A 72,089-nucleotide genomic window follows, 5' to 3' on the forward strand; every position below is an offset into this window, starting at 1 on the left:
TTGGCTCACACCTTGAACCTGGTGGTGCAGTGCTTCCTCAAAAATTATCCGGAGTTAACAGCCCTGCTCCAGAAGGTGCGAAGACTGTGCGCGCACATCCGCCGGTCGCCTGTACACTCCGTTCGTATGCAGAAGCTGCAGCGATTGCTCCACCTTCCCAACCACCGCCTCATTATCGACATTGCAACAAGGTGGAACTCCACCCTGCACATGGTGGAGCGGCTGTGCGAGCAGAGGCAGGCCATAATGCATTTGTGGGAGGATACACGGCCAGGCACTTTGAGAGCAGACATGGAGTTGACAGGTGTGCAGTGGTCGAAGCTGAAAGATCTCTGTAAAGTCCTTCAGTGTTTTGAGGAATGCACACGGCTGGTAAGCGCAGACGACGCCATCCTAAGCATGAGCATCCCACTTATGTGTCTGCTCATGCAAACTTTGACGCACCTTAAGGAGCAGGCTTCTGCAGCCAATGTTGATGAGGAGGAAGAGGAGGAGGGAATCCTTGATGACATTCAGCCATTGTCTGCTCAGGGACCTCTCCTGGACGAGGTGGAGGAAGAAGAGGAGGAGGAGGAGGATGATGGGGATGATTACTTAGGGGAGAAGGATGCATCTCGTAGGGCAAGTGAAAATATTGGCGTGGCAAGGTCTGGTACAGGGTTTGTGCGTGACTGGAGGGATGTGGATTTGCCAGAAAGTGCTCCTCCAACCAGCACTCGCAGTGCATCATTGACACCGGGAACATTGGCCCACATGTCAGATTATGCCTTGCAGATCCTAAAAAGGGACCCACGCATTGCCAAAATGATGAACGATGACGACTACTGGTTGGCCAGCATCCTGGATCCACGCTATAAAGGCAATTTACAAAACATCATGCCACAGGAGAACCTTGACCTAATATTGGCTAATAAACAAGCAACTCTGGTAAATCGGTTGCTTGAGGCATTCCCAGCACACAGCAGCGGTGATGGTTCTCACACGAGCCGTACGGGCCGGGGGCAGCTTGGCAGAGGTGTTCGTGGTGCACACAGCAGAAGTGGCGTTGGAGACAGGGGTTTCATGACAATGTTGTGGACTGATTTTTCAAGTACCGCTCACACAACTGGTAATACTGCATCGATGGAAAGTGACAGGAGACAGCAGTTGTCAACTATGTTTACAAACTACTTTTCCTCCCATATCGATGTTCTCCCACACAGGTCATTCCCCTTTGACTATTGGGCCGCTAAACTGGACACCTGGCCTGAATTGGCACAATATGCCTTACAGGAGCTCGCTTGCCCAGCTGCAAGTGTGCTATCGGAAAGAGTCTTCAGTGCTGCTGGATCAATCCTGACAGAAAAAAGGACCCGTCTGTCAACCCAAAATGTGGATGATCTAACCTTCATTAAAATGAACCACGCATGGGTTTCCAAGGATTTTGTCCCACCTTCCTCTGATGACACATAGGGTGACAGAAAAATGGCTTGCTTTGGTCCACCTCTTCCTGGGACTTGACCTATTTCACCTTTTGCATCAGCTGAATGTCCAACATCAACATATGCCACTTTCTAAAACTCCCTAACTGTGCTGCCTCCCCCCCCCCATGGCCGGGGTCACCACCTAGCGCACGACACCATGGGAGTGCCGTTGCCCTGGACAGGTGGGTAGGCCGACTCTTGGGTGCGGGCACTGGTACAGGGTCCTTCATAGTGCAATCAAGTGTCTCTGACGGTGGTGGTGCACACCCGCCGTCAGACACACCGCCGTACTATGAGGGGCCCAGTGCCAGTACCGACGCCCACAAGTGGGCCCCCATTGCTAGGGCAGGGCCCCAGCATTTGCAATCTTTACCTCTCCCTGCTCCACCGCTGTGTAGTCTGGGCCGTCAAATCCATGCTGTGCCTGACACCGTCTGAGCCTGCCTCCTGATGTATAGACATATATTTTGAATGTGTACGCTATCCATACATGTTATCCGGGGAAACGGTACCCTTTCTAACCTTTGTGCAATCACGTGCAATCCATACTGGGCCTAATACCGTCTGAGCCTGCCTCCTGAGACATATATTTTGAATGTGTACGCTATCCATAGATGTTATCCGGGGATACGGTACCCTTTCTAACCTTTGTGCAATCACGTGCAATCCATACTGGGCCTAACACCGTCTGAGCCTGCCTCCTGAGACATATATTTTGAATGTGTACGCTATCCATACATGTTATCTGGGGATACGGTACCCTTTCTAACCTTTGTGCAATCACGTGCAATCCATACTGGGCCTAACACCGTCTGAGCCTGCCTCCTGAGACATATATTTTGAATGTGTACGCTATCCATACATGTTATCCGGGGATATGGTACCCTTTCTAACCTTTGTGCAATCACGTGCAATCCATACTGGGCCTAACACCGTCTGAGCCTGCCTCCTGAGACATATATTTTGAATGTGTACGCTATCCATACATGTTATCCGGGGAAACGGTACCCTTTCTAACCTTTGTGCAATCACGTGCAATCCATACTGGGCCTAACACCGTCTGAGCATGCCTCCTGAGACATATATTTTGAATGTGTACGCTATCCATACATGTTATCCGGGGATACGGTACCCTTTCTAACCTTTGTGCAATCACGTGCAATCCATACTGGGCCTAACACCGTCTGAGCCTGCCTCCTGAGACATATATTTTGAATGTGTACGCTATCCATACATGTTATCTGGGGATACGGTACCCTTTCTAACTTTTGTGCAATCACGTGCAATCCATACTGGGCCTAACACCGTCTGAGCCTGCCTCCTGAGACATATATTTTGAATGTGTACGCTATCCATACATGTTATCCGGGGATACGGTACCCTTTCTAACCTTTGTGCAATCACGTGCAATCCATACTGGGCCTAACACCGTCTGAGCCTGCCTCCTGAGACATATATTTTGAATGTGTACGCTATCCATACATGTTATCCGGGGATACGGTACCCTTTCTAACCTTTGTGCAATCACGTGCAATCCATACTGGGCCTAACACCGTCTGAGCCTGCCTCCTGAGACATATATTTTGAATGTGTACGCTATCCATACATGTTATCCGGGGATACGGTACCCTTTCTAACCTTTGTGCAATCACGTGCAATCCATACTGGGCCTAACACCGTCTGAGCCTGCCTCCTGATGTATAGACATATATTTTGAATGTGTACGCTATCCTTACATGTTATCTGGGGATACGGTACCCTTTCTCACCTTTGTGCAATCACGTGTAATCCATACTGGGCGTGAGAACGGCTGGCGAGCTGTTAAGCAAGCTACAGCACCTGTGGTTTGCACACGTAAGTTTTTCATTTTTTCAGGAATGACGGTTAGGCCTAATTCCGGAACTGCGGTTGACCTGCACTTACTGGGAAATCATTGTTCACGGGTAATAATTGTAATCAGTGATCCCCATCACTAACGTTGTTCAGCGGGTTATCTGCACCTGTAAGCGACAAACGCTGGCCTTTTCAGTGTAGCGCACATGCAGCCACGGACATGTAAGGGCATGACACACCAGTTATTGGCCAATCTCATGTGCCAGAGCCTCACGTGTCCCTCTAGTAAGCCGGACTCGGACCGCGGGGCATGACGGAGTCTCGTTCGTTAACGGAATTAAGCTTGCAATGTGTGCATCTGTTCTGTAGCTGGCATGGTTGAGGTTTCCCAGGTGGAGTCGAATTTAACCGTAGGCTCCACTCCTGGTGGTGCCCTTCTGGACATTCCTTTAAGGTTCAGCTTTGCAACCATACTGCCCACGTAAAACAAACACTTTGCCTTCATGAACGCTGTTTGGAGGGTCATGACTCGTGGGAATATCACCCTGCCCAATCAGTTAACCTGCTAGAGAGATCCTTCATTGCTCCCAAGTATGACATCACACTCCCTATGAAGAAGGTAATGCCACTGTGGCGACCGTACTCCTGGGGGCGACACAAGTGCACTGATGCCCAGCCACTGCTCGATGAATCTGCTGGTACATTGACCAAGACCACTACATTCCCCTCGCATGCTACACGACCTGAATCTGACCCTGATGAAACTCAGGTTACCCTTCCCATATACAGTTCCATCTTACACGGTGACAAAGAGGAAGCTGCAGATGAAAGTGCAGGTTCGGCCCACCCGCCATCAGACACACCACCGTACTATCAGGGGCCCTGTGCCAGTGCCATCGCCAACGAATGGGCCCCCCCTGCTTGCTTAGGATCACAGCACTTGCAAAGTTGAAATACTGTGCAGTGAGATGGAAGATGGGGACGACGAGGAATCCAGACAAGTACAGGGATTCCCTAGCGAGGAGACTTATTTGATTGTTTTCAATGTTGGGACAGCAATTTTTGGGGAGCACTATACTCTGGAGAATGATAGATGGGGCCCACCATACACTGGAACATTCCAAAGGTGGACATCAGACACTGGAGCAGCATTTACAGGGCCCATTATACACTAGAGCATTAGAAATGGGGCCCATTATGTTTGGAGCATTATTTGGGCCCATAAGACAGTGGAGCTTCATCCATGGGGACCAACATATACTGTAGCATTATGTGGAGCTCATCATATACTGTTTCAAACATTATATGGGACCAATTATTCTGTATGGAGAAATAGATGGGCCTTGTCATGAGATGTAAAAAGTGAGGTATTTTTCATTGTACTATACCGCTATTTCTCTGCCGTATCGGAGCATGATGAGTTGTGGTATGTGTTAAAGGGGCGCTCTTTCACCCAGGGCACATGAAAACCTGCAGCCAGCCCTCCCCCACCACAACTTTAGCCAAATAACCCCCATTTTTCAGTGCGTAACTTGTATTGTGAAGTTAATTAAGGTTGACAAGCTTAAGTAAGAAGAATTGATGCTTTTGTCATTCAAATGGGCACTGTAGATGTGTTTCCTGTCCTCCTCTCACTGCCGACTTTTATTCCCCATTGACTTACATTGGGTTTCGTGTTTCTGGACGACCCCGACTTTTCCCTATAATCGGACGATCTTGCTCGACCCGACTTTTGGAAAAGTCGGGTTTCACGAAACGAAACGCGACCCTAAAAAACCAAAAGTCGCTCAACTCTACTTGGGAGTTGTGTTGCAGACAATGGCACAGGGAACATTTCACAGGTAGAGGGAAGAATGGAGTCAATGAAATTTCAACAAATTCTTGATGCAAACATAACACCATGTGTAAAAAAGCTGAATTTGAAAACAGGATGGCTTCTACAAATGGATAATGATCACACACATCAAAATCCACAATAGACTACCTCAAAAGGCGATAGCTAGAGGTTTTTCAATGGCCCTCACAGTCCCCTGATTTGATTATCATTGAAAATCTGTGGCTAGTCCTCAAAATAGCAGTGCATGCAAGACGACCCAGGAATCTCACAGAAATGGAAGAATTTTCCAAGGAAGAATGGATGAAAATCCATCAAACAAGAATTGAAAGACTCTTGGCTGGCTACTAAAAGCGTTTACAAGCTGTGATATTTTAAAAGGGAATGCTACTAGGTACTAACTATGCAGGGTGCCCAAACTTTTGCATTGGCTTATTTTCCTTCTTGTAATTTTTAAAATGTAAAAAATGACAATATATCATTTTTTTGGCCTAAAATACAGAGAAAATGTGTCAGCTTTAACTTTAGCCCTATTAAAAATCATTCCATCTTCAACTTGCTTAACTGGTCACAATAACAGTAATTTTGACCAGGGGTGCCCAAACTTTTAAATGCCACTGTATGTATGTCCGGGATTGGCATCCACACCGTCGTAGCTACAGCCACAAAATTTTGCAGTCACACGTCTGGACCCCGAGAGCGTCATAGGCTATGTTGTGAGGCGAAATTTTAACCCTGCGCGTTCCAGTTCACCAAACAATTTTGCCCCTTCTACATAATGGGGAAAAGTGTATGTATTGGCATCTGCACCGTCATAGCTACAGTCACAAAATTTTGCACAGTCACATGTCTGGACCCCGAGAGCATCATAGGCTATGTTGTGAGGTGAAATTTTAACCCCACATGTTCCAATTCTCCAAACAATTTTGCTCCTATCTACATAATGGGGAAAAAGTGAAAGGAAAAGTGTTGGAGGCAAATTGACAGCTGCCAGATGTGAACAAGGGGGACTTAAAGAATGAGAGCGATGGTGCCACAGAGTATGTACCGTACAGTTGCTAAGGTGGGGCCCTGACATGGGATACTCACCACAAAATGCGCCACACACTACCACGCGCTTCAACACATATACCACTCTCAGCACACATTTCACCACACATACACCAACCTCGCCACACAAAAGTCGAAACACAAAAGTCGCCACGCTGTCCCAGAGCTGTTTAAAAGATGAAAAATGAGCAGTTTTCTTTGTAGACAGTTGTGGTAACTGAGGCCTATTATTCTTATCAGTTCTATGGTGTTATCGTCCTTCTGTAAAGCTGGAAATAACACAATTTATTACCGTGTCAACACAGACCACCCTCTGACACAGACTGCAGGGGGAGCCCAGTATCACACAGGATAGGATTAGATACACGGCTCAGCAGTCAGAATCACACAGGAGAGGATTAGACACATGGCTCAGCAGGCAGTATCACACAGGATAGGATTAGATACACAGTTCAGCAGTCAGTATCACACAGGATAGGAATAGATACGCAGCTCAGCAGACAGTATCACACAGAATAGTATTAGATATACGGCTCAGCAGACAGTATCACACAGAATAGTATTAGATACACGGCTCAGCAGACAGTATCACACAGAATAGGATTATAATACATGGTTCAGCAGTCAGTATCACACAGGAGAGGATTAGATGCACGGTTTTTAAGTGCAATATAATCATTATAATTTGTTATAACTAACCACAGTTGGTTACTATGCCCAGGCAACGACGGGCTCTTCAGCTAATAAATATATATATATATACAGTATATATATATATATATATATATATATATATATATATATATACCAAGAAAGAAAAGTCATGAAGTTATGGAAATCACAGGATTAGTAGTCATATGAATAATATGCAAATGATGAAAGATAAAAACTAAATTTTCTAAATATTTCTATTTTTTGGTATCAACTATGAATGGCACATATAGAAATAAATGTACTTACACACTTTGGCAAACTATCAATGGAAGTCATTAATGGTTGTCTGAGAAATGTTACGCAATGCAAATCATTAAGATCTGCTGCTGACAAATCCCATTGTAATGCCTACCAATGACATCACAGATGTGGTCAATAGGACACAAGCTTTAGGCTGCTCACAGTAACATGTGCAATATGGAACCTGAAGTTGTGGGGTTAAAAATGGCTCCTGAGATGCTTTTCAACCAATGGCAAATACCACTATTTCCTTGATTTGTCTACTCTGTTCTGCAAGTGAATTTTGATGACACATAGCAAGGTTAAGGAGTCAAACAATGTCCACATAAAGCAAAATGAGGCATTTGTATAATTTTGGGCCACGAACTAGCTATCCAGCTACAAGTGTTCCATGTACCTACTGCCATCTCACTCAAAGGCAGAGTTGGAAAGGTGTAGAGCAAGATGGCTAATATGCCTGGAATGGAGGTCTATGTTTTAACTCCTTTGGTTTTTAATGCAATGATAGGCTTAAATTTGTCCTCAGACCACATGAATGATATGTTGAGAATTGAGATCTCTCGGAGGGATGATGGAACCAGCAGTACATGCAGCTCTCCAAAGCAGAAAAACAACAAAGCAAGACCACATTTTACTTGGGCTTCTATGAGCAGCCTGCATGTTCTAAACATGTTAACTTGGCCTCGCAATTTCACTGGACATGACTTCCACGAGAAAATATGGATCATCATTGTAAAGAAAGTGGCCAGCAGTGAGTCTTTTTGATGCCTATGCTCAAGTAAAATTATCATGGTTGAACATTCCTCACTCAACCACTAATAACATTACTAGTATGTTAAGGCATTTATGTATGTGTATTATTTCACATGACACATGTGAAACAATCTCTGACAGTGGGAGTTAACACATACCAGTTGGAAGTGTATCCCAAATCTAGCCAAAGTCATATGATCAGGGTGCATCAATGGGTTGTCAATCATGACAGCCGGGGGTCTGCAAAAGACCTCTGTGCCGGTCATTATGATATTCCTCTGAATGTGGCATTCTTAGGAGATCCTGATTTCTTAGGTGCATAGCTACAGCACTGCTATGTATAGCACAGGTGATTGGATAATAGCAGCTTCATGTCTCCTAACTATGAAAATCTCCTCACAAAAGTTTAAATCACCTGTCACACTGGGTGAGGGAGAAGCTAGGTGCAAAACAATGTGAAGTGGATAGGGTAGCCCAAACTCTAGGAAATGGGGGAAGTGGAGACCCCTCGTCAGCTACCACTACAACTAAAGACAAAGCAGAAAGTTAAATGAGTAAATACACTTAGCTTGAGATAAAACAAGAGAGATCACGCCATAAATCATCCAAGAGGCTCCAAGAAGAAACTAGTCAACTTATAGCACTTCCAACTGACAGAGGTAAATAGAGCTATCACGGGCACCTTGCTGAAGCTACTAAAGGTATCAAGGTATTTAAACATCCAGCAAAGATGTGTTAATCAGCAGCAGATGGTGGAGATCACTGCTACGTCCTAGAGGGAGACAGATAATACTCCACAGCAGAGACACAAGATGCAGAATATGCCTGCAGAACCAAGTGCAATCATATTATAAAGTCAGATCCCGAAGGACTGTGTGTTACACCTGACATACTCGTGACATCAGCCCCCTTTTGCTCCATTGAAAATAAATAAAATAAAAAATACACATATTTGGTATCACTGCATTCAGGATTGTCTGTATATCAAAATATAAAGTAAATTAGTCAGATTGATAAACGGTGTAATGAGAAATAAAAATCAAAAAGCCAGAATTAAGTTTTCTTAATATTGGTGTTTAGTCAAGAGTAGGGATGAGCGATATTGCCCGATATCGTATCGGAATTTCGATTTCCGATATTGAAAAAATATTGGATATCGGAATTTCCGATTTCCGATATCAATGCAAATCAATGGGAGAAAAAAATCGGAATTACAAAATGACCACTACAGTGCTATATAATGGATAAAATGGAGGGGAAACACCTCAGGATAATGGGGAAGGAGTTGGCAGAGGCAGAGGAGCAAAAAAATCGTAAGAAAAATGCACAGAGCGAAAGCTATAGCAGGAAAACTGGTCACTATCTTCTTAATAGTGGTGTTTTTTCTTTGGGTTAGGATTAGTTGGGGTATGGTTAGGGTTTATGGTTAGTAGAGTTAGGGTAAGGGTTAGGGGTTAGTAGAGTTAGGGTAAGGGTTAGGGTTAGGTAGGGTTAGTAGAGTAAGGGTTTACAGTTAGGGTTATGCTTATAGTTAGTAGGGTTAGGGTTATGGTTAGGGTTAGTAGGGTTAGAGTTAGGGTTAGGGGTTAGGGTTAGTAGAGTTAGGGTAAGGGTTAGGGGTTAGGGTTAGTTAGGGTTAGTAGAGTCAGGGTTTATGGTTAGGGTTATGCTTATAGTTAGTAGGGTTAGGGTTAAGGGTTAGGGTTAGTTAGGGTTATGGTTAGGGTTAGTAGGGTTAGGGTTAGGGTAAGGGTTAGGTGTTATGATTGAGTCACCGTAGGAGGCAAAAACGGAAATGCTAGCTAAGTCCAGAAAACCAGAGCAGTTGGCAGCTATCGGATTGCAGACCCCTGATCCTATCACAACAACTAACAGTAGCCGTGGGGGGTTCCTACGATGCCCTAGACCCCTCGATCACAGCCGGAGAATTAAATAGGCCTACAGAAAGAAAGGGGAAATCTAAACTGCCCCAGAGCAGACCCCAAAGCAATAGACAGCCCCCAACATATAATGACAGTGAAGCAAGATGAAAACACTAACACAGACAGAAAGATAGACTGAGCAAAGACGGGGCCCAAACTACCTAGATAGGAAAGGACAGGAAGGCTGCTGTCTGCAATCCGTGAAAAACCCTATGAAAATCAGAGCCAACAGACTGACAGTGAAAAAGGCCCTGAAGACGCTAGGCTTCAAAAAAGCTATGTCAGTACTCAGGAATATTCTGAAGACAGAGCAACAGGCAAAAGGAGATTCAGCTCACCCCAGCAGGGAATGGCAGAATCCAGAAAAGCAAGGAAAACAAAAACAAAACATTAATGCAAAAGGCAAAGCAGAAAACTTAGCTTTAGGGAAGCAGGAATAAGACTGGTGTCCTAGGAGTCCACAGAGAAATCACCCGCAGGGCAGAAGGGCGTCGGCAGCCTTATATCCAGTCAGTGACTCCACTCAGCCAGTCATCCTCATTAGTCCCAGGTGCCTGATAATCAGGCTCACTACCTTCCTTCACCAGAATAGGGAGTTCACCAGACCTCAGTGACGAAGGGGAAAATGAACTCACAACAGTACCTCCCCCTTGAGGAGGGGTCACCGAACCCTCAACCACGCCACCAGGGCGATCAGGGTGAGCCCGATGAAAGGCACGCACCAATCTTTTGGCATGAATATCAGAGGCAGAGACCCAGGAATTATCCTCCTGACCATAACCCTTCCACTTAACCAAATACTGGAGTCTCCGTCTAGCCAGACGGGAATCCAGTATTTTCTCTACCTCATATTCCATGTTACCTTCAACCAATACAGGGTCTGGAGGTGCCACCCCAGGAACAACTGGTTCAACAAACCTCTTCAACAAGGACTTATGGAACACATTATGGATTTTAAATGTGACAGGAAGAGCCAAATGAAAAGAGACCGGATTAATAATCTCCAAAATCTTGTAAGGTCCAATAAATCTAGGCTTAAACTTAGGAGAAGCCACCTTCATAGCAATATTTTTTGATGATAACCACACCATATCACCAATCTTAAACTGGGGACCAATGGTCCTATGTCGATTGGAAAACCGCTGGGCCTTTTCCTGGGAGAGAGATAACTTATCCACCACTTGGTCCCAGATCTGGTGCATTCTCTCCACCACAGTGTGAACACCTGGGCAGGCAGAAAGCTCCACCTGCCCTGAAGAAAATCGAGGATGAAACCCAAAGTTACAAAAAAAAGGTGACATCAAAGTGGCAGAACTAGCTCTATTATTTAAAGCAAATTCGGCCAAGGGCAAAAATGAAACCCAATCATCCTGATCAGCAGAAATAAAACATCTCAAATACAACTCCAAGGTCTGGTTTGTTCTCTCTGTCTGCCCATTGGTCTGAGGGTGAAAAGCAGGGGAGAAGGACAACTGAATTCCCAGCTTGGAACAGAACGTCCTCCAAAATCTAGACACAAACTGAACTCCTCTGTCAGATACAATGTTCTCAGGAATCCCGTGCAAGCGAACCACCTGTTACAAAAGCAGGGGCACCAACTCAGAGGAAGATGGCAACTTAGGGAGTGGTACAAGATGAACCATCTTAGAGAACCTATCACAAATCACCCAAATAACAGTCATTCTTTGAGAGACCGGCATATCAGAGATGAAATCCATTGAAATATGGGTCCATGGCCTCCTGGGGACCGGTAAAGGCATCAACAACCCACTAGAGCGAGAACAAGATTTAGACCGGGAGCAAGTCCCACAGGACTGCACAAAATTCCTGACATCATGAGACAAGGTGGGCCACCAAAAAGAGCGACTCACCAGATCTCTAGTACCAAAAATACCTGGATGACCAGCCAATGCAGAGCAATGAACTTCAGACATCACTCTCTTCTTCCACTGGTCAGGAACATACAACTTTCCACTGGGACAACGCTCAGGTTTGTCCTCCTGGAACTCTTGCAGAGCAAGTCTCAAATCGGGCGAGATGGCAGAAAGAACTACCCCTTCACCTAAGATTGTAGCAGGCTTGGTCACCACAGGAGAATCAGCAAAGAAACTCCTAGAGAGGGCGTCTGCCTTGACATTCTTAGTTCCAGGAAGAAAAGAGACCACAAAATCAAAACGTGTAAAAAACAAGGTCCACCTAGCCTGTCTAGGGTTCAAGCGTTTAGCCGAATCTAGGTAAATCAAATTCTTGTGGTCAGTGAGGACCACAACTTGATGTTTAGCTCCCTCCAACCAATGTCTCCACTCCTCAAATGCCCATTTCATGGCCAACAGTTCCCGATTCCCCACATCATAGTTACGTTCAGATGGAGAGAACATTCGGGAAAAGAAAGCACAGGGATTCATTTTAGATGTTACAGGATCCTTTTGGGACAAAACAGCTCCTGCACCAATCTCAGAAGCATCCACCTCTACCTAGAACGGGAGTGAGACATCAGGTTGCCGCAAAACCGGGGCGGAGGTAAATCTTCGCTTCAGCTCCTGAAAGGAAGCAACAGCCTCCGGAGACCAATTCAACACATCAGCACCTTTCTTAGTCATATCAGTCAATGGCTTGGCAATACTAGAAAATTTTGTTATAAATTTCCGATAAAAATTAGCAAAACCCAAAAACTTCTGGAGGGCCTTCAAAGAAGTGGGCTGAACCCAATCATAAATGGCCTGTACCTTGGCCGGGTCCATTTCAATAGTTGACGGAGACAAAATAAATCCCAAAAATGAAATCCTCTGTACTCCAAAAAGGCATTTAGATCCTTTGACATACAGGGAATTCTCCCTCAAGATCCGGAACACAGTCCGAATATGTTCCACATGAGAATCCCAATCCTTGGAGAAGATCAAAATATCATCCAGATAGATAATCAAAAATTTATTGACAAAGTCTCGGAAAATATCGTTCATGAAGCACTGGAAGACAGAAGGGGCATTAGTGAGCCCAAAAGGCATCACCAGGTACTCAAAATGTCCCTCCGGAGTATTAAACGCCATCTTCCATTCATCCCCCTGCTTAATGCGGATAAGATTATACGCCCCCCTGAGGTCAAGCTTGGTAAACCAGCAAGCACCTCTAACTCTAGAGAATAGGTCCGAAATCAGGGGTAACGGATACTGATATTTAATAGTAATTTTATTGAGGGCACGATAATCAATACAAGGCCTTAAAGAACCATCCTTTTTGGCCACAAAAAAAATCCGGCACCTAAGGGTGACGAGGATGGTCTAATATGACCCTTCTCCAACGCCTCCTTAATATAGGACTGCATAGCCTCGTGCTCGGGTACAGATAAATTGAAGAGCCGACCCTTGGGAAATTTACACCCCGGGCTTAGTTCAATTGCACAGTCATAACTCCTATGAGGAGGCAAGGACGCAGACTCATTCTCACTAAATACATCATAAAAGTCCGCCAAATAGTCAGGAACATCATGCGACTGAGGAGAGGTGGAAAAAACCGGAGCCTCACTAAAGGCACACCAACAACCCCAACTCACCACAGACACAGACTTCCAATCCAAAACTGGATTATGAATTTGCCACCAGGGAAACCCCAGAACAACGGCATCATGCAGACCATGCAACACCAAAAATCTGCAATTTTCTTGATGGTCTGGGGCGACCCGCATGACCACCTGGGTCCAAAACTGAGGTTTATTTTTAGCCAAAGGAGTAGCATCAATCCCCTTCAAAGGGATAGGCGTCTGCAGAGATGTCATCGGAAATCCACAACGCTTTGCAAAATCCAAGTCCATTAGGTTTAGCGCTGCTCCCGAATCCACAAAAGCCTTGGCGGAAAATGTGGTCAGGGAGCAGATCAGAGTAATTGCCAGAAGAAACTTAGGTTGAACACCACCAACAGAAAACGTGTGTGCAAAGCGTTTCTCTCGTTTAGGACAAACAGAAATAATATGCGAGGCATCTCCACAGAAAAAACACAGCTTATTACGCCTTCTGAACTCCTGACGTTGCGCCTTAGACACAACTCTATCACATTGCATAGGTTCAGACGTCTGTTCAACCGGTGGCAACACCACTCGTGCAATCCTGTGTTCACGTAAACGCCGATCAACCTGAATGGCTAATGACATAGAATCGTCCAGACCAGAGGGAACAGGAAATCCCACCATGGTATCTTTTACTGCTTCTGACAAACCCTTCCGAAAGAGAGCAGCCAAGGCATTATCATTCCAGGTAGTAAGGACCGCCCACTTTCGGAACTTTTGACAGTACAACTCTGCAGAATCTCGACCCTGGTTTAATGCCAACAGGGTCTTTTCAGCCTGATCAATAGCATTAGGTTCGTCATTCAACAACCCCAAAGCTTGAAAGAATGCGTTCACATTAGTCAGAATAGGATCATCTGGTTTCAAAGAAAACGCCCAATCCTAGGGATCGCCACGCAGCAAAGAGTTGACAATTTTAACCTGCTGCGCGGAGCTCCCTGACGAGTTAGGCTTCAAGGCAAAAAATAGTTTGCAATTATTTTTGAAACTCAAAAATTTAGATCGATCCCCAAAAAATACATCAGGTCTAGGGATCTTTGCTTCAACAGCATGCGAACGAGCAAGGTAGGCGGAAATTCCCCGCACTTCCGCAGCGAGCTGCTCCACACGATCAGACAATTGCTTTATCTCCATTGAGAGAACAAAAAAATTCCCCCTACGGCCTCAGAGATATAGAGGAAAGAATATACAAACACCTTTTTTTTTTTTTTTTTTAAACACAATTCTTTCCTGCTATTGAGTACCCTAGGATCTGCGGTAGGGCGGGTGATTCTGTTATGATTGAGTCACCGTAGGAGGCAAAAACAGAAATGCTAGCTAAGTCCAGAAAATCAGAGCAATTGGCAGCTATCGGATTGCAGACCCCTGATCCTATCACAACTAACAGTAGCCGTGGGGGGTTCCTATGATGCCCTAGACCCCTCGATCACAGCCGGAGAATTAAATAGGCCTACAGAAAGAAAGGGGAAATCTAAACTGCCCCAGAGCAGACCCCAAAGCAATAGACAGCCCCCAACATATAATGACGGTGAAGCAAGATGAAAACACTAACACAGACAGAAAGATAGACTGAGCAAAGACGGGCCCAAACTACCTAGATAGGAAAGACAGGAAGGCTGCTGTCTGCAATCCGTGAAAAACCCTATGAAAATCAGAGCCAACAGACTGACAGTGAAAAAGGCCCTGAAGACGCTAGGCTTCAAAAAAGCTATGTCAGTACTCAGGAATATTCTGAAGACAGAGCAACAGGCAAAAGGAGATTCAGCTCACCCCAGCAGGGAATGGCAGAATCCAGAAAAGCAAGGAAAACAAAAACAAAACATTAATGCAAAAGGCAAAGCAGAAAACTTAGCTTTAGGGAAGCAGGAATCAGACTGGTGTCCTAGGAGTCCACAGAGAAATCACCCACAGGGCAGAAGGGCATCGGCAGCCTTATATCCAGTCAGTGACTCCACTCAGCCAGTCATCCTCATTAGTCCCAGGTGCCTGACAATCAGGCTCACTACCTTCCTTCGCCAGAATAGGGAGTTCACCAGACCTCAGTGACGATGGGGAAAATGAACTCACAACAGTTAGGGGTTAGGGTTAGGGTTAGTAGAGTTAGGGTAAGGGTTAGGGGTTAGGGTTAGGTAGGGTTAGTAGAGTAAGGGTTTATGGTTAGGGTTATGCTTATAGTTAGTAGGGTTAGGGTTATGGTTAGGGTTAGTAGGGTTAGGCTAAGGGTTAGGGGTTAGGGTTAGGGTTAGTAGGGTTAGGGGTTAGGGTTAGTTAGGGTTAGTAGAGTCAGGGTTTATGTTAGGGTTATGCGTATAGTTAGTATGGTTAGGGGTTAGGGTTAGTTAGGGTTATGGTTAGGGTTAGTAGGGTTAGGGTAAGGGTTAGGGATTAGGGTTAGGGTTAATATGGTTAGGGTAAGGGTTAGGGGTTAGGGATAGTTAGGGTTAGTATAGTCAGGGTTTACAGTTAGGGTTATGTTTATAGTTAGTAGGGTTAGGGGATAGGGTTAGTTAGGGTTATGGTTAGAGTTAGTAGGGTTAGGGTAAGGGGTTAGGGTTAGTAGGGTTAGGGGTTAGGGTTAGTTAGGGTTAGGTTAAGGGTTAGGGTTAGTAGGGTTAGGGTTTATGGTTAGTAGGGTTAGGGTTAGGTTAAGGGTTAGGGTTAGTAGGTTTAGGGTTAGTAGGGTTAGGGGGTTAAGGTTAGTTAGGGTTAGGTTAAGGGTTAGGGGTTAGGGTTAGGGTTAGTAGGGTTAGGGTTTAGGGTTAGTAGGGTTAGGGTTAGTTAGTGTTAGGGTTAGGTTAAGGATTAGAGGTTAGGGTTAGGTAGGGTTAGTAGAGTAAGGGTTTACGGTTAGGGTTATGCTTACAGTTAGTAGGGTTAGGGGTTAGGGTTAGTTAGGGTTATGGTTAGGGTTAGTAGGGTTAGGGGTTAGGATTAGTAGAGTTGGGGTTAGGGTTAGTTAGGGTTAGTAGAGTCAGGGTTTACGGTTAGGGTTAAGGGATAGGGTTAGTTAGGGTTATGGTTAGGGTTAGTAGGGTTAGGGGTTAGGGTTAGTAGAGTTAGGGTAAGGGTTAGGGGTTAGGGTTAGTTAGGGTTAGTAGAGTCAGGGTTTACGGTTAGGGTTATGTTTATAGTTAGGGTTAGGGTTAGGGGATAGGGTTAGCTAGGGTTATGGTTAGAGTTAGTAGGGTTAGGGTAAGGGGTTAGGGTTAGTAGGGTTAGGGTTAGGTTAAGGGTTTGGGTTAGTAGGGTTAGGGTTTATGGTTAGTAGGGTTAGGGTTAGGTTAAGGGTTAGGGTTAGTAGGGTTATGGTTTAGGGTTATTAGGGTTAGGGTTAGGGGTTAAGGTTAGTTAGTGTTAGGGTTAGGTTAAGGGTTAGGGGATAGGGTTAGGGATTACTATCCCTAACCCTATCCCCTAACCCTAGGGTTAGGGTTTAGCATTAGTAGGGTTAGGGTTAGGGTTAGGTTAAGGATTAGGGGTTAGGGTTAGGGTTAGTTAGGGTTAGTAGAGTCAGGGTTTACGGTTAGTGTTATGCTTATAATTAGTAGGGTTACGGTTAGGGGGTTAGGATTAGTAGGGTTAGGGTTATGCTTATAGTTAGTAGGGATTTCTGATTTCCGAATTCCGATGTGAAAAAAATATCGGAATCGGAAATCGGAATTCCTATATCGCAAATATCAGGCCAATTTCTGATATTTCAATATCGGAAAGCTCATCCCTAGTCAAGAAGCCCTTTTTGCTAATTCAAATCATTTGGTCTAAAACTGTGTTGCAGTGAGAAATCATGAGGCTCATTTGCTTATCAAAATTGTTATTCTTAATACAGGAGTTAAGCCAGAAAGCCCTACTTGCTATTGTAAATTGTTTGAGGCCAAACTTTGTTGCAGTGAGGAATCAGGAGGCCCGATTTTCTCATCAAAGTTGTCCGTCCTAATATAGAGGTTCAGTCAGGCAGCCTTATTCGCTAATCCAAATTGTTTGAGATAAAACTTTGCTGCAGTCAGGAGGCCCCATTTGATAATCAAAATTGTTAGGTCTAATTTTATGGTTCAGCAAGGAAGCACCATTTGTTAATCAAAATCATTATGTCTAATATAAGAGTTCACCAAGGAAGTATCATTTGCTAATCCAAATCTATTGGGCTAAAACAGTGTTGTAGTCAGAAGGCCCTATTTGCAGTGAGGAATCAGGAGGCCCCATTTGCTCATCAAAGTCATTCATCCTAGCATAGGGTTTCAGCCAGGAGGCCCCATTTGTTCATCAAAATAGTTTGTTCTAAGATAGGAGTTCAGCCAGGAGACCTCATTTGCTGATCCAAATCTTTTTGGCAAAAACTGTGTTGCAGTGAGGAATCAGGAGACCCCATTTGTTCATCAAAATCGTTCATTCTAATATAGGTGTTCAGACAGGAGGCCCAATTTGCTAATCCAAACCTTTTAGGCTAAAACTATGCTGCGATGAGGAATTAGGATGCCCCATTTTCTCATGAAAATCTTTAGGCCTAATATTGTGGTTCAGCCAGGAGTCATGATATGCTAATCCAAATCTTTTGGACTAAAACTGTGTTGCAGTGAGGAATCAGGAAGCACCATTTGCTCTTCAAAATCGTTAGGCTTAATATTCAGTTCAGCCAGGAGGCCCCCTTTGCTAATCCAAATCGCTTGGTATAATAATGTGCTGCAGTTAGGCGCTATGAAGCTCCATTTGCTAATCAAAATCATTAAGTCTAATAATAGGGTTCAGCCAGGAGGCACCATTTGCTAATCAAAATCTCTTAGGCTAAAACTGTGTTGCAGTGAGGAATTAGGAGGCCCCATTTGCTCATCAAAATCAATAGGCCTAATATTGGGGTTCAACCAGGAGGCCCTAGTTGCTAATCCAAATCGTTTGGGCTAAAACTGTGTTACAGTCAGGATGCCCCATTTGTTAATCTAAATTGTTACATCTAAGAGTGTTTTTCAAGCACTAGGTAGTGATTGTTCATTTTGTGACAAGTAACTGACAAGTGAAGGCTTAAGTTTGAGAAATAGCAGGTTCAAACAGGGGAAGGGTACATACAACATGAGTGGGAAAAAGCATGAGTGGGAAAAAGGGGGGATAGGCTTGATGTTCAGTATGTATGTGGGTTAGGCCTCTTTCACACTTCAGTTTTTTACAATCAGTCACAATCCGCCAGGTTTTGAAAAAACGGATCCTCAATTTTCTTTTGAGGATCCGTTTTTTTTCCCCATTGACTTCCATTAATGGCGGATTGTGACGGATTGCCGTCCATTGCATCCATTTTTTTTGAGGATCCGCCAAAAGTTGCTGTCCGTCACCATCCTCAAAGATTTCAAAACGGAGCTTGCAACGTATTTTTCTCCGGCGGATCCTCCAGACACTGATTTAACCCGAAATTCTTTCTGGGTGCTGGACAAAAAATTCTCTCTCTCTCTCCTCCTTTTCCAGGCTGCGATTCCTTTAAAATTCTTCATTTCTCGGAACCATCAAAAAACAGTCGGGTGGCATCCGTTGTCATCAGTACTACAACGGATCCACCATCCGACCTTTTGGCGGATTATGACTGATGCAAAAAAACTGAAGTGTGAAAGAGGCCTTAGGTGTTAATGTTAATGAAAGCTCAACTGAACAAACAGCGTCTTGTCCTATTTAAAGACCACTGACAACATATGTTACTGTACGGGCTTCTCAACCTCCTTCTCTTGGCAGGCGCACAGCAGTACACCTTGCAGATGAGGGTCAAAAAAGCATATGCTCCAGTGGATGGCAAGCGCTGCATCAAGTGGTCTCTCCTCCACTTCCTCCATTTTACCATCACACATACTTGTAGTACAGTCCTCAGAGGTGGCACCCCAATCACCCTTGTTTCCCCCTACATCACAAATTTACAAACGCCCAACTGACTGTGGGTAACCACAGATGGGCCAGTCAGCAAAGTTGTTCACACATTCTAAGTGCATTTGAGTTCTGTTCAAAAGATTCACAGAATCTAGAGGAGGAAAGCAACTGCAGCGATGCCCAAAATTTTTTCCTGTTAGTCCCAGGGCCAGAAGAAGTTGGGCCAAGCAGAATCCAGACTCTCATCACCAGATATTAACCACTGGGGGTGGAGGTGATACTTATGAGACTTAGACACTAGAGGTGCAAGCTGTCTGTACTGTGCTGTCAAGGCAGGAAGAAGAGTAGGGTGATTCTCAGGGCGAGGAGTGGGAGAAAGGAGAGATTGATAATGAATTTGTAGATCCCACTTGCTGTGAACCCAGAAGCATGCAGCTGAATAGCTCAGCTGAGGAGAAGATGAAGGAGGAGGGAGATGAAGAGGTTTCATTGTGGCTTCCATCACAGACACGGAGTGATGCAACATGACAAGCACTGCATTCTCAGTCACAACTGTGGCTTTGGCTTGCAACGATCACGAAACCTTCACTGCACCACCCCAAATCATAGTGTCACGATCCATTTTTGGATCTGTGTCAGAGTCTGGATAGTCTTTTATAAACTTTTTTCCTTTCAGGCCGTCAGGGGTTAATATAGGTTTTCGTCCCTGGTGACCGGTGGTGTTACTACAAGTTTAGTGAGTCTGCTGCTGGGTTTCCCCCCGGTGGCTGCTGGTGTTACTACTTGTTTAATTAGACAGCAGGTGGTGACCACCCCCCCTCCTTCCTATAAAAGGTCATCAGGTGCTGTAGCTCTCTGTTGGTAATACAGTTCATTTGGAAGCCAACCGTGGTGAAGACTGGACCTACCTGGTGCAGAGGGGGTTCTACTTGTCTGGAGCAGTGGTGATGCTGCTGAAGAGAGGAGCTTTCAGGATCAGTGTTGCTTTAGCTGAATGTTGTAAAGTGGCTAAGTCTCCTGTTCTGAGCATTGCAGCAGAGCAAGCTAAGTTTTGTTTTTTAGCTGCTTAACCCCGTGGTTTCTGTTTTATCTTTCCTTTTGTGTTATTGGTGCAGTACACTTTTTCCCTGTCTCACCTCCTGGGGAGGGGGTTGGGGTTTAGCTCATGGCTAAACAGGAGATAGGGACAGGTTGGGGACTTGGTCCTCACTACCATTAAGTGTAACCCCAAATTAAGGAGAGTCATGGCACCCCTTTTAGCCTGAGGGGCAGTTCAGGGGCCCTGGTTCCACATCTCTTGTTTCCCCGCAACTGCCCCGTGACACATTGTTCCCGTTTCTCTGCTTACTCAACTTGCATCAGTCCCTGCAGATCGGCCAAGGTACTATGGGGATCCAGAGCAGTGATGTATGTTCTTGAAGCAGTTCTTACAATACATCGAATAGTATGCACCCCATTTCTCCTCAGATCGGGTCAAGGTGGGAGTCCTAATGTCCTACCTAGCAAGAGATGGGTTGAATTGGCTCAACCCCCTCTGGAAAGAAGGGGATCTTGATGTCATGGACCTAGAGGCTTTCATGGTGGCCTTCCGTAAAGCCTTCAATGTGCCTAAACCAGCTTCTTCTGCAAAGTCTTCCAACCACGAAGTCCAAAACCCTCCTGTTTCTCAATCTGTTAAAGCAGCTACTCGAGTGAAACCCAAGAAGGCTCGTAAAAGTAGGCTGGCAAAGCAAGAGCCTGAAAGTAATTGTAAGAATGGAATGCGGTATCGCTGTGGTAGTGTGGAACATCTGAACGGTCTCTGCCCTGAGAAGTCTATACTCCAGTGCCCTGGGTCAGCAGGAGAGGCTGCCCTTGGCGAGAGTACCTCCTCTCCTCCAAGATCTAAGACTGTTTCTTTAACTTTATCTTTGGTGTATTAAAGCTGCCAGCCATATGGAGTCAGTGTGTGATTCCTGCTCAACAGCTCCAGAATCTCACATGGGTGTTGTTTGGTGATGGACGAGCCCTACTTTTGAGCAGTCTGGTCTTGAAGGGTCAACTCAGAGCATTTTACATGGAGAGGTTCGTCTTCCACATGTTGTCCGGTATGCCCATCGGTAATTCAAAGCCGAGAACACTACTACCCATTCCGGTCTGGAAACCCAGAGTGGTGCTGCATTTGGAACTACCAAATCACAAGAGGTGTCTAGTTCCAATACGCCAAGGTCAGTCAACAGTGTCGTCACGTTCTCCACCTGATCTGCTGGTTGTTGTGTCTTGGTGTGCTGACGTCACTGAAGAAAGGGAAGCAGTGGCTTTCTCTCCACATGTCTCTAATGATGGTACCAGTGATCAGTTCCCAGGAACGTCCATGCCCCTTGAATGCTTTCCTCTGGGCAACAGGCTGAAGAAGAGTCCTGAGAGGATGCCTTCAGATTCTTTGTGGCAGGCGGATGAAGATGTTACAACAGAAACTTTTTTGTCTCTGTTTTCCATCAACCTGGAGGAAGAGCTCCAGTTTTCTCAGGATAACTGGCAGAAGTTGGACCCAGTCAGGGTGTCTTCAGTTTCCTGGTGGCTGGTTAATGTAGATATCAAAACGAAAGCTTCCAAGTCTCTGCTTTCCAGCAACCTTGAAAAAAAGGTCCAGGTCATCATATCTTCAGTGATGGGAGCTGACGTTTTTGGGCACAAAGAGACTTGGCATTCTGTGCTTCCTGATGTCATGCCTACCTCATTTTACTCAAAGGATGTCATGAGGGCCTGGACTGTGCGTGGTCCTATACTCCTACAGGTCATCCTGGCAGGCTTGAAGAAGAGAGGGCGTAAAGGGGGGGTACTGTAACAACCCTGCCAGCATCACTGCATGGCTTTCCGTCTCCCACCAGGCAGATACATTATCTTACTTACCCCTCCAGGCCATGCTGTGACTTCTGCTCTCTGTCTGCTCCATGCTGTTATACTCATGTCTCCTGCCTGCTGTTTGCATACTTCCTGGCTGTGTGCTTAGGGCGATGGCACCGGCCCTTCCTGTGTCTTATAGAGACTGTGTGCACTCTCCTAATGCTTCAGGTACTTAAGGTATCCCCATCCATTGGAGGATGCCTGAGCAACAAACTCTTCCAGTCTGTCTTTGGCTAATGAGTTGCCAGGTCCTGTCCTGCTATTTCTTTTGTTCCACCTTCCAAGGGGCTGTATACCCTGGCCCGTACCTGTATCCTGTGTATTGTTTTCCACCTCCCTGAGGGCTGCATACTCAGGCCTGAATCCTCTGTCCTGTACTTGTCCCTTGTCCATCCTTGTCTGTACTGAGTCCTATACCTGTACCCGTACCTGACCCTTTCTGAACTAAGTCCTATACCTGTGATCGTTTGTATCCCTGTCTGTAGGCTTTCCTATACCGCTGTGTGTTTCCTTGTGTTCACTCCTTCTGCTCTTTGCTCTGCATCCTGCGGTTCTTCTCTTTGCTCCGCACCATACAATGCTGCTCTGCTCCTCGCTCTGCACCTTGCAGTCCTGCTCCGCTTTTTGCTCTGCACCTTGCGGTTCTGCTTTGCTCTCGCTCTGCACCTTGCGATTCTGCTCTATTCCCGCTCTGTACCCTACCAGTTCCTGTCCCTCCAGTCTGAACTGGTTTCTACCTGTTCCTACACACTACTACTACCTGTCTGTGTACCTGTCCTTCCTGAATCAGCTCCAGCTTCTCCAGTCTGAACAGGACCCTCCCCGTTTCCATATACCACTCATATTAGTTCATGTTCCTGTCCTTCCCGAATCAGTTCCTGCTACTTTAAGAAAACACTTAAAGGACACTGAGTTAAATGTCACTCAGTGTGCACAGAGTGCAAAATAACAAGCTCTGCTACACCACAGAGCAGTACTATGAAGCAAAGCAAAAAGGACTATACCCTGTTAGACTGCACAGGCGTATAGAAAAATACTATTTGGGGTCCCTATAACTTAATCCCCCAGGGAAGACTAAGCTGGTGGTTGACCCTGCTCTGACACACAGTGTGCTTCAGCTCGCATGCCTGAGGATGCCCGGTGCAGATGCAAAGTTCAAGCGGGAGTTCCTACACTGCCTGTCTAGACCAACACTTGCAGTGCTATCACAAGTGCACACAGAGTGGTAAAGTAGCCACCAACACGCCAGATACACATGATACTAGCGCACAAGTGTGCACCATTGAGAAATTTTTATACCTTGCTCAAGTCCAGACAGACAGGACCTTGCCTGTGTACCAATCTGAAGCTACCACATCACCAGAGCACCTGGCGTCCAAGCAACAATGGGAAGGCACCCTATCATGGACAGGCTCAGTAGGGTGAAATCTGGACTTAGGCTCCAGAGCATAGCGCTGCACGTGTAAACTAGTAGACACCATAGGCTTAGCTGGATGATTAGCAGTAACTACACATGCAGCATGAGCCTGGGCAAGGCACTGGAACCAAAGTCTGTGCTAAGCAGTCATCCCAGTGGCTGAGCCTGAATGAGAGACCACAGCACCAGACAAGGCTTGAGATCCATCCCGTGCAGTGTGAGAAACCCGGCGCCTAACATAGGGCTTCCTGAGTAATCACTGTAACATGGCTTTATCCCAAACAATTTGGATTAGTAAATAGGGCGTCCTGGCTTAACCCCAATATTAGGCCTAATGATTTTGATGAGCAAATGTAGCACCCTGATTTCTGACTGTAACACAGTTTTATCCCTAAAAATTTGCATTAGCAAATAGGACTTGCTCTATATTAGTACAAATTACTTTTATGAGCAAATTGGGCCTCCTGATTCCTCACTGCAACACAGTTTTATCCTAAAATATTTGGATTAGCAAATAGCCCCTGATTTCTGACTGCAACACAGTTTTATCCCTAAAAATTTGCATTAGCAAGTAGGACTTGCTCTATATTAGTACAAATTACTTTTATGAGCAAATTGGGCCTCCTGATTCCTCACTGCAACACAGTTTTATCCTAAAATATTTGGATTAGCAAATAGCCCCCTGATTTCTGACTGCAACACAGTTTTATCCCTAAAAATTTGCATTAGCAAATAGGACTTCCTCTATTTTAGTACGAACAACTTTGATGAGCAAATGGGGCCTCCTGATTTATCACTGCAAGTAGGGCCTCATGACTGTAACACAGTTTTAGCCCAAGAGATTTGGATTGCAAATGGTCCCTTCTGGCTGCACCCTAATATTAGATCCAATAATTTTGATTTGCAAATGGAGCCTCCAAACTCCTGACTGCAACACAGTATTATTTCATACGATTTGGATTAGCAAATTGTGCCTCCTGGCTGAACCACAATAATAAGCCTAATGATTTTGATGAGCAATTGGGGTCTCCTGATTCCTCATTGTAACACAGTTTTAGCTCAATGATTTGGATTAACAAAATCCTGGCTGAACGCTAATCTTAGATCTAATGATTTTGATTAAAAATAGGGGCCTCCTGACTCCTAACTGCAGCACAGATTTATACCTAACGATTTGACAGGGCCTCCTGGCTGAACCCGATATTAGGACTATCAAGTTTGATGAGCAAATGAGGCCTCCTAACTCCTCACTGTAACACAGTTTTAGCCCAATAGATTTCTATTAGCAAACTGTGTCTCCTGGCTGAACCCCTATATTAAGGTGAAATATTTTGATGAGCTAATGGTGCCTCCTGATTCCTCACTGCAATACAGTTTTAGCCCAAAAGATTTGGATTAGCAAATTGGGCATCCTGGCTAAATTCAAATAGTAGACCTAACATTTTTTTTATTAACAAATGGCGTCTCCTGACTGCAACACAGTTTTAGCCCAAGAGATTTTGATTTGCAAATGGTGCTCCTTGCTGAACAAATGATGAGCAAATAGATTTCTGACTGCAACACAGTTTTATCCCAAACAATTTGGATTAGTAAATAGGGCCCCTTGACTGAACCTAGACACACTCCCTCTGCTCATAAAACATGTCCCCCCTGCTCATCATGCAGCACCACTATCCTAGACAATGTGAAAACAAAGCATCAGTGGAAAAGGATCGTTTACCGATTTATGACCGAATTTGGCCAACTTTGAGAAAAATGCTCAGGTATCCAAAGTTCATGCTGAATTTGAGAATGGCGAACATTTTCCAAACAAGTTTACTCATCTTTATATATGACAATATTCAAATTTTGTACCCCCCCAAAAATTGTGAACTGCACTAGGCCAAGTGTCGTTTTTCATTTTCAATTTAATTTTCGCAGGGTGTAAAATGAGAAAATGGACCATAAAATGTGCTACACAATTTCTCTAAAAGGAAGTTACAACTCATATAAGATAAAAATCTAATGTGTGTGTATGTCCGGGATAGGCATCCGCACCGTCGCAGCTACAGCCACAAAATTTGGCACAGTCACACGTCTGGACCCCGAGAGCGTCCTAAGCTATGTTGTGAGGCAAAATTTTAACCCCGCGCGTTCCAATTCACCAAACAATTTTGCCCCTATCTACATACTGGGGAAAAAGTGTGTGCGCGTCAAGCCCCGTTCCTCATTATGATGTCATAATGCCCCTATTTGCATACTGGGGAAACAGTGTATGCGTATCAAGCCCCGCCGCTCATTATGATGTCATAATGGTTGACTATGGAATGGAGGATGTGTGATGGGTATATGGGCACTGGACTATGGGATGGAGGATATGTATGACGGGTATATAGGCATGGGACTATGGGATGGAAGATATATATGACCGGTATATGGGCACGGGACTATGGGATGGAGGATATGTATGATGGGTATATGGGCACTCGACTATGGGATGGCGAATATGTATGATGGGTATATGGGCATGGGACTATGGGACGGAGGATGTGTGATGGGTATATGGGCACTCGACTATGGGATGGAGGATATGTATAATGGGTATATGGGCACGGGACTATGGAATGGCGGATATGTATGATGGGTATATGGGCACGTGACTATGAGATGGAGGATATGTATGATGGGTATATGGGCATGGGACTATGAGATGAAGGATGTGTGATGGATATATGGGCACTCGACTATGGGATGGCGAATATGTATAATGGGTATATGGGCATGGGACTATGGGATGGAGGATGTGTGATGGGTATATGGGCATGGGACTATGTGATGGAGGATGTGTGATGGGTATATGGGCACTCGACTATGGGATGGAGGATATGTATGATGGACATATGGGCACGGGCCTATGGGATGGAGGATGTGTGATGGGTATATAGGCACGTGCCTATGGTATGGAGGATATGTATGATGGGTATATGGGCACGGACCTATGGGATGGTGGATATGTATGATGGGTATATGGGCATGGGCTATGGGATGGAGGATAATAATAATTTGTTATAACTAACCACAGTTAGTTACTATGCCCGGGCAGCGCCGGGCTCTTCAGCTAGTATAATATAAAAATCTAATATTTGGGCATGCAGCAAAGCTCAGAAAGGAAAGACTGCTTTTAGATTTTTTAAATGCAAAATTGATGGGATCAGATTGTGGACTCCATATTTGAAGAGCTCTCACAGGTTCATCCCAGAATTTTAAAAGACCTTAGAGTGCTGTCCGCTTTTCAAACAGTTTCGTATATCTTCTGTTTGATAATGGTCAAAACTAGATAGAGACAGCGTGTGTCTGTCCCTATACAAATAGACGGAGATTGACAATTTTCCATACAGACACCGTATAGCGGTGTACGCTCCTCACACACTACCGTGTACTGGCTGGTATCACAGACAAATAGAAGCTATCTTTGTGTGACTCTGGAAAAAAAAGCTGAGGAGTTTTTCCTTTTTTCCATACCTACACCTTTGAGTGCTGTCCGCTTTTCAAACAGTTTCGTATATCTGCTGTTTGATAACGGTCAAAATTAGACAGAGACAGCGTGTGTCAGTCCGTATACAAATAGACGGAGATTGACAATTTTCCATACAGACACTGTACAGCGGTTTACGCTCCTCACACACTACCGTCTACCGCCTTGTATCACGGACAAATAGAAGCTATCAGTGTGTGACTCTGGAAGAAAAAGCCGAGGAGTTTTTCCGTTTTTCCAGACCTACACCTTAGAGTGCTGTCCGCTTTTCAAACAGTTTCGTATATATCTGCTGTTTGATAATGGTCAATATTAGATAGAGACAGTGTATGTCAGTCCGTATACAAATAGATGGAGATTGACAATTTTCCATACAGACACCATACAGAGCTGTCCGATTCTCAAACAGTATTGTATATCTGCCATTCGCATTACAGTCACATCTATACAGTCAGCTTGTGTGTGTGTGACACTCCAAAAAGACATATACGAAGATTGTTAGTTACACAAAAAATGTTTACAGCTGTACACTTCTGATACAGTTCTGCATATCTGCTTGTTGGATTATGGTCCAAGACATACTGTGAGAGCGTCTGTGACTAACAAAATATATATGTAGATTTAATTTTTTTAATACACCTTACACAGGTGGACGTTCCTCATACAGTACCATCTCTCTGCTGGTATTTTTGGTACATTTTCCAAAACATGAGGAAGTATGGTGGAAGAGTCTGCGGATGTGCTCAGGGGGGCGCAGCTGGTACTGATGGTGGTGGTGCATCGGCTGGTTCTGGCAAAAGCACAATAGCAGCTAAGGCAGGAGGCGTTGAGCCTGCATCATCTTCTGGCCCAAGAAGGCCTGTAAGGTTGTCTTTTCTTGGAGTAGGAAAACCGCTTTTAAAGCTGGAGCATCAGGAACAGGTTTTGGCGTACATTGCCGAAACAGCCACCAGCTCTATTGCCTCCTCTTCCGAACGTTCGAAATCTGCAAGCACTGAGTCGTCAGTGCAGGGTTCTGGTCAGGAAAAACACCTTTCCTTGTTTGCTTCACCCCCAGCAAAAGTTAAGGATGCAGCAGTCCACACTTCAGATTACTCTATGGAGCTCTTTTCACATACCATGCCTGGGTTATCCAGTCAAATCCAGAATTCCCCTGTCCAAGATGAATCTGACATGGAGTGCACTGATGCACAGCCACTGCTAGATGATTCTGCTGGTACATCGACTCAGAGCACTACATTGCCCTCGCAGTCTATTGAGCCAGAATCTGACCCTGATGAAACTCAGGTGCCCCTTCCCGCATACTATACCACCTTACACGGTGACACAGAGGAAGGTAAAGAGGAAGGTGCAGATGACTTTGAAGAGGAGGTGATGGATGACCCAGTTCTTGACCCGGATTGGCATCCATTGGGGGAGGAGGGTGTCGCTGGCAATAGTTCAGATAAGGAGAAGAATCCACAGCAGGCATTGACATTGCAGCAGCGGTTATCTGCCAGGCCCGTAGCTGTCCAAAAACGTGGAACAAAAACTAAAAGATTTGCAGGACAACTTGGCCAGACGGTCAACTTAGCACAGTGTGCAAGGCCAGAAAATGTAGTGCAGTGTGACACTTCTTTGTCCAAACTCCTGCTGATGAGGCAAAGGTTACCTGTAAGAAGTGCGGAAGGACCTTTAGCCGAGGTAAACAACTCAGAAATTTGAATACCAGTTGCCTGCTTAGACATTTAATTAACATGCACTTGCAAGCATGGACGGACTACAAAACCTCAAGTAGCACATGTGCACCTGCTCCGACTGAAGGTAGCCAGCAATGCTACATCGCTTCCCCCACTGTAAGACCAACGCCACCGTTAAGCACACCACCAGCACTAAATGTGGAGGTGTCGTCGCAAGGCCAAAGCACTCAGGGAATAACAATGGTTTTGCAACACAACACTGAATATAGGCCATCACCACGAATACCATCACCAACCCCCTCTCACTCCGTCCGGTCCACCGCTACTTCCCCCATATGCAGCTCTCCAGTCCAGCTCACCCTACCAGACACTCTGAGTAGGACAAGAAAGTACTCATCCTCTCATCCATCTACACTTTGCTTGAACGCCTACAATGCCGAACTAATCTCATTTGAAATGATGCCCTACCGTTTGGTTGAAAGCGAAGCTTTCCGCGACCTCATGGCCTATGCTGTCCCACACTATGACCTACCCAGTCGGCACTTCATTTTTCGAAAAGCCATCCCTGCCCTCCACCGGCATGTGAAAGACTGCATTGTCCATGCACTGAAACAGTCAGTGAGTGGAAGGGTGCACGTCACAACAGAAGCATGGACCAGTAGGCATGGCCAGGGCCGTTACGTGTCCATCACTGCGCACTGGGTTAATGTGGTGGATTCAGGCTCCACTGCGGACAGCGGCGGTGGAACAGTGCTGCCTAGCCCACGGTATAGGAAACAGTTGACTGTAGGCTTTCGATCCTCCTCCTCTATCAGCGAAAGCTCGTCCACAGAGGGCAGTTGCACGAGCTCTCCATCTGCAGCTGGCAGTGTTGCACACGAGGTGTCCCACTATCAAACAGTTAGTGGTAAGCGTAAGCAGGCTGTGTTAAAGATGATGTCTTTGGGCGACAACAGACACACCGTGGAGGTACTGGCTGACTACTTGCATCGAAACACTGAGTCATGGCTGGGCAGTCTACATCTTGAGGCAGACAAGGTAGTCAGTGATAACGGCCGTAATTTTGTGGCAGCCATAGCCCATGCAAAACTCACACACATACCTTGCCTGGCTCACATTTTGACCCTGGTGGTGCAGTGCTTCCTTAATAATTATCCGGAGTTAATATCCCTACTCCATAAGGTGCGAAGACTGTGCTCACACATTCCTCGCTCAAACGTCCACTCCACTCGTATGCAGAAGCTGCAGCGATTGCTCCATCTCCCCAAGCACCGCCTAATCATAGACGTTGCAACAAGGTGGAACTCCACCCTGCACATGGATGAGAGGCTGTGCGAACAGAGGCAGGCTGTAATGCATTTGTGGCAGGATACACGGGCAGGCAGTTTGAGGGAAGACATGGAATTGTCGGGTTTGCAGTGGTCAAAGCTGAAAGACCTCTGTAAAGTCCTTCAGTGTTTTGAGGAATGCACTCGGCTGGTAAGCGCAGACGACTCCATCATAAGCATGAGCATCCCACTTATGCATCTGCTCATGCAAAGTTTGACGCACATTAAGGATCAGGCATCTGCAGCGGAGGAGGGAAGCCTTGATGACAGTCAGCCATTGTCTGGTCAGGGAACTGTCCTGGACGAGGTGGAGGAAGAAGAGGAAGAGGAGGAGGAGGATGAAGGGGATGATTATTTTGGGCAGGAGGATGCTTCTCAGGGGGCAAGAGAAAATGTTGGTGTTCCTAGGTCAGGTACAGTGTTTGTGCCTGACTGTAGGGATGTGGATTTGCCAGAAAGTGCTCCTCCACCCACCACTGGCAGTGCATCATTGACACCTAGAACATTGGCCAACATGTGTGATTATGCCTTGCGGATCCTAAAAAGGGACCCCCGCATTGCCAAAATGATGAGGGATGACGACTCCTGGCTGGCCAGCATCCTCAATCCATGCTACAAAGGCAAATTACACAGCATCATGCCACAGGAGAACCTAGAGATAATATTGGCTAGCAAGCAAGCAACTCTGGTAAACTGTTTGTTTGAGGCTTTCCCAGCACACAGCAGCGGTGCTGGTTCTTCCACGAGCCGTAGTGGACATAATGGAAGAGGTGTTCGTGTTGCACACAGCCGAAGTGGCGTTGGAGACAGGGGTTTAATGACCATGTTGTGGAATGATTTCTCAAGTCCCGCTCACATGATTGCTAATACTGCATCGATTAAAAGTGACAGGAGACAGCAGTTGTCAACTATGGTTACAAACTACTTTTCTTCCCATATCGATGTTCTCCCTCATAGGTCATTCGCCTTTGTCTATTGAGCCTCTAAACTGGACGCCTGGCCTGCATTGGCACAATATGCCTTACAGGAGCTCGCTTGCCCTGCTGCTAGTGTGTTATCTGAAAGAGTCTTCAGTGCTGCTGGATCAATCCTGACAGAAAAAAGGACCCGTCTGTCTAACCAAAATGTTGATGATCTAACCTTCATTAAAATGAACCATGCATATTTTTCAAAGGATTTTGTCCCACCTTCCCCTGATGACACATAGGTTGCCAGAAAACTGCCTCGCTTTTGTCCTCCTCTTCCTCTGATTTGCCCAATTCCGCCCTTTGCAGCAGATGAATGTCCAGCCAACACATCACCATATGTCATTTTTTAATCCTCCCTAAGTGGGCTGCCCACCCCCCAATGGCTGGGGTCAAGACCTGGCGCACCCGGGCAAGTGCCGTTGCTCTGAACAGGTGGATGGGCCCACTGATGGCCGATGGCTCTGGCACAGGGCCCCTCATAGTACAATACAGTGTCTCTGACAGTGGGGGGGCCCACTCGCCGTCAGACACACCAGCGTACTATGAGGGGCCCTATGCCAGTACAGTCGACCACAAGTGTGCCACCCTGCTTGGTCATGGCCGCAGCACTTGCAAGTTGCAATACTTACCTCTCCCTGCTCCACCACTGTGTAGTCTGGGCAGTTAAATCCTTCACAGGGACGGCCACTAGAAATCTGGTTTATTGATCGATGATGGGTAAGATGTAGCTATGGCCTTTCCTGCTGGCCTCTACCTTCAGATGATCAATGGGTACTATTTGTAATGGACATCAACTTACAAGCAGATGCAGTGGTGCTTTATGATCACCTTTCACAGTTGTGATAGTCACAGATGTGTGACATTCCTGCCACCATTTTTCAATGTCTCCTCTCATGCCAATCCAATAGAATCGCCTACAGTCTGTGGCTTCTGTCTTTTGCACTCCAAAATGACCAGACACATCATGATAGGCAGTGAGGACCATGTCTACATCTCTCCCTGTTATCGCAGATTGATGGAGACGAGTAACGGTGATGTGATCCACGCTACTGCGATACAGCAATCCTTTCTACACAAAGAACCGTTTTCACTGTCTCTACAGACACAGTAATTGAGGGTCTGCATCGCCTCTGCAACATCTACCGGGAGGTTTTCCTGCGATGAGTAATTCCCAAATTTCTGCTAACACTCGACTTTCTGTCTGTACTTGTATCCATGTAGTTTCCAGTGGCGGAGAGTCTGGACTGGCTTACTGAGATTGAAATATATACGAAGATTTAAATTTGACACAACACTGTATATTGTTGTACGCTTCAACTATCTTTCCCTTTTTCTACTTATTAAATTCTGGTGTAATACATATTGAGCCTGTGAGTGTCTGTGTCTGACTCCGGAAGTATAGATGGAAATTTAAAATTACCCCTAGACTGGATTCACCTGGTATGTGCTGATACAGTACCTTTGTTCAAAATTTTGTATTACGGTATCATCCATTGTGAGTGAGCATGTATGGTTTACGCCTTCTATATATACGGTGAATTGGAGATACCAATTTTTACCCTATACTCGATACAGCTTGTAACTTGTTATACAGTACCTTTGTTCGACATTTAATATTGCGGTCAAATCCATACTGCATAAGCATCTGAGACTGACTATGGGACTATGTATACAGAGATTTCAATTGTACCCTATAATATATATACTTGCTATCTTGTTATCCAGTACCTTTTTTACAACATTTTTTATTATGGTCAAACCCAGACTGAGTGAGCGTCTGAGGGTGACTCCGGAAATATATACAGAGATTTCAAATTTGGCCAGCACTGTATACACCTGTATGCTTGTGTTACATTACCCATTTGCAGCTTTTCATATTCTTGTGTAATCCATACTGGGCCTGAGAGTGTTTGTGTCTGCCTCCTGAAATGTATATGGAGATTCAGAATGTTTACATTATACTATATATACCTTGTATCTGGTGATACTGTACCCTTTTTCACTCTTTTATTTTATTGGGTAAACCGTACTGAGCCTGTGAGCGTCTGTGTATGACTCCTGAAATATATATGGAGATTTACTGTTATCCCTAGACTTTATAGAGCTGTACGCTTCTGATACAGTACCATATATCCGATGGTATTCTGGGTCAATTTTCTAAAACATGAGGAAGTATGGTGGAAGAGGAAGAGGACGTGGACGTGGGCGTGTGGTGTTATGAATGAGTCACCGTAGGAGGCAAAAACAGAAATACAAGCTAAGTCCAGAAAACCAGAGAAGTTGGCAACTATCAGATTGCAGACCCCTGAACCTATCAACACAACTAGCAGTAGCCGTGGGGGGTTCCTACGATGCCCTAGACCCCTCGATCACAGCCGGAGAATTAAATAGGCCTAAAGAAAGAAAGGGGAAGTCTAAACTGCCCCAGAGCAGACCCCAAAGCAATAGGAAGCCCCCAACATATAATGACGGTGAAGCAAGATGAAAACACTAACACAGACAGAAAGATAGACTGAGCAAAGACGGGGCCCAAAACTACCTAGATAGGAAAGGACAGGAAGGCTGCTGTCTGCAATCTGCCAAAACCCTATCAAAGACATAAGCCAACAAGCTGATATGAAAAAGGAGCAAGCAGCAAGGCTTCAAAAACTAAATCAGCACTCAGGTATTTTCAGAAGACAGAGCTAAAGGAATTCAGCACACCCCAGCAGGGAATGGCAGAAATCCAGAAAAACAAAGCAAAACAAAGTCAAAGCACCAATGCAAAAAGCCGAGCAGCAAACTTAGCTTTAGAGGAGCAGGAATTCAGACTGGTCTCCAAGGATCCCACAGAGAAATCACCCACAGGGCAGAAGGGCGTCGGCAGCCTTATATCCAGTCAGTAACTCCACTCAGCCAGTCATCATCATCAGCCTCAGGTGTTTGATAATCAGGCTCACTACCTTTCTTTACCAGAAGAGGGAGTTCCTCGGGCCTCAGTAGTGAAGGGGAAAATGAACTCACAACAGAACCTCCCCCTAGAGGAGGGGTCACCGAACCCTCAACTACACCACCTGGGCGATCAGGGTGAGCCCGATGAAAGGCGCGCACCAATCTTTTGGCATGAATATCAGAGGCAGAGACCCAGGAATTATCCTCCTGACCATAACCCTTCCACTTAACCAAATACTGGAGTCTCCGTCTAACCAGACGGGAATCCAGTACTTTCTCTACCTCATATTCCATGTTACCTTCAACCAATACAGGGTCTGGAGGTGCCACCCCCGGAACAACAGGTTCAACAAACCTCTTCAACAAAGATTTATGGAACACATTATGGATTTTAAATGTGACAGGAAGAGCCAAACGAAAAGAGACCGGATTAATAATCTCCACAATCTTGTAAGGTCCAATAAATCTAGGCTTAAACTTAGGAGAAGCCACCTTCATAGCAATATTTTTTGATGATAACCACACCATATCACCAACCTTAAACTGGGGACCAATGGTCCTATGTCGGTTGGAAAACCGCTGGGCCTTTTCCTGGGAGAGAGATAACTTATCCACCACTTTGTCCCAGATCTGGTGCTTTCTCTCCACCACAATGTCAACACCTGGGCAGGCAGAGGGCTCCACCTGCCCTGAAGAAAATCGAGGATGAAACCCAAAGTTACAAAAAAAGGTGACATCAAAGTGGCCGAACTAGCTCTATTATTTAAAGCAAATTCGGCCAAGGGCAAAAATGAAACCCAATCATCCTGATCAGCAGAAATAAAACATCTCAAATATGACTCCAAGGTCTGGTTTGTTCTCTCTGTCTGCCCATTGGTCTGAGGGTGAAAAGCAGAGGAGAAGGACAACTGAATTCCCAGCCTGGAACAGAAAGTTCTCCAAAATCTAGACACAAACTGGACTCCTCTGTCAGGTACAATGTTCTCAGGAATCCCGTGCAAACGAACCACCTGTTGTAAAAACAGGGGCACCAACTCAGAGGAACACGGCAACTTAGGGAGTGATACAAGGTGAACCATCTTAGAGAACCTATCACAAATCACCCAAATAACAGTTATCCTTTGAGAGACAGGCATATCAGAGATGAAATCCATTGAAATATGGGTCCATGGCCTCTTGGGGACAGGCAAAGGCATCAACAACCCACTAGAGCGAGAACACGATTTAGACCGGGAGCACGTCCCACAGGACTGCACAAAATTCCTGACATCACGAGACAAGGAGGGCCACCAAAAAAACCGACTCACCAGATCTCTAGTACCAAAAATACCTGGATGACCAGCCAAAGCAGAGCAATGAACTTCAGACATCGCTCTCTTCTTCCACTGGTCAGGAACATTCAACTTTCCACTGGGACAACGCTCAGGTTTGTCCTCCTGGAACTCTTCCAGAGCACGTCTCAAATCGGGCGAGATGGCAGAAAGAATTACCCCTTCGCCTAAGATGGTAGCAGGCTTGGTCACCACAGGAGAATCAGCAAAGAAGCTCCTAGAGAGGGTGTCTGCCTTGACATTCTTCGTTCCAGGAAGAAAAGAAACCACAAAATCAAAACGTGTAAAAAACAAGGCCCACCTAGCCTGTCTAGGGTTCAAGCGCTTAGCCGACTCTAGGTAAATCAAATTCTTGTGGTCAGTGAGGACCACGACTTGATGCTTAGCTCCCTGCAACCAATGTCTCCACTCCTGAAATGCCCATTTCATGGCCAACAGTTCCCTATTCCCCACATCATAGTTATGTTCAGATGGAGAGAACTTTCGGGAAAAGAAAGCACAGGGATTCATTTTAGATGTTACAGGATCCTTTTGGGACAAAACAGCTCCTGCACCAATCTCAGAAGCATCCACCTCTACCTGGAATGGAAGTGAGACATCAGGTTGCCGCAAAACCGGGGCGGAGGTGAATCTTCGCTTCAGCTCCTGAAAGGAAGAAACAGCCTCCGGAGACCAATTTAACACATCAGCACCCTTCTTAGTCAAATCAGTCAATGGCTTGGCAATACTAGAAAATTTTGCTATAAATTTCCGATAAAAATTAGCAAAACCCCAAAACTTCTGGAGGGCCTTCAAAGAAGTGGACTGAACCCAATCGGAAATGGCCTGTACCTTGGCCGGGTCCATTTCAATAGTTGACGGGGACAAAATAAATCCCAAAAAAGAAATCCTCTGTACTCCAAAAAGGCATTTAGATCCTTTGACATACAGGGAATTCTGCCTCAAGATCCGGAACACAGTCCGAATATGTTCCACATGAGAATCCCAATCCTTGGAGAAGATCAAAATATCATCCAGATAGATAATCAAAAATTTATCGACAAAATCTCGGAAAATATCGTTCATGAAGCACTGGAAGACAGAAGGGGCATTAGTGAGCCCAAAAGGCATCACCAGGTACTCAAAATGTCACTCCGGAGTATTAAACGCCGTCTTCCATTCATCCCCATGCTTAATGCGAATAAGATTATACGCCCCCCTGAGGTCAAGCTTGGTAGACCAGCAAGCATCTTTAACTCTGGAGAATAGATCAGAAATCAGGGGTAACGGATACTGATATTTAACAGTAATTTTGTTGAGGGCACGATAATCAATACAAGGTCTTAATGATCCATCCTTTTTGGCTACAAAAAAAAACCCGACACCTAAGGGTGACAAGGATGGTCTAATATGACCCTTCTCCAACGCCTCCTTAATATAGGATCGCATAGCCTCGTGCTGGGGTACAGATAAATTGAAGAGCCAACCCTTGGGAAATTTACACCCCGGGCTTAGTTCAATTGCACAGTCATAACTCCTATGAGGAGGCAGAGACGCAGACTCATTCTCACTAAATACATCATAAAAGTCCGCCAAATAGTCAGGAACATCATGCGACTGAGGAGAGAAAAGGAGGAGAAGAGGAGGTGGAAAAAACCGGAGCCTCACTAAAGGCACACCAACAACCCCAACTCACCACAGACACAGACTTCCAATCCAAAACTGGATTATGAATTTGCAACCAGGGAAACCCCAAAACAACGGCATCATGCAGACCATGCAACACCAAAAATCTGCAATTTTCTTGATGGTCTGGGGCGACCCGCATTACCACCTGGGTCCAAAACTGAGGTTTATTTTTAGCCAAAAGAGTAGCATCAATCCCCCTCAAAGGGATAGGCGTCTGCAGAGGTGTCATCGGAAATCCACAACGTTTAGCAAAATCCAAGTCCATTATGTTTAGGGCTGCTCCCGATTCCACAAAAGCCTTGGCGGAAAATGTGGACAGGGAGCAGATCAGAGTAATAGCCAGAAGAAACTTAGGTTGAACACCCCCAACAGAAAACGTGTGTGCAAAGCGTTTCTCTCATTTAGGACAGACAGAAATAATATGCGAGGCATCTCCACAGAAAAAACACAACTTATTACGCCTTCTGAACTCCTGACGCTGCTCTCTGGAAAAAACTCTATCACATTGCATAGGTTCAGACATTTGTTCAACAGGTGGCAACACCTCTCGTGCAGCTTTGCGTTCGCGCAAACGCCGATCAACCTGAATGGCTAATGACATAGAATCGTCAAGACCAGAGGGAACAGGAAATCCCACCATAGTATCTTTTACGGCTTCTGACAACCCCTTCCGAAAGAGAGCAGCCAAGGCATTATCATTCCAGGTAGTAAGTACTGCCCACTTTCGGAATTTTTGACAGTACAATTCTGCAGAATCACGACCCTGGTTCAATGCCAGCAGGGTCTTTTCAGCCTGATCAATGGCATTAGGTTCGTCATACAACAACCCCAAGGCCTGAAAAAATGCATTCACATTAGTCAGAATAGGATCATCTGGTTTCAAAGAAAACGCCCAATCCTGGGGATCGCCACGCAGCAAAGAGATGACAATTTTAACCTGCTGCACGGAGCTCCCTGACGAGTTAGGCTTCAAGGCAAAAAATAATTTACAATTATTTTTGAAATTCAAAAATTTAGACTGATCCCCAAAAAATACATCAGGTGTAGGAATCTTTGGTTCAGCAGCATGTGAATGAGCAAGGTAGGCGGAAATTCCCCGCACTTCCGCAGCGAGCTGCTCCACACGATCAGACAATTGCTTTATCTCCATTGAGAGAAAAAAAATTCCCCCTACGGCCTCAGAGATATAGAGGAAAAAATATACACACTTTTTTTTTTTTACAATTCTTACCTGCTATTGAGTACGCTAGGATCTGCGGTATGGCGGGTGATTCTGTTATGAATGAGTCACCGTAGGAGGCAGAAGCAGAAATACAAGCTAAGTCCAGAAAACCAGAGAAGTTGGCAACTATCAGATTGCAGACCCCTGAACCTATCAACACAACTAGCAGTAGCCGTGGGGGGTTCCTATGATGCCCTAGACCCCTCGATCACAGCCGGAGAATTAAATAGGCCTAAAGAAAGAAAGGGGAAATCTATACTGCCCCAGAGCAGACCCAAAAGCAATAGGCAGCCCCCAACATATAATGACGGTGAAGCAAGATGAAAACACTAACACAGGCAGAAAGATAGACTGAGCAAAGATGGGGCCCAAAACTACCTAGATAGGAAAGGACAGGAAGGCTGCTGTCTGCAATCTGCCAAAACCCTATCAAAGACATAAGCCAACATGCTGATATGAAAAAGGCCCTGAAGCAGCTAGGCTTCAAAAACTAAATCAGCACTCAGGTATTTTCAGAAGACAGAGCTAAAGGAATTCAGCACACCCCAGCAGGGAATGGCAGAAATCCAGAAAAACAAAGGAAAACAAAGTCAAAGCACCAATGCAAAAAGCCGAGCAGCAAACTTAGCTTTAGAGGAGCAGGAATTCAGACTGGTCTCCAAGGATCCCACAGAGAAATCACCCGCAGGGCAGAAGGGCGTCGGCAGCCTTATATCCAGTCAGTAACTCCACTCAGCCAGTCATTATCATCAGCCTCAGGTGTTTGATAATCAGGCTCACTACGTTTCTTTACCAGAAGAGGGAGTTCCTCGGGCCTTAGTAGTGAAGGGGAAAATGAACTCACAATAGTATGGGGCCATCTGGTACTGATGGTGGTGGTGGTGCATCTGCTGGTAGTGCCAAAAACACAATAGCAGCTAAGGCAGGAGGTGTTGAGCCTGAGTCATGGTGTAGCTCTGGAAGGCCTGTAAGGCTCCGTTTTCTGGGAGTAGGTAGACTGCTTTTAAAGCCGGAGCATCAGGAACTGTTTTTGGCTTACATTGCTGAAACAGCCTCCAGCTCTATCGTCTCCTCTTCTGAAGTTTAAAAAAATGCAAGCACTGAGTCATAAGTGCGGGCTTCTGGTCAGGAGCAACCACTTTCCTTTTGTCCTTCACCCACACCAAAAGTGAAGGATGCGGCGGCACACACTTCAGATTACTCCATGGATCTCTTTTCACATACCATGCCTGGGTTAATTAAAAATGGGGCACATCATATACTGGAGCATTCAAAATGGGGGACACCTGACACTGGAGCATCATCGATGAGGCCCATCATATACTGGAGCATTCTAAATGGGGCAGATCAGACACTGGAGCAGCATCTATGGGGCACATGATATACTGGAGCATTAGAAATGGGGCCCATTATATATGGAGCATTATTAGGGCCCATAAGACACTGGAGCATCATCCATGAGGCCCATCATATACTGGAGCATTCCAAATGGGGGACATCAGACACTGGAGCAGCATTTACGGGGCCCATTTTACACTGGAGCATTAGAAATGGAGCCCGTTATATGTGGAGCATTATTTGGGCCCATAACACACTGGAGCATTGTCCATGGGGACAATCATATACTGTAGCATTATGTGGAGCTCATCATATACTGTATGGAACATTATATGTGGCCAATTATTCTGTATGGAGAAATATTTGGGGCTCATTATTCTGTATGGCGCACTAGGTGGTGGCCATAATACTGTATGGAGTAATATACTGTCCCTTTTTGAGCTATTGTACAATTTAAAATCGATCAGTCATGTCAGTGAAGTGTTTGTCATTGTACTATACCTATATTTCTGTGCCGTATTGGAGCATCATGAGCTGTTGCATGTGTTAAAGGGGCGCACTGACACTCTTTGTCCCAGGGCACACGAAAACCTGGAGCCAGCCCTACCCCGCCACAACTTTAGCCAAATAACCCCCGGTTTTCAATGTGCAACTATTATTATGAAGTAAATTAAGGTTGACAAGCTTCAGTAATAAGAATTGATGTTTTTGGCATTGAAATGGGCACTGTAGGTGTGTTTACTGTCCTCCACTCCCTGCTGACTTTGCTTCCCCATTGACTTGCATTTGGTTTCGTGTTTCAGTCTGCCTCCGACTTTTCCCTATAGTCGGCTGATTTCGTTCGACCCTACTTTTGAGAAAGTCGGGTTTCATGAAATCCGACTCGACCATAAAAAAGGCAAAGTCGCTCATCTCTAGTCTCAATTTTTTCCTTAAGAGCCTTTTCTGTGCATTCCTTTGGGTAATATGCAGATTGTGGGGTATAGAGGTGCTTTATAGGTTTTTTTACTTGTGAGTTGCTGGTAGCATAGTAAAGGGAATATTATCCCATTTGCTCGCACACTTGAGGATGCTTATTTTGATCTCTATATGAGGTATGAGCAAGTCTATGCACAAGCACTTTATTATTACCAATAATTTACTCTAAGCTATACCCAGCTCTAGATGTTGTTTAACGGTTTACACCCTGTGCACATTGTGTCGAGCGGTTTGTTGTTTCCACCTTATATATGCTCATTGGATTTGTGATTACATGTATTTAATCTAATAAAATTGTTTGTATATTTTTGCACAAAAACAATTGCTTTGTGTGTTTTCTCGTTAGAGTTTACACAATATCAGTTTTGTAGACTAAAATTGTCAGAAAAATGTAAGGATAATAACACGGGTAGTGGACTCAAAGGTGTTGGAGGCCTTCTGCTACAGGCAACACACATGAAGGACACCCAACCAGGAGTGTACACATTTCCAAAAATTAGTGACACACATGAAGAAAGTGCCATCAATTTCATCAGAGTAGAGATAGTATAATAGGGACTGACACCTCTTCTACTACAGACAACCCAGCAGATGAAGATCCAAGGAGGAGTGTACACATTTCCAAAATTTAGTGGCAGACACCAACAAAGTGGCATCAAGTTCACCAGAGTAGAAATAGTATATGTAACGTCGCTGTGTTTGCACTCTGTTTACCCGGCGTTACTTCTGCATATCTCTGTTTTAACCCTTCACTCCTTTGCCCCTAATGAGCTTGTCAGTTACCTGTATGGGTGCTGCTCAGTTCCCGTCTCCGCTGCATAGCCGTACATGCGTGAGTGTCTCTGCTGTGCTGCATGACCACCCGCATGTGCGGTCCCTGGCTACTGCTGTAGAAGCTACCTGCGGGTTGCGAGGTCCTCTGCAATTGTGCATGACTTACCACGTGTGTCCAGGCTTGCAGCCACTGCCAGGTGTCCTTTGCTATGCTGATTTGTTTCTGGCTGTGCTTAGGGTGCGCGTGGCCTCACCTCCCCTGCTTTTATGAGGAATGGGTGTGTGCTTGATTTGCTGTCCTCAGCCTATCGCTGTGGGGCAGCTACTATATAAAGTTCCCCTTCCTGTGGGGGCGTTGCCGGAGCTTTGCATTAAGTTTATGAATATTGCTATGTGTGTTTAGTGTTCAGCTCCTGTTCTTCCTGCATTCAGTTCTGGGAAAGCTGATACCTGTTCTTCCGCCTGCTCTGGGAGCTGAGTACCCAGATCCGCCTTTCCTGGAGGCTGCATATCTAGGCCCATTTCTGTTGTGTTTTGTTTCCTGCCTCCCTGAGGCTTGCATTCTCAGGCTTGAACCCTTGATCCTGTATTCATTCCTGTACCTGACCCTGTCTGAACTGTGTCCTCTGTGTTATGTTCCTGAGGTCCCTCTGTGTCTGGTACCCTGTACCCAGTGACTGTGACTTTTTGCTAACTGAATTTCTGCGAACAAACTTGGGTTAATTTTGGAAGCTGGAGTCCGGTGTTTCTGCTGAGTCTCTTCTATGCTGTACTCATCTTGTTATTCGGTGCAATCCCTGGTCAACTCCAGTCCAGCCCAGAGGTGCTTGAACCAGACTGCTTGAGTTCCTTTTTAGGTTATTACCCGATGTCAGGAGACTGATGTTTGTGGCCTTGTATCTGGAGCCAGATGACCGCGGCCTGATGTCTGTTGTCTTATAACTGCTCCCAGATGTCCAGTGCCTGACATCCTCAGCCAAATGTCCTGAGTCCGATGCCAGTGTTCTGATGTTCTATCCTAGATCCGAGTCCTGAGGTCCAGTCTGAGTCCTGATGTCCTGATGTCTGCCTGGTACTCTGATGTCCTGAAGTACAGATGTCCTGCCTGAGACCTGATGTCCTGATGTCAGACTTGTGCCTGAGTCCTGGTGTCCGCCTTGTGCCCTGATGTCCTGATGTCCAGATATTCCACTTGTGTCCCAATGTCCTGAAGTCTAGTCTGTGTCCTGATGTCCAGATGTCCTGCCTGGGTCCGATGTCCAAATGTCCTCATGTCTTGCCTGTGTCTGATATCCTCTCTGTGTCCTGATGACCTGATGTCCAGCCTGTGTCCAGATGTCCTGATGTTCCAATGTCCAGCCTATGTCTTGATGTCCAGCCTGTGTTCTGATGTCCAGCCTGCGTCTTGATGTCCAACATGTGTCCTGATGTTCCGCCTGTGTCATGATGTCCTCCCTGAGTCTGATGTCCAGTCCGTGTTCCGATGTCCAGCCTGTGTCCAGATGTCCTGTCTGTGGTCCTGGTGGTCCAGCCTGTGCTCTTGAGTCAGTCCCTTTCGTGTTCCTGGATGGATTCCTCCTCTGTGGTTCTCAGGAGTCTCCAGCTCTGTTTCCGGTGACAGTCCCGCTAGTGAGCCCTGGATCTGACCAGCTGATGCCCGATGCTGTAGTCCCAATGTTCCTGGACCTGTGCTATCCGGGTCTTGCTTATGTTCCGATGTTCTGACAGTTCCCTGGGGTCTTACCTATGATGGCTCCTGCCATAGTCTGAAGATTATCCGAGGTCGGTGTCTGATGTTCTCCTGCTGTGCCTATGCTATGCCTGAGGCCTGATAGAGGCCATTCTAGTATGCCCGTGCCAGATAACCCTGGGCTGCATCAACCCGTGATTACCCTAGCCATCGTCTGAAGTCTGCCCGAGGTGAGTGTCTGATGTTCTCCTGCTGTGCCTGTGCCTCTCCAGTTGGCGGTGAGAGAGGTCCTCCTAGGAGACCCATGCCAGATGTCCCTGGACTGCGTCAACCAGTGATGATGACCTGCTTCATCTTTTAACCTGAGATATGTACCCTTCTTAATTTGCGTAATCAGGAACCTAGTGTCTAGATGTCTTTTTGCTTTATTTAAGTAAACTTTATGTTTCTTCATATCTGAAGTTGTGTGGTGACTTTTAGTTCTGCATATGGCCATCTTGTCCACTAGCTCAGCTGCCACAGACCCCGGTCGCTACCCTTCCCTAGTCTTGGTAGGCCCAGGTCCCCCTCTGTGGTACAGTGTGTCCACATTCCATGATCACCTGGGACGCATACCCCGTCATCATTAAGATTCAATGACGTGGGAGGGTTGACTAGTAAGCCACACTGCATCAGCTATTGTAACAGTATAATAGGGACTGACATATCTTCCACTACCGCCAACTCAGCAGATGGAGACCCAATCAGGAGTGTTCAAATTAAAAATAATTAGGGGCAGACACAACCAAAGTGGCATCAATTTCAACAGAGTAGAAATAGTATTATGGGCAGCAGCATCTCTTCCACTACAGCAGATGTAGACCCAACCAGGAGTGTTCAGATTTCCAATAATTAGTGACAAACACCAGTAAAGCGGCATTAATTTTGCCAGGGTTGAAATAGTGTAATGGGGAGCTACCGGAACTGTTCATATATCCACAAATTAGTGTTAATATCTGTTAGGTGACAGGAATCTTTCACTGTCTGGGATAGATCCCAAGCCTTGTCTGCCTCGGTGGTCCCCCACTCGGGTCCAGCCACTGCGAGTACTGCACAGCATAGACACTGGTGCCAGCATCTCACTCAGGCTCGTGATGTGTGCTTGGTTACTGCTGGCTCTCCAGCCAAGTCCTTAGTAACCAATGATATTCAGGTGCAATCTGGCACTCTGGAGTCTATGTCCGAAGATCACCATACAGAGCATGTCCGTGAGGTAGCGTTGTCTCATTGGTGGCTGGACATCAGCTGCTCTGGTGATGTGGCAGCTCCGGATTGGTCCATGGGCAAGGTCCTGTCTGACTGGACATGAGCCTCATGTATAAAAAGCTCTCAGAGGTGCACGCCAGTTTGCTAGTATCATATATGTTACGGTCTGAGTGTGGATACTCTACCAAACTGTCTGTATGCTGTGAGAGTCTGTCTAGCCTTGTCACTGAACACGTTGGCAGGCAGTTAGCATCAGTTGGGGCAAATAGCTCTTTTCTTAGCACCTGTTTCCTACATGTGTACGGTTAGCACGATGGAGTTACAGGGCAAGTTCAACTCTTAGTCAGGGTATTATATCTAGCATCATTGAAGTTTCACATGCTATCCCTGTAATGTTTAACTAGGTATTGAACTTAGAATTCTTTTCTTCTGTTTCTCTCTGTTGAACAACAGAGCTTGGAACTCAGTGCCCTGTTCACACTGAGTGGCGTTCGCTCTGCATGTACTAGCATTCACTCGCTGTGTGTTCCGTCATTGCTTGCTAGAAGAAGTAATACATCTCTGCACGGTGGACCACGGGTTACAATTGCACTTCATTATTAATTTTTACTTAGTACAATCTGCCAACCATAACAACATCTCCAGCAGCAGCAACAGCAGGCACCGAAACCCCACTAAAGGTATCAAAGACTGCAATTATGTGATATCAGTGCAGGACACGAAAAAATAGAACATCGCCTAGTCTGTGCAGTCTGCTATTGAGGTGCATAAGTTCTTGGAGATCCATAACTTGTTTACCTTGTTGAAAGTTAGGCGGTCTAAGCTTTCAGGGGACAGCTGGCTGCACTTATTCATCAGGACACCACCTGAAGACACGTTTTGAGAGAACGCTGGCTGCTGGGCATGATAAAACCTCCAAGGCGTGAGAGGCGAGTTCAAACCACTCATTAATTTTTGAAGACCAAAATGTCCAAACCCTCCTGGATAGTATTCATATTGAGTTCATGATACTCATGCATCATCCTCTCCAGTCGTTCACCACATGTCAGACTAGGACTCTTGTGCTGATGCATGAGCTGGTTTAAAAAAATGTGTTAAAGGACTCACCAGAATTGCTTCTGCCTGGTATCACCATCCCCCTCAACTGCAATAATCCACCCTCATTTGAGACAATGTTATCCCTTCTGCATCCTCATCTTTTTTCTCCTGTTCTTCAGGGACCACCACTTCGTCCTGTAGGCTATTCAATGTATTCAATGTCTGCTCCAACATGTAGATGACCATAATAGTGATGATGATAATGCCATTATCAGCGCTAACCATCTTAGTGGCCATTTATAATCTGTGCAGAAGAGTACAGAGGTCCCTAATGAGTGTCCACTCTGTAAATGTCATATGCGCCATGTTCGTACTGCATTGGCCTAGGCTATAATGCATGACACACTGCATCAGGGCTTGTTGCTGCTGCCACAGTCACTGCAACATGTGCAGATTGGAATTCCATCATGTTAGCACATCACATATCAACCTGTTAACTGGCATGGACAAAGACCTCTGTATCCATGCAAGTAGATGACTTAAGGGGTGCGATCGGCTGAAGTAAGCACACAGCTTGTTTGCTTTCTGCAGCAGCTCACCCAGGCCAGGATAGTGGCGGAGACATCGCTGCACCACCAGGTTGAGGACATGAGACATGCAAGGCAAGTGTGTGAGCTTTCCTCGGTGTAGGGCTGCCAACGGCTTTGCAATGTTATCAGTCACTGCCTTCCCTGGATCTAGGTTCAGCGGAAATAACCATTAACAAACTCAGCCTGGAGAGCTGTCCACAGCTCTTTAGCTATATGACTGCAATTTTCAAGGCATATCAATTTTAACACTGCCTGAATGCAGTGAGCCCTGGCTGCGCAGTACGGAGTTCGTTTGGATTTGCTCTGCTCTGTTGGAATGCATATCTCATTAAGGCAGAGGATGAGGGCACAGGTGGAAGCCCTAGAGGATATAGAGGAGGCAGAAGCAGTGGAGCAAGTGATAAATGTAGAGGTTTGTCCTGAAAGCCTTGAGGCTTAGAAATACTTGTAGAGAAGCACCTGCCCTCACAGACATCAGAGTCACCCAGTGCCCTGTCAGCGATATTTAACACCCTTGGCCATGCTTACTCTCCAAGTGTCTTTGGTGAAGTGCACAATGGCAGACATAGATTTAGTCAAGGAACAGGTAATGTTGTCTGCAACATGCTGGTGTAGTGTAGGCACAGCTTTCTTAGAAAAGTAATGGCAACTGGAAACCATCTGTCTGCATTGTGATTGCTATAAGTGTGTGCTAGAAGTGTGAAGATTAATTTAAGAATTAAAACCAGAAGGATGTATACAGACTGTGCCCTGCTACCTGCCACCATCGCACTCTAACAAGCATCTCTATTCTTCCGACAGGTATGTCCATCCACCCAGCTCTCCTGCTCTCCTGCTGTCTGTCTATGAAGGACACACAGTGCGTCACCCAGCTTTGCACATAGACTTGCCTCTGCACCTAGCATTCACATGGTATGTCCATCCACCCAGCTCTCCTGCTCTCCTGCTGTCTGTCTATGAAGGACACACAGTGCGTCACCCAGCTTTGCACATAGACTTGCCTCTGCACCTAGCATTCACATGGTATGTCCATCCACCCAGCTCTCCTGCTCTCCTGCTGTCTGTCTATGAAGGACACACAGTGCGTCACCCAGCTTTGCACATAGACTTGCCTCTGCACCTAGCATTCACATGGTATGTCCATCCACCCAGCTCTCCTGCTCTCCTGCTGTCTGTCTATGAAGGACACACAGTGCGTCACCCAGCTTTGCACATAGACTTGCCTATGCACCTAGCATTCACATGGTATGCCTTTCAGCTAACCCCAGCTTACCCCAGTGTTATTTATGACCTTGTTTACTCTGGCTTGATCATATACATCTGGTCCACTCTTAATTGTCTGGCCAAGATGAGCAGAGACCACTCCTCTCTGCTTCACACCTGACTGCACTTAGTTGTACATATATTGCAGAGCACAAGTCTGCATAGACTTCAGTCTGCATTGTGATTGCTATAAGTGTGTGCTAGAAGTGTGAAGATTAATTTAAGAATTAAAACCAGAATTGAACCAGAAGGGAACTGAAGGTAACTGGACACAGTCACTGTAAACAATGTTTCTGTTTGTTTTCACTTTCACCCCAATAATCCTTCACTTTCTGCTAATTCCCCTAATCCCTACTCCTAGTAAGGAACTGTTCATCTCTTCTTCAATCCTCCCCATCCACCTCACCACCGCCTCAAAACTGTTCCTTAACATACAATCCTCTGTCTCCAAACACAGACAGCCCCCTCATGCCCTCTCCTGCTCCCACCTGGTAACACTTTCTCTGCTCCTTCTCACTGCTGGTGATATCTCTCCAAATCCTGGTCCTCCTCACCACATTCCCACAGTCATTTCTACCTCCCATCCACGCTCTATCACAACCTTCCGTAACCTCTCCAACCTTATACCCATTCACCCAGCCCCCGCTTCCCCAGTCCCACTAACAGGAGCTCTGTGGAACGCTCGCTCTGTCTGCAACAAGCTTTCCTACATCCATGATCTTTTTGTTACTACCAAACTCTCCTTCCTCGCCATCACCGAAACCTGGCTCACCCCTTCTGACACAGCCTCTCCTGCTGCACTTTCGTATGGCGGCTTCCACCTTTCTCACACCCCCCGCCCCAGCAGCAAACATGGTGGAGGAGTTGGTTTTCTCCTGTCAGATACCTGCTCCTTCACCCCAATCCCACTGCCACCCTCTGTTACCCTCCCTTCCTTTGAGGTGCACTCTGTGCGCATCTACTCCCCCTCCAACCTCCAACTGGCTGTCATCTACCGCCCCCCAGGGCCAGCCACCACCTTCTTTGACCACTTCACCACCTGGTTACTTCATTTCCTTTCCGCGGACATCCCTACTATCATCATGGGCGACTTCAACATCCCCATTGACACTTCCCTCTCAGCTGCCACTAAACTTCTATCTCTCACTTCCTCCTTCGGCCTCACTCAATGGTCTTCTACAGCCACCCACAAAGATGGCCACACACTGGACCTCATCTTCACCCGCCTCTGCTCCCTATCTAACCTCTCTAACTCACCTCTTCCTCTCTCTGACCACAACCTGCTCACATTCTCCTCCCTCTTCACTCCATGTCTACAATCCCCACCCCACAAACTTTCACACCCTCGCAGGAATCTTAAACACCTTGACCTACACTCATTCTCCGAATCCCTCCTCCCTCTTACAGATATAAGTTCCTTACACAATGCGGATGACGCTGCCGCTCTATATAACACCACAATAGCTGTAGCTTTGGAATCCGCTGCCCCACTTACACATACCAAAACTCGCAAAATCAACAGACAGCCCTGGCACACCAGCCTGACCAAAGAGCTGAGGCGAGCTTCCAGGGCTGCTGAGCGCAGATGGAAAAGATCCCACTCCAACGAGCATTTCATCGCATTCAAACAGTCCCTCACTACTTTCAAGACCACACTCGCCACAGCTAAACAAACCTACTTCTCATCTCTCATATGCTCCCTGTCTCACAACCCTAAACAGTTATTCAACACCTTCAATTCTCTCCTCCGCCCCCCAGCACCTCCTCCCTCCCCACTCATCTCAGCTGAAGACTTTGCCTCATTTTTCAAGCAGAAAATTGATAACATCAGGGACAGTTTTGGTCAACAACCCCCAGAGCCCTTCCTCCCGACTTCCCAGCCCTCCACCTTCAAAACCAACTTCTCCACCATTACAGAAGATCGACTCTCCACTCTACTCTCAAGATCACATCTCACCACCTGTGCACTCGACCCGATCCCATCCCACTTCATCCCAAACCTCACCACAGTCTTCATCCCAACCCTAACCCATCTCTTCAACCTATCACTAACAACTGGTGTTTTCCCCTCAAGCTTTAAACATGCCTCCATCACACCTATCCTCAAAAAGCCCTCTCTTGACCCATCCTCTGTATCTAGCTATCGCCCTATATCACTTCTCCCATACGCCTCCAAGCTACTGGAACAACACGTCTACCTTGAACTGTCCTCCCATCTCTCTTCTTGCTCCCTCTTCGACCGCTTACAATCTGGCTTCCGGTCACACCACTCCACTGAAACTGCCCTTACTAAGGTCACCAATGACCTCTTAACTGCCAAGAGCAAGCGACACTACTCTGTCCTCCTCCTCCTGGACCTGTCAGCTGCCTTTGACACAGTGGACCATTCCCTATTATTACAGACCCTCTCATCCCTCGGCATCACAGACTTGGCCCTCTCCTGGATCTCATCATACCTAACAGACCGGACATTCAGCGTCTCCCACTCACACACCACCTCCTCACCTCGCCCCCTATCTGTCGGAGTCCCACAAGGTTCAGTCCTAGGGCCCCTGCTGTTCTCTATTTACACCTTTGGCCTGGGACAGCTCATAGAATCTCATGGCTTTCAGTATCATCTTTATGCTGATGACACACAGATCTACATCTCTGGACCAGATATCACCTCCCTACTAACCAGAATCCCTCAATGTCTGTCCACTATTTCATCCTTCTTCTCCACTAGATATCTGAAACTCAACATGGACAAAACAGAATTCATCATCTTTCCCCCATCTCACGTGACCCCCCCTACGAACCTATCAATTACAGTAAATGACTGCCCACTCTCCCCAGTCCCACAAGCTCGCTGCCTCGGAGTAATCCTTGATGCTGATCTCTCCTTCAAACCACATATCCAAACCCTTTCCACTTCCTGCCGACTTCAACTCAAAAATATTTCACGCATCCGTTCATTCCTCACCCAAGAATCTGCAAAAACCCTAGTCCATGCCCTCATCATCTCTCGCGTTGACTACTGCAACCTCATGCTCTGCGGCCTCCCCTCAAACACTCTCGCACCCCTCCAATCTATTCTAAACTCTGCTGCCCGACTAATCCACCTGTCCCCCCGCTATTCCCCAGCTTCTCCCCTCTGTCAATCCCTTCACTGGCTCCCAATTGCCCAGAGACTCCATTACAAAACCCTAACCATGACATACAAAGCCATCCACAACTTGTCTCCTCCATACATCTGTGACCTCGTCTCCCGGTACTTTCCTGCACGCAACCTCCGATCCTCACAAGATCTCCTTCTCTACTCCCCTCTTATCTCCTCTTCCCACAATCGCATACAAGATTTCTCTCGCGCATCACCCCTACTCTGGAACTCTCTACCACAACATATCAGACTCTCACCTACCATCGAAACCTTCAAAAAGAGCCTGAAGACCCACCTCTTCCGACAAGCCTATAACCTGCAGTAACCACCGATCGACCAAACCGCTGCACGACCAGCTCTACCCTCGCCTACTGTATTATCACCCATCCCTTGAAGATTGTGAGCCCTCGCGGGCAGGGTCCTCTCTCCTCCTGTACCAGTTATGACTTGTATTGTTTAAGATTATTGTACTTGTTTTTATGTATACCCCCCTCACATGTAAAGCGCCATGGAATAAATGGCGCTATAACAATAAATAATAATAATAATAATAATATGTATCTACCAGGCGGAAAGGCAGTATTACTGTAGCCAACAGATTGGAGAAGGTGAAGTTAAACTTCTTAGCTTTGTCATGCATAGGAGGAATCAATATTTTATGTGACCACAACTGTGGTACCATGGGCTGGCTGCAGAGCTGAGAAAGGGTGGAGTATGGTAAACCAGACAAACTGCTGGACTATGAGAGAGGTGCAGGCAAAGATGTTACGGTGGATAGCAAAAGTTTTGGTATGTTCCTTATCTAAGATGGGTCTAAAACAGCAGGCATGTCGGCATCTGTTAAAGCTGACAGTGAGCTCTCAGTCGGTGTGAATCTGAGGTTCTGCGGTCGAAGACATGCATCTCATTAGTTGACACAGTAACATAGGAGGAGGAAGAAGAAGCAGATGCAATTGATGGCGCAACTGATGGTTGTTGAGGTCTGCATTTTGCTCAGTGAGATTCCAGAGTAACACATGTTGTTTGCGCATATGAAGGTTCATACATGTAGTAGACAAATTTTTGCACTTTTTACCTCTACTCAGTTTTTTGCAAAGCTGGCAGATTACATGAGTTGGCTTATCCTTTGCAATGTCAAAAAAGGCCTAGGCAATGCCTCCCTTGTCACCCCTGCAAGCTGCAGACTCATGGATGCTGCTGGTCACATCCACAGTTGTTGATGAGGATGCATTGCTCATCATGGCTGCATCACTACATGTCTGCAATGCACAGCGCAACGTAACCTCCTTGTCTTCCTCCACAGATGACCTACACAGCTGTATGTCTCTATGTTCACGACAACTGGGATCTAACACCTCATCATCATCATCATCCTCTGTGTTATAACATTCCTCACCTTGGAGTTACTCTCCTACTCTTCCTGCAATGACAGCACAGTACAGACCACGTGAGCCTCAGATATCTGAGTCTCCTCAGGATCACCTCCACCAGGGGTTAATGTCTGATGACGAGGGTCAGGATGCTGCTTTGACCCTACTTCATCCTGCCCCGGATCCAAGCTAAAAAAATGTTGAGCATCGGTGCAGATTTCCTCCTATTAACTCTGTGAAGCTTTCGAGTAAACTTCTGATGATCATGGCATGGAATGTGTGAACAGGTCTTCAGACTCACCCATCTATGGTTCTTTACAGCCAGTTGTACGGATGGAGAGTTGGGACGCCAGGAAAAACAAGGGTAATTTGGGTGCTACCTCTGAGAAGAAGCCACTTGAAGCTGTACTTGCCATCCACACGAGCACATGCTTTTTCTGGGCCTCATCAACCAGGCATACTGCTGTGCAGCTGCCAAAGATAGGTAGTGGAGTAGCCCATGCTGTAACAGAAGTGGTCACATATCTTTGTGTAAGGGGGTGATATATGTCTTTCGTGCTTCCCTTCCCTCTGATTGTCTTCCGGTTCTTAATGTTTACAGATGTGTTTTACAATAATTGTCTGCGGAACTGGTACATATATAACTATGTATTGCTGCTTATTTTTTATGGTATTGCCACATGAATGTGTTACAATTTTATATTGCATGGTATTCTTGTATTATAGTTTTGCAGATGTTCTATGCCTTTTGTACATGTACAGTTAGGGAAAGTTAGTGCATCCTTTCTTGGGACATTAGAGGAGGGCACTCTTAGTACATAATCTCCCCATAGACCAGGTAGATATAATTATGTTGTGAGCCACTAGAGGGAGTATACTAGTGGAGCCTGAAAGGATGTTCATAGAGTGTTAATTGTAGGTGAGGCTGCTGAGAGTTAAGGCTAGTGCTGAAGAGTGGTTTAGTCAGACAGGGCCCCGGCGCCCAAATGTCAACATGGACTATAGGCCAGGACAGCTCAGCAGCCATGTAACATTAAGTCGTTATAGCCCACGTTACCCACAGCCACTGCAAGTCTTAGAAGTGGGCCAGTACAGAAAAAAGGAAGATGTGGTGTCTGATAGCCTGGGCCAATGCTTTTAGGGCAGAAGTTGGCTGGAATAAGGAGATGAAGGGAGTTGGAGCTTCGACGAGATCGGTACAGATGGGCCGGATGCTTCACCAGGGACCACCAAACATAGGGATTGATGAATTCATGTCTGGGGCAAAACAGACTGAAGGAAATGTCATTAAAGCAAGATCAGGCCAGGAAAGAACTGGGAAGCAGTCTAGGACGGTCTGATCCAGGCATGTACTGCACAGAAATGACAGCATGCAAGGGAAAGATGAGGAAGCAAGCAAATGTTATGATGTACCAATTGTGGATGTAACGTGCGAAATCCTAAGTGAAGAAAGTGCTAAAGTTGACTCAGACTGTGTCTCTATTGATGGGGGTCGCCTAGAAGAGGGACCGTTATGGCCTGGGAAGTGCCCGGGTGAAGCTGAATCTAGAGATGTAGGTATGCCAAGAAGAAGAGTGTTGTTTCATGTAGGGGAAGGACTGGAAACAGCTGCTACAGTAATACTGGTCACGACTACAGTCCTGTCCCTCTCTTACACTTGCATAGAATGTGACCTTGTTGGTTCACTCATTAATCTTACCACCTACCCCATGTACACATTGAACACCAAGCCTAATTCCCCTTCCACCATGGCCTCGCTTTTTCATAGGCATGTTGCTCAGATAGTGTGGTAGGAGCATAGTATTAGCAACAAAAAATTAAATTTTAAACTCTGCACCTTCTTTACAAACAGCTGAACTTCAGCGACAGTAAATTCCAAAGTAAATATGGCATACTGTATCGTATTAGTCACAGAAGAAAGAATTGTTTGAGTGTGGATGAAGTCTGTATGAGAAAGAAGATATGCTACAAACAATTTGAAATTCAGATGTCCAATACTGTTTGACCTTAGGAACATAAGAATTTTTTTGTGGTCTCTGGATCAAGACTCTATAACACACTAGATGCTAGAAACTATTTGGTACCTTCCCCTGGTCCCTTCCCCTCTGCCCTCAAACATGCCACCATAACACCCATCCTCAAAAAATCAAACCTTGACCCAACTGCTATGCCCAGTTATCGCCCCATATCACTGCTCCCGTTTGCTTCCAAACTCCTCGAACAGCATGTCCATGCTCAACTTTCCTCCCACCTCTCATCTAACTCCCTCCTTGACATCCTGCAATCTGGTTTCTGCCCCCACCACTCCACTGAAACTGCCCTGACCATAACTACTACTGACTTACTCACAGCCAAAGCTAACAGACAGTTCTCCAACCTCATAGAATCATAGAATCATAGAATCTTAGAGTTGGAAGGGACCTCCTGGGCCATCTGGTCCAACCCCCTGCTCAAAGCAGGATTTGCTAAATCATCCCAGTCAGATGTCTGTCCAGCCTCTGTTTGAAGACTTCCATTGAAGGTGAACTCACCACTTCTCGTGGCAGCCTGTTCCACTCATTGATCACTCTAACTGTCAAAAAGTTTTTTCTAATATCTAATCTGCATCTCCTCCCATTCAGTTTCATCCCATTGCTTCTAGTCTTTCCTTGTGCAAATGAGAATAAAGTTGATCCTTCTACAGTGTGACAGCCCTTTAGATATTTGTAGACAGCTATTAAGTCTCCTCTCAGTCTTCACTTTTGCAAACTAAACATTCCCAAATCCTGCAACCTTTCCTCATAAGACAGGGTTTGCAGACCGGTCACCATTCTGGTCGCTCTTTTCTGAACTTGCTCCAGTTTGTTGATGTCTTTTTTAAAATGTGGTGCCCAAAACTGGACACAATATTCCAGATGAGGTCTGACCAAAGAGGAGTAGAGGGAAATAATGACTTCACGTGATCTAGACTGTATGCTTCTGTTAATACATCCTAGAATTGATGCAAATGGAGATTCAGTGGCGCTTGTGTATGAGTGTAATTCCAGCAGCAAACACTAAGACACCTGTCACAAGGGTGTCAAAGAAATAAGGTAAAATAACTAATAATATTAGTGTGCGCTTGGAACACTCAAAGAAGAGGGAAATCTAAATTAGGTGGTTATAGAGAAAAAAAAAAAAAAAACCTCTTATAAGTGCTCTTTATGTAGCTGGATAATAGCGAGAAAATAGCAATTAGTAATAGTCAATTGTAAGACCTCAGAAGAAGTGCTTAAGGGAAAAAGAATATATATAGATGCTGGTGGCAATCTTAGTTCCAACCTGAACAATCACAAACTAAAAAGGCATGAGTGAGGGTAAAAACCTGAAATCACTGAACAGGTTATATACTGCAGGGTAATTCTCCCTGATAGTAGCTTAAAAAAAAAAAAAAAGTCAAAGTCAAATTGCAGCCTGTGAACGGCTGTGCAGAGTAGCCGCAATAGTAAAGGCACAAGTCAGAGAGCGGTACCTGTAAAGATAATGCGATGCGAAGTCCTCACTCCAGTAAGTGGTGCAGGTTAAGATAGTGCTTTTTGCTCCAGCGCTTGGAAAAAGAGGGGGGGGTTTGTACACTGGGGTATAGACGAGTTACAGGGCCTGCCCCGGCCGGTGGCAGCCTCCTGTCAGTGTACCTCCAGCTGTGGAGCAGACGTGAGCGGCCTCTCGTGCTCCCGGCGTCTGTGAGCTGCTCCAGGTATACAGGACCTTCGTGATATGAGTCAACACATGACCACGTCAGTTTCACTTGCTGGTGGTTGCGACGGGGACCAATGGACTTTGGTCATACCTTTCTGACCGCACATTCAGCGTTTCCCACTCCCACACTACCTCCTCATCCTGCCCCCTCTATGTTGGAGTCCCCCAAGACTCTGTCTTGGGACCCCTACTTTTTTCCATTTATACTCTTGGCCTAGGACAACTTATAAAGTCCCATGGCTTCCATTACCACCTGTATGCAGATGACACTCAGATCTACCTCTCTGGCCCAGATGTCACCTCTCTGCTGTCCAGAATCCCGGAGTCTCTATCAGCCATATCCTCCTTTTTCACATCTCGCTTTCTAAAACTCAGTGTAGACAAAACTGAACTCATTATCTTTCCTCCATCTCACGTATCTTCCCTACCCAGTCTATTATGGTAAACGGCATCACGCTCTCTCCCGCACCTGAAATCCGCTGCCTCGGAGTATCTCTCGACTCTGCCCTCTCCTTCAAACCACACGTCCAAACTCTTGCCACCTCCTGTCGCTTCCAACTCAAAAATATTTCCAGAATCTGTCCCTTCCTCAGTCCTCAATCTACTAAAACTCTTGTACATGCCCTCATCTCCCGCCTTGACTACTGCAACACTCTCCTCTGTGGCCTCCCTGCTAACTCTCTTGCACCACTCCAGTCTGTCCTCAATTCTGCTGCCCGACTAATCCACCTCGCTACTCCCCTGTCTCTCCCCTCTGCAAATCCCTCCATTGGCTCCCAATTCCCCAACGAATCCAATTCAAACTGCTAACATTGACCTACAAAGCCATCCACAACATTTCCCCTCCCTACATCTCTGAACTAATCTCCCAATATCTTCCCTCACATAATCTTTGATCCTCCCAAGACCTCCTACTCTCCTCCACAGTTATTCGTTCCTCACACAACCGCCTCCAAGATTTCTCCCGAATATCCTCCATCCTCTGGAATACCATGCCTCCACACGTCCGATTATCCACCACCCTCGGATCCTTCAAACAGAACCTGAAAACCCATCTTTTCAGGAAAGCTTACAGCCTGCAATGACCATTCTGCTGCCTCATCACCGCCTGAGCTGCCGCCTCATCACCACCAGAGCTGCTGCACCCCCGACCTTCTGTCTCTTCCCCACTATCCCGTAGAATGTAAGTCCGCAAGGACAGGGTCCTCTCCCCTCTGTACCAGTCCATAATTGTAAATTTGTTAACTGTTAACGATATCTGTAACTTTATATGTAACAATATCTATAACTTTGTATGTAACCCCCCTTCCCATGTACAGCACCATGGAATTAATGGCGCTATATAAATAAATAATAATAATTTGAATGTGAGATGTCCCCTACTGTATGACACTAGGAACAGAATTTTTTTTTATGGCCTCTGGATCAGGTCCCTAAAACATATTAGATGCTTCAAACTATTTGAACATCAGATCCCCTACTGTACGGCACTAGGAACAGAAGAATTTTTTGTGGCCTCTGCATCAGGCCTCTATAACACACTAGATGCTACAGACTATTTTAAAGTCAGGTTCCCTACTGTATGATGTTAGGAAAAGAAAGAATTTTTGTGGACTCTGGATCAGGCCTCTATAACACACTAGATACTGCAAACTTTTTTAAAGTCAGGTCCCCAACTGTATGACTGTAAATTCCAAGGTAAATATGGCATGCTGTATCGTGTTAGTCACAGATGAAAGAATTGTTTGAGTGTGGATGAAGTCTGTATGAGAAAGAAGATATGCTACAAACAATTTGAAATTCAGATGTCCAATACTGTTTGACCTTAGGAACATAAGAATTTTTTTGTGGTCTCTGGATCAAGACTCTATAACACACCAGATGCTGCAAACTAATTGAATGTGAGATGTCTCCTACTGTATGACACTAGGAACAGAAGAATTTTATAGTGACCTCTGTATCAGACCTCTATAACACACTAGATGCTACAAACTATTTAAATGTGAGATGTCACCTACTGTGTGACACTAGGAACAGAATAATTTTTTGTGGCCTCTGGATCAGGCCTCTATAACACACTAGATACTGCAAACTTTTTAAAAGTCAGGTCCCCTACTGTATGACATTGAGAACACAATAATTTTTTTGTGGCCTCTGGATCAGGCCTTTATAAATCACTAGATTTATAGAGGCCTATGCGGTCCAGGTGTTTGGAAAATTACAGAAAATACAAGGCTAATACAAGATGAACTGTTACTGTCTAAAATCTTAAAGGTTCCTTAAAGATAAGCTACCAATATGGATTCCTGACGGCCATTAACATCTTAGCACTACACCCATGCCCCAAGACCTGTCTGTTGGGTCCAGCAGAAAAACATTCGGCTTTCCCATTGACTTGCATTGGATTCTTTATTCAATACGAATACACGGATATAAAAAATTGCTTTTGCTGCTTTTCCCAAATCTGAATTTTTCACTATTCGTTCATCACAATTGATTATATATACAAAGCACCGTGTTACGCTGGGACGTGACACCCTCGTGTCACTGTGGCTTTTTGATATACACTTGCTGCATTTGGTATGTATATTTCATATATATATATGTACTGTATAAATATGTTTTTAAGAGAATGCATAAAACATAGATAGATAGAGTATTACAACTGGACTGTTTATATAGGAAAACATTTATTTAATTTCAAAATTGGAAATCAAACATTTATTTTAGGATGTGTTTTTAGCATTACCCATCTTTACTGCAGTCAGTGATAACAGTAATGCTATGGTCAGGCTGTGGATGTTAAATCCCAAAGAGCATCCCCTAACTCAATATTTACAGCAAACAAGGTACAAAAGGCCTTAGAAAAGTACATAATGCTGCAATATTGATGGCAAAAAAACACATAATTGGCTCCCCTGAAAGCTTTATCAGACTGCAAATATTAGCTCTCGTAAAATTGTCCAATTAAGATGGGATAGAGGGAAAGGAACAATCCCCACAAGGTTGTTTGTAGTTAAAATCAGTTCACTGCAAATAATAATTTTGACAATTATTACAGATGTAAGTCATGTACTTTATGTGAATAACATCATTAAGTGTCTCCAGGAAACAGAATTTTAACTGGGAAATGCATCTTATAGTTTTTTAAGCTTTACTGTCAGTTACAGTATAATGTTTCTTTTTCACATGTAATTGGTTGTATATCGATAGAAAACAACAACCAAAAAATGTTTTTGGTTCCATTAAAAACTGTCACCCTTAACTCTAAAAATAAGTTTTACAAATTAAATTTTTAAAGTTGGCTATTAAAAGAAATGTTACACCATGTTACACCCCTTCAAATAATTTCAGTTTTTATTTTTTTATTGTCAATTTCAAACAGCAGATGAAAGACTTTTTTTCCAGTTTACTGTTTTGAAGTGTTTGATTTACTTGAGTTGTCAAGTTCTTATGATTCACGTTAAAACAGCTGAAAATCAATTGTGAAATTGTTGTGTAACGTTTACATTCTTTACTACATATTCTTTCTATATAATTTCTGTTATAGTTAAAGCTTACTATTATCCCCTAACAGTATTTTCTTAACCTCCTTAAAAAACCGTATTTCAAGCATCATGACTAATTTTTGTTGTTTTTCTACTCCATGCCCCCAAAGGATATGATGAGCTGTATTTTCACGTTGACATATTTTGTTTTATCTTCATGGACCAGCAATAAAACAAACAAAAAAACAACAAAACAATACCAAACAGTTCTGCCTGAACTCCTTAGTTATTTTTTACTAAACTTTATAGATATGTAGATTGATAGATAGATAGATAGATAGATAGATAGATAGATAGAAAACAATAAATAGGAAGCAAATGCAGCTGTATAAATAAATAATAATATTCTTTATTAGAAATTGAATCCGATAAGAGAAGTTTAAAAATGGTAAGATATGTACCAAAGAGGCCTCACCAATTCAGGAACCAAAGTAACATATGAAAAATGAATGCAGAATCTGAGTAGAACATGTCAGACTCAAAACTGCATCTTATAATTAACCCCTTAGTGAACGAGCCAATTTTGACCTTAATGACCAAGCCAAATTTTACAATTCTGACCAGTGTCAATGTGTGTGGTAATAACTCTTGTATGCTTCAATGGATCCCACTGATTCAGAGAATATTTTTTCATGACATATTCCACTTCATGATTGTGGTAACATTTCTTCTATATGACTTGCGTTTATTTGTGAAAAAAGCAAAAATTTGGCAAAAATGTTGAAAATGTTAAAATTTTAATTTTTATCCTCATAAAACAGAGAGTTATGTCACACAAAACAGTTCATAAAAATATTTCTGAACATATCTACTTTACATCAGCACAATTTTGGATACATAATTCTTTTTTGTTAGGAAGTTAGATGGATTAAAATTTGACCAGCGATTTGTCATTTTTCCAACAAAATTTACAAAGCCATTTGTTTAGTGACCACATCAAATTTTAAGTGGGGGCCTATATGACATTAACTCCTTAATAACCGGAGCTTTTTTCGGTTTTGCATTTTCATTTTTTGCTCCCTTTCTTCCCAGAGGCATAACTTTTTTTTTTTTCCATCAATATGGTCAAGTGACGGCGTATTTTTTGTGGGACAAGTTGTACTTTTGAACGACATCATAGGTTTTAGCTTGTCATGTACTCGAGAATGGGAAAAATATTCCAAGTACGGTGAAATTGCAAAAAAAGTGCAATCCCACACTTTTGTTTGGCTTTTTTTGCTAAGCTCACTAAATGCTAAAACTGACCTGCCATTATGATTCTCCATGTCATTATGAGTTCATAGACACCAAACATGTCTAGGTTCTTTTTTATATAAAGGGTGAAAAAAATTCCAAAGTTTGCTAAAAAAAATTGTGCCCTATTCCAATACCTTGGGATTGGGTGAGGGCTTATTTTTTGCGAGCCGAGCTGGAGTTTTTAAGGATACTATTTGTATGCAGATACAATCTTTTGATCACCCGTTATTGCATTTTAATGCAATGTCACGGCGACCAAAAAAAGTAATTCTGGCGTTTCAATTTTTTTGCCACTACAGCATTCAGTGATTGGGTTTATCCTTTTTTGATTGATAGTTTGGGCGATTCTGAATGAGGTGATACCTAATATGTGTATGTGTGATTTTTTATATTGTTTTATTTTGAATGGGGTGAAAGGGGGGTGATTTAAACTTTTATATTTTTTAATTTTTTTCATATTTTTTAAAACTTTTTTTAAAATTTTGGCATGCTTCATTATTCTCTATGGGAGGCTAGAAGCATCCACTACTTGATCAGCTCTGCTACATATAGGCAATGAGCAGATCGCCTATATGTAGCAGAATTACAGCATTGCTATGAGCGCCGACCATCAGGTGGCACTCATAGCAATGCCTCATCAACAACCAAAAAGGTTTCGATGAGACCTCAGGTTGTTATGGCCATGCATCCCTGACCCCCGAACATATGACGGGGTCGGCGATGCATGCATTTCCGGCCTGGGGGCCGGAAGCGCTTGTTAAATCCCGCTGTCAGTGTTTGACAGCGGGATTTAACTGGTTAAGTTTGCGGGCACATGTCAGCTGTTGAAAACAGCTGACATGTCCTGGCTTTGATGCGGGCTCATCGTCGGAGCCTTCATCAAAGCGGGGGTACTGAAATTGGACGTACTATTGTGTCCAATGGCAATAAGGGTTTAAATACCCAAAATGACACCATTCTAAAAACTGCACCACTAAAAGTACTCAAAACCACATTCAAGAAGTTAACCCTTCAGGTGCTTCACAGCAGCTAAAACAATGTGGAAGTAAAAAATGAATATGTAACTTTTTTTTTACAAAAATTTTACTTTAGCTCCAAATTTATTATTTTCACAAGGGTAACAGAAGAAAATAGACCCTAAAATTTGCTGTGAAATTTCTCCTGAGTATGCAAATGCCCCAAATGTATGGGAAATCCAATGTTTGGGCTCATGGCAGTCTCGGTAGCAAAGTTTGACTTTTTGAACACAAAAATGGCTGGAAGTGATAGTGAACACTATTTCACATTTGGAGAGCCCCTGATGTGCCTAAACAGTGTAGACCTCTGACAAGTAACCCCATTTTGGAAACTAGACCCTTTAAGGAATGTATCTAGATGTGTAGTGAGCCCTTTAACCCCCAGGTGTTTATAATGTAGATCTGTGAAAATAAGATATCACATTTTACCCACAATAATTTACTGTTAGCCCCAATTTTTTTTATTTTCACAAGGGTAACAGGAGAAAATGGACCACAAAACTTGTGAAATTTTTCCTGCGTATGCCGATACCCCATATGTGGAGGAAAACTACTTCCTGGGTGCATGGCTCAGAAGGGAAAAAGTGAAATTTTAGAATGTAGCCTTATGGAGCATCGCTGATGGCCTCTTTGACTCCTGGTGCAGGCTAGGTATTGACATCACAGGGGATTTTCCCTGCCCAGCCACACTCATGAAGAGACCAGATGTTATCTAACTACCAGGGTGCGAGTACCTACGCATGCACCAACTTACTAACAGCTGATTTGGATCCGAATAAAAGATTAAAAACAGCACACAGCTAGTTACAGCCCCCAAGGAAACCCACATGAAATGTGTTGTGGCTGAGAGTACTTGGTCCTAAGTGGAGCCTATGGGTAAGAGTATTGGATTATATTACTATCCATGTTTATTTTGTTCCCTTAAAGAAGTATACATCTAATAACCGTTGCAAGTGATATTTACTTCTCCAGTGTTGATCCCTTATTTATGTCTCTTAATTCTAGTTACTTTTTTGCATTATTGTACTTTGTATATGAGGCATTTAGTGTTGGTAACTTCATAGAGACATGCAAAATTATAGGAGCATTAACTTCATAGGCACTGGCACTTTATATAACTTGCTGCTTTTTGTTGGTCTTCCCATCTAGTAAAATAATTTTACACCTTTTGCATTACATCTGTGTACTAAAGTATCCAGTGTAATGAAACTGATGGTGTCACTGGGGCAGCCTAGGGGGTGCTATCAGGGGGCACAGGACCAAGTGCAGGGAGTGGAAGGCAAGACACGAAGTGCACACAAGACCTGAGACTAAAAAGTGCACACAGGATGTGAGACTCAGCGGTTGCGTGACAACAGGGGGCAGAGTCACCACATGTGCAGACAGGGAAGGCAGCCTAGAGCGCAGAATACAGGGCACAGAACATAAACCTAGTCAACATAGAGCCGAGGGTCAAAAGCCAAATGAGAGTCAGGTACCTAAGGATAAGACAGAGAGTAAACCGAGATGAGCCAAGGTGTCAGAGAACCAGGAAGGACAGGGCAGTACAGAGCAGGACACAGAGGCAAAAGTCAGGGGACAAACTGGGTCATACACAGCAAGCTCAAACACACAGAGGCACAGCGATTACAGATGAGTAACCTGGGTCAGCAACCACTAAACAAGTACACGGAAGTATAACTGACACCAAACCCAGGAACTAGGAAACATTAAATAGCCGCCCCAGAACCAAAGAGAGGCGAACTAAAATTAACCCTTACCTGACCAGTATGGAGGCAGAACCATCAAGTCCAGAGTCATGACATCCACTTTGTAGTTTGACTATTGTTAATTTTTTCTGTGTTAAATATGTTTTTTTGAAAACACTTTGTTATTTTTTTTTTATCTGGGACAAATGTGCTCTATTTTTCTTTGTGTATTCAATAACCATGGGAATGTCCTGTGGTACTTTAGGCCCACCACCACCACCACTAGGTTACTGTATAGGGTCTGAGGGATAATTACTATATTCTAAGAATTTCTCTTTTATTTATAAAGTTCAGCAAAACCCAACGGACCTGAACATCCATGGGTCTGCTCATCCCTAGTTCTTACAGTTTTACAAGTTTCATGCTCCTTGTGGTCCTCCATTGTGATACTCTGCTTAAATATGATATTCATTTGATTTTAATTTATAAATTCAATTAAGGTTGCACTTTTTGAGAGACTATATGCACCTGTTTTGTTGGAGGTATTCATTGTTAGTAGTGCATCTCTAGTTATATTGAATTATTCTGCAAATTGTATTGCTCTTGGCTGTTGGTAGTCACTTATGGCAAATAGCCATATATGACAGAGTATCTAAAATCCTGTTATTTTCAAAAACTAGTCAATTTGTGCCACACAAGTCAGGATTTGTTAAGCTAAGGGCAAAAGTAAGGAAGAACATATCTGTACATCTTTCTGCATCTATTCTCAAACTCAAAAACAATGTATTCTATTTTCTTCAGATTGGAATTTGTAGTTATCATGTCTAAGTAGATTGATGATGCTGACACAAGCTTTATAGAAGCAAATAGACAGCACTGTCACCTCTGGCCTTAAACAGATCTATGAAATTTTAAGAAAGGAATATGTATTCCATGTTCTGTATCATTGATGTTTTCCTTTATAGTGTTATGCAAAACATTACTACTCCCAGAAGCTTTGGCTATATTTGGTTGCTCTGAGCTGAAATAATGTTAGATCTACCAATTGTGCATCTCATGAATAAAATATCTGTTATGGCATTGATTTTGTATTTTTGTATTTTATTTTATTTTGAACTCTGTATGCATTTTATTCTAATTTCACACTGATGCCATTGAAATACAATTGATATGATGACTGTTTCTCATTTGGACTCTAAGTTCAAATTCCCATGGAACTTTAATTGAATTTAACAATGTCAGCACCATCAATCAAGTTTGTTTTTACTTCCAACTCATGTTTAAATCAACACAGAATAAAGGAAAATAGCATTTTCCAAGAATACAATAAAAATTGAACATTTTTAAGCTTCAATTTCTATGTATTATTTTTTAGTACTCTGCTTCATTTTTTTAAGCTATCAACAAATCTATCATTAAGTAAAACTTGTATTATATACTATATATTAGCTGAAGTTCAAAACCAAAGTCCGGATTCAATTTCAGTTGTTTAATCCTTTAAGGAAGAAGCCAATTTAGATATTGAGAGCTGAGTGTCTTTTTTATTCTGCCTTCCCATATTGCAAAAGAAAATTTATTTTATATCTGTCAGAGGCCACAGGCTCAAAAAGACTAGCTCAGACAGATTTGGCACAAGCCACTTCATCTTGCAGAGTCCAGAGAAACCTCGACTATCATTTAAACCCTATATAAGAATCTAGAATTACAAGGTAGTCCAGTAGATTGCTTCCAAAGAAGGTGTGCCATCTGGAAGAGCCAGCAAGAGACAAAAAGGATCCCGAGACAGGTCAAAAAGTCAAAATACCAGCTGGAGTCAGAACACTGGAAATACAAGACAGACCACAGAAGCCAAGTCAGATCAAAGTCAGAGAGCCTAGTATTAGCAAAACAGTCTAGGGTCAGTCTGCTGTGGTTATATAGAAGACATCCCTACCTATGGCTTCCATCATAGTGCTAATTTCCTACCAGCTCACTGCTGCAAAAAACAAGGGAAACAAAGGGGAAACTAGTCTCAGCAATATAAACCTAAACACCCAAATGCTGCTACAGTGCCTTGTGAAAGTATTTGGCCCCCTCGACCTTTTCAACTTTTTCCCACATATCATGCTTCAAACAAAGATACCAAATGTAAATTTTTGGTGAAGAATCAACAACAAGTGGGACACAATTGTGAAGTTGAATGAAATTTATTGGTTATTTTAAATTTTTGTGGAAATGCAAAAACTGAAACGTGGAGCGTGCAATATTATTCGGCCCCTTCACTTTCAGTGCAGCAAACTCACTCCAAAAGTTCATTGTGGTTCTCTGAATGATCCAATGTTGTCCTAAATGACTAATGATGATAAATATAATCCACCTGTGTGTAGTCAACCCTCCGTATAAATGTACCTTCTCTGTGATAGTTTCAGGGTTCTGTTTGAAGCACAGAGAGCATCATAAAGACCAAGGAACACAACAGGCAGGTCCGTGATACTGTTGTGGAGAAGTTTAAAGCTGGATTTGGATACAAAATGATTTTAAAAACTTTAAACATCCCAAGGAGCACTGTGCAATCAATCATATTGAAATGGAAGGAGTATCATACAACTGCAAATCTACCAAGACCCAGCCGTCCCTCGAAACTTTCATCTCAAACATGGAGAAGACTGATCAGAGATGCAGCCAAAAGGCCCATGATCACTCTGGATGAAATGCAGAGATCTACAGCTGAGGTGGGACAGTCTGTCCATAGGACAGCAATCAGTCGTACACTGCACAAATCTAGCCTTCATGAAAGAGTGGTAAGAAGAAAGCCATTTCTCAAAGATATCCATAAAAAGTGTGGTTTAAAGTTTGCAACAAGCCACCTGGGAGACACACCAAACATGTGGAAGAAGGTGCTTTGGTCAGATGAAACCAAAATCGAACTTTTTGGCAACAATGCTAAACGATATATTTAGCGTAAACGCAACACAGCTCATCACCCTGAACACACCTTCCCCACTGTCAAACATGGTGGTGGCAGCATCATGGTTTGGACCTGCTTTTCTTCAGCAGGGACAGGGAAGATGGACAAAATTGATGGGAAGATGGATGGAGCCAAATACAGGACCATTCTTGACGAAAACCTGTTGGGAGTCTGCAAAAGACCTGAGACTGGGACGGAGATTTGTCTTTCAACAAGACAAAGATCCCAAATATAAAGCAAATTTTATAATGGAATGGTTCACAAATAAACATATCCAGGTGTTAGAATGGCCAAGTCAAAGTCCAGACCTGAATCCAATCGAGAATCTGTGGAAAGAGCTGAAAACTGCAGTTCACAAACAATCTCCATCAAACCTCACTGAGCTCGAGCTGTTTGCCAAGGAAGAATGGGCAAGAATTTCAGTCTCTCGATGTACAAAACTGATAGAGACATACCTCAAGTGACTTTCGGCTGTAATCGTAGCAAAAAGTGGCACAACAAAGTATTAAGTTAAAGGGGCTGAATAATATTGCACGCCCCACTTTCCAGTTTTTGAATTTCCACAAAAATTTAAAATAACCAATAAGTTTCGTTCAACTTCACAATTGCCTCCCACTTGTTGATTTTTCACCAAAAAATTACATTTGGTATCTTTATGTTTGAAGCATGACATGTGGGAAAAGGTTGAAAAGTTCCAGGGGGCCGAATACTTTCGCAAGGCACTGTACATCCAGCAATAGCAATAGTGTTACTGTTGAGCCACCTAGCGACCAAGGCAGGTGTTACAGAAGCATGTACACACACATATGTAACAGTTTAACAATCAGCCTATAGGGGATTCTCAACTCAAAAGGAAACAATCTAATTTCAGGATCCTTATTGATTAATGAAACAACTGTATGAATTGGCATTACTCATACAGGAACCAAAACATTGACTATTTGGTGCTACTGTACAGAAATCTACATGACAACACTAAAAGAGTAGGCTTCTCTTGAGAACAAAGTTACAAAGATGATGCTTTGCTAATTACTGATTGAGGAAGCAGTGAATGATCAACGACAAGTCAATAGCAGTAACACACACTGGTAGCCCCACTCTAATGGCTGGGCTTAAAAAAAAAAAAAAATATCCCCATTTAATGCTTTTAATTCTGTAGACAATAATGATTATCATAAAATGGAGGGAGCTCATGGTCATAGTGTCTCAAAGAGTTCCAGTAATACAATCTGGTCTCATCCTTTGTATGAGACAAAATACCTAGTGTTAGGGCTAGCGGAATGCACCAAGTAAAAAGAGATGGGATCAAAGCGCGTTCGCAGCCCGAGGTTCACCTTGCAGAGATGTTACCTGCTGCTCGATAATGGCAGAGGCTGTATGGCAATATACTAACAGAACTCAGGTGGGTTAACTTCACCCTATGTGTACAGAAGTGGACTTGCGCACAGCGTCGCACTGGCAGATGCAGCCGCTTAATGCGTACAGTGGTGCCCAGGGCTGGACAGCACTATATGGCACTGAGTGAGGTGCTGAGATGTGGAAGCACAGTGGCGCAGATGAAGCAACTAGAAGGTGCTGACTCTGACTCAAATAGCCCTATAAAATGTGTATCCAAGGGAGGGGGGTCATAATAAGTCAGTCACCAGATTCATGCATCCATCATCACTCACACAAAATACAATAAGAGTCTACACTAGCGCATGGCTGAGCGGCCATGCAACCCTTTTATAGCTGCGTCCTTCCAGGAACTTCTTGATGGTCCAATCCAAGCTGCTTGAGGACCTGAGCATGTGACCTCCGACCTCCAATGAGAGGTCGTACCGCGGGCATGCTCAGTAGGCTGCAAAAGGGACTTAGACTCTGGAGCTGCTCGCTGCTGGCTAGAGCGGATTGCTAAAGCTGAACCAGAGGTAGCAGCAGCAACCAACCTGACAGCACTTGCCAGAGCAAGACGCTGGGATCAAAGCCTTTGCTGAGCAGCCTCCTCTGTGGCCAGAACAGAATGGGAGACTGCAGAAGGGAAGCCTGGGGATTCCTCCTGTGCAGAGGCAGGAACCCAACACCTAACACTCAGGTCCAAGGAATTAACTGTTGACTATAGTCCCATTTAAACAAAAATAAACATATATATATACTCACTGAAGCGCCCAGCATTGCCTGAGCCTAGTAACTAACTGTGGTTAGTTGTAACAAATTATAATGATTATATTGCACATAAAAACATTTCACATCAGATATTCAACACTAGAGCTTTGCAACACAAATTAACTAAACAATTACTTAAGTATTGATAGAATTTTTTTTTCAAGTCATTCAAGAGCCTTTTGATCAACAACATTTTTGTTTTTTCCTTTCAATACGAAGATGAACAGATTTTTGGCAGTTCCAACTCTTGAACAGGCCACATAAAGTTGACCATGAGAAAAGCATGGAGATTGCCAATCGATCCCTACTACTTTCAAGGACTGTCCCTGAGCATTGTTAATGGACATTGCAAATGCCAGGTGAAGTGGAAACTGGAGGCGTTTAAACTCAAAAGGCAAATCAGATGGAATGAGTGGAATTCTTGGAATGAAAAAAATGTACTCTCCTTTGGCAGATCCTGTTGCTGAGCTGTGTATCTAATCCTGCCCTGTGTGATACAATCTGCTGAGCTGTGTATCTAATCCTATCCTGTGCGATACAGTCTGTTTAGCTAATGTGAACAAAAAGGGAGGGCACCACTGGAAAGAGGGGTTCACCAGAGGCTAGTCAAAAATATGTGACAGAAAAAAGAACAAAGCGACCAGCCTATGAATAGGGAACACCACATGTATGAGTAAAAAATGTATGAAGTTTATTGAATACATCCAACACAGACATGGAATAACACAGACTCCATAAAAACATTTAAAAACATGTGGAAAAGTGGTGAGTCAAATCATGAAATAATGATATGATAAACCTCCCACATCAACAGACCCCACAGACAATGTATGAATGAGCACTATAAAGTGTCTAATGAGGAACAGTCTCTAAAACAAACAAATGAAAAAAGGCATTAAACATGAAAAATCAAAATGCCTGACTGGTTTGGAAAGAGAACTATTCACAGCACCATGAATATATTAAGCACATATGAAACCCCTGAACTGGCATCTATGTACTCACTGATGTAGTTAATGAGCACACACTCCTGTGAACTGCATATAACAAAAAAAAAAAAAAAAGTTGAGCAGATGAATACAAGAATGGAAAAATATCAAAAGCCCATATGGGACAGCAGTACTAATGCCCTTGCACCTCTAATAAGGTCGTTGCAGACATACAGACCACAAATGGCAGAGACAATGAAGGCAGAAAAGGTCAAAGGTCAAAGCGCTTTATTTCTCCCTTGAGAATGCCACTTTCTGGTGGCGATACGCATGGGGTTTGCTCCCCCCGCACACTCATCCCACAGAAGCACCAGGCACTTTATTTTTCATATGCACTGGCATATTATGGAGCTTTGGTTTATTTGACCTTTTCTGCCTTCATTGTATCTGCCATTTGTGGTCTGTATGTCTGCAACGACCTTATTAGAGGTGCAAGGGCATTAGTACTGCTGTCCCATATGGGCTTTTGATATTTTTCCATCTGCTCAACTTTTTTTTTTTTTTTTTTGTTATATGCAGTCCACAGGAGTGTGTGCTCATTAACTACATCAGTGAGTACATAGATGCCAGTTCAGGGGTTTCATATGTGCTTAATATATTCATGGTGCTGTGAATAGTTCTCTTTCCAAACCAGTCAGGCATTTTGATTTTTCATGTTTAATGCCTTTTTTCATTTGTTTGTTTTAGAGACTGTTCCTCATTAGACACTTTATAGTGCTCATTCATACATTGTCTGTGGGGGCTGTTGATGTGGGAGGTTTATCATATCATTATTTCATGATTTGACTCACCACTTTTCCACATGTTTTTAAATGTTTTTATGGAGTCTGTGTTATTCCATATCTGTGTTGGATGAATTCAATAAACTTCATACATTTTTTACTCATACATGTGGTGTTCCCTATTCATAGGCTGGTCGCTTTGTTCTTTTTTCTGTCACAGTCTGTTTAGCTGTGTATCTAATCCTATCCTGTGTGATACAATCTGCTAAGCCGTGTATCTAATCCTATCCTGTGTGATATTGTCTGCTGAGCTGTGTATCTAATCCTCTCCTGTGTGATACAGTCTGCTGAGCTGTGTATTTAATCCTATCCTGTGTGTTACTGTATGCTGGGCTGTGTATCTAATCCTATCCTGTGTGTTACTGTCTGTTGATCCGTATATCTAATCCTATCCTGTGTGATACTGTCTGTTGATCTGTGTATATAATCCCATCCTGTGTGATACAATATGCTGAGCCATGTACCTAATCCTATCCTGCATGTTACTGACTGCTGAGCTGTGTATCTAATGCTATCTAGTGTGATACTGACTGCTGAGATATGTATATAATCCTATCCTGTTTGTTACTGTCTGCTGATCCGTTTATCTAATCATATCCTGTGTGATACTGTTTGCTGAGCCATGTATCTAATCCTATTTTGTGTTACTGACTGTTGAGCAGTGTATGCAATCCTATCCTGTGTGATACTTCCTGCTGAGTTGTGTATCTAATCCTATCCTGTGTGATACTAGACTGTGTATGTAATCCTATCCTGTGTGATACAGTCTGCTGAGCCGTGTATCTAATCCTATCCTGTGTGATATTGGGCTCCCACTGGGCTCCCCCTGCAGTCTGTGTCAGAGGGTGGTCTGTGTTGGCATGGTAATAAATTGTGTTATTTCCAGCTTTAGAGAAGGACGATAACACCATAGGAATTATAAGAATAATAGGCCTCAGTTACCACAACTGTCTACAAGGAAAGCTGTTGCTCATAGCAGCCAATCACAACTGAGCTTCTTTTAAACAGCTCTGGTGTAATGAAACATGCAAAGTGATTGGGTGCTACGTGGAGTGGGCATGGGTGACACACACTCACACATATACATACACCACATATATATATATATATATATATATACAGTATATATATATAAATAATGAATAAGAAACAACAGAACAGGAAAAAATAGGGTGCAAAGCCTCCCAGGCACGTACCAGTCCTTGTAAACTGAATTAAAAAAAAAAAAAAAAAGATGGAGGCAACACACCATATGAAATTTTAGAAAGAAGTGTTATTTAATAGCCCATATGGCGACGTTTCGGTCTTGAGTGCAGACATTTCTCAAGCAGTTACAATAGTGCATATGCTCAGTATTTAAGGCAACCCAAATAACAATAGTAGCAATTAATACAATGTGTAGCATTGTGATAATAATTTCACAAAAGCTATACAAAAATGCAATATAGCTCAATGGTCTAAAGTGACAGTGCAAAATATCATGCAAAAATATATAATAACATACAAAACATATATGTAAAATAATTGATCATTAAGACCAGCTGTGCATAGTCAAACATCATAGCTCAACCCATCCTAACACACTGCACCAAAAACGTGTATATCTACAAGATTGCAAATGGGAATTCATATTATGTCATCTTAAAATATGGCAACTTAATGCCACGTGCACACGTCAGACACTGCTGACAACCCCTTAACCCCTTCACTACCAAGGGTGGTTTGCACGTTAACTCCCGGGCCAATTTTTACAATTCTGACCACTGTCTCTTTATATGGTAATAACTCTGAAACGCTTCCGTGGATCCTGGTGATTCTGACACTGTTTTCTCGTGACATATTGTACTTTATGATAGTGGTAAAATTTAATACAAATAACTTGCGTTTATTTGTGAAAAAAATGGAAATTTGGCGAAAATTTTTAAAATTTCACAATTTTCCAACTTTGAATTTTTATGCCCTTAAATCACAGAAATACGGCACACAAAAACTTAATAAATAACATTTCCCACATGTTTCCTTTACATCAGCACAATTTTGGAACCAAAATTTTTTTTATTAGGAAGTTATAAGGGTTAAAACCAGCGATTTCTCATTTTTGCAACACCATTTTATTTTTACGGACCACATAACATTTGAAGCCACTTTGAGGGGTCTATATGATAGAAAATACCCAAAAGTGACACCATTATAAAAACTGCACCCCTTAAGGTGCTCAAAACCACATTCAAGAAGTTTATTAACCCTTCAGGTGCGTCACAGGAATTTTTTTGAATATTTTAAAAAAAATGAACATTTAACTTTTTTTCACACAAAAAATAATTCAGGTTAAATTTTTTTTATTTTACCAAGGGTAACAGGAGAAATTGGACTGGAAAAGTTATTGTGCAATTTGTCCTGAGTACGCTGATACCTGATATGTGGAGGGGAACCACTGTTTTGGCGC

Source organism: Dendrobates tinctorius, unplaced genomic scaffold, assembly GCF_039654945.1.
Source record: "Dendrobates tinctorius isolate UK_male_01 unplaced genomic scaffold, ASM3965494v1 ptg000030l, whole genome shotgun sequence".
Taxonomy (NCBI): domain Eukaryota; kingdom Metazoa; phylum Chordata; class Amphibia; order Anura; family Dendrobatidae; genus Dendrobates; species Dendrobates tinctorius.